Source organism: Papilio polytes, unplaced genomic scaffold, assembly GCF_000836215.1.
Source record: "Papilio polytes unplaced genomic scaffold, Ppol_1.0 DF821400.1, whole genome shotgun sequence".
Classification (NCBI taxonomy): Eukaryota; Metazoa; Arthropoda; class Insecta; order Lepidoptera; family Papilionidae; genus Papilio; species Papilio polytes.
The window spans coordinates 3,514,063-3,586,151 of record NW_013527804.1 but is presented as its reverse complement, the minus strand read 5'-3'; the positions used below and the strand labels follow the sequence as shown (position 1 = coordinate 3,586,151).

Genomic DNA, 72,089 nt, shown 5'->3' with positions numbered 1-72,089 from the left:
AGTAATTAAAGATATATGGAGTATAATAATAATAACAATAACTCATTTTTTCACCGGTAACTTCTTTGAAAGGTACTATGTTACACAGATATAAAAAAAAAAAATTAAATATACGCAAATACATTATCTGGAATTTTTCCATTGATATTACTGACACTCCAATTTTATTATATGTATATATTTGTGTTTAATGAGTAATTGGTGTGCAGTGCGCGCGCACTCGTGGGACATGTCTGCGCTGGGCGCGGCGGTGTGCGCGGGGCGCGCGCGCGCTCTCTGGCCGCTGGACCAGTGGCGGCAGGCGCACCACGACACCTTCCTGCCCACCACCACCGACGACGGTCGGTATACAAGAAAACACTACATTTAACAGTGGTAGTGCCCGCTTTAACATGTTAGCAGTGCAGGGCACGCCCGGTGTAGTACCACGACCACACAGAAGACAGGCGTGAAATGGAAGCAATTCCGTGTTTCGTCTGATGAGTGTGGTGCCGGAGGCCTAATTTAAGTGCCTTTCTCTTTACCACCCTTTTCTCATAAGGAGAGGATGGAAAGGGGAAGTGGATTTAACGGAGGAGGAAATACATAGGAAGGGGAGATATCCTTTTTATGTGCGTCTCCTCCTCTGGCGGATAAGTGTAGGCAACGCATCTGCAATTGCGGATGTCTATGGGCAGCGGTCGCTTCGCCATTTTGGCAGATTCAGGTGGCCGCTTGCTCGTCTGCCACCTTATGTTATAAAAAAAAACCACAAAAAACTCACTACAGCAAAATGACTCGATACCACTGATATACAGGATGATTCTTCCGACGGATCAACTGCTCCGTGGAGTTTGAGGACCTCAATATATCGTTTAAACGCAAAGTATGTTGCCCGATTTTCTGTAGTTTTATCTTTTTTTTAGCAAAAATGAAATTACTTTAAAACTATAGAAAATCGGGCAACGTACTTTGCGTTTAAATAGCTATTGAGGTCCTCTAACTCGATTGATCCGTCTGTTAAAAATCACCCTGTATGTAAATGGATAGATGTAATGGACGTTTCAATTTAAATGCGTCTGTTGATGTTGATTATGCTTAATTACTATATTTCATTCGCGACTCCAGACAGATACGAGAAGTCTATGTGTTCTTCCAGAATATTCTCTGCAAATGACAAACGTCAGAACCAATATGGCGAAAATAGTAAAACGGTCTATAGTCAAGGAAATATAGGGCCACTAGTAATAAAAATGATTCCAAAGATAATATTTATTACTATGGAATAACGTTTATTAAATACCTATCTAGTCGCATAAATAGGGAATATGCATGTATTTATTTTCTTTTTTTATTTTTTAGACCGAGATGCAAGATATACAAAATGGAAGATGGCGGTGCAGCGCTCCCTCGGCTGGGCTACAACAAAGAAATCCATCGTAATGACAGGTCAGACTAAAAGAAAACATAGTATAACAAATAACGAACTACCCTCACCCACACAATCCCGTAAACAATCCCTAATCGAAACCATAGACTATGATAATCCAACCATAGACGAAGGTATCGATGATTCTATAGACGAGTTAATTAAATATTCCGCAAGGAAGTTTTCTGTTTTCGTACCAGTTGAGAATGAGGAAAAGACAATTTTAGATGATATGGAATATTTTATGAATAAAAAGGAATGTGACTATGGTATGTGTCAGTGTTGCCAACCTAAGAGGAAGTTAACGAATTGGGAGACCATAGAGGAGATCATAGAGAATGATCCAGAGATTATATTTGATAGTGATGATAATCCGATTGTTGTTGAGAATGTTTTGCCGGTTGGTAGTTCGGTAGTTTTGGGTAATCCGGTGAATAAAGTCCCGGAAGTTTTTACGCATATTTGTAACAAATTATCGCATACGACGCTTATGTAAAAGCAAATTTGGACCACTTGTTGAGTCATTTTGACAGCACGGAGTTAAAAAAAAGTAGCCTATAGTCAGTCTATGTCAGCTACCCTCCAGTGAAAGTACGGTCGAAATCCCAGCCGTTTCGGAGAAACGCGGCTTGCGGACAGACAGACAGACAAACATTTTTTTAAATACGATTTTCGTTATCACCAACGCAAATACATCTTCCCGAAATCTGGTATTTTCTTTTGATATTACAGACACTTCAATTTTATTATATGTAAAACTTAATAATTTAGTCGGCATGTACTTGAAAGGTAAAAGATAAATAACGCTTTTAAGTCAGCTTAGAGATTTAAATAAAATAACGATATTTTTGACAGCTGTCAAACTGTGAACAAAGACAAACTTAAAATTTGGGTAATTCAAGTATTATTAGTAGATTTTTTTCTTTTTAGTATTGTTTTTTTCTTTTTACAAATCGAATGAATTAAATTATAGTGTGTCTAAATAAGATAGATTCGTTTGATGACGCATATGAAGTATCGAATTAAATTTGTATGAAGACAAATGCCGTACTTAATAGACAGGTATCGTAGTGACGAAACTCGCAGCGAACAATTGTGAACTATCGATATTTGGTTTAAATAATTATCGAACTTAACTAAAATTATTATTTTCTTATTAACTAATTTAGAGGACAATTCTAGTATTGATTATAGTGTAGTAGAGAATTTAGCGATGACAGAAATAATAGCGAAATCCAATTCGATTACGTACGGCTGTAGTAATAAACATTTATTTACTCTCATTATTTGTTATGGTCATTATTAATTTCAGAAAACAGTGTTTTTTATTACATAAATTATAGCTATAAATCTATCGATTCCAACTTCTATAAGAATAAAAATCGAAAATCGATAAGATTAATGACAGATTACACAACCCATCCCTACTAAATTTAAAATGAATTGTCAAACTAATCTAAATTATTTAGATAAACTATAGAAATATGTCGTTTAATATTATTCTGTAGTCTAACAAGAATATAAGGCATTCCATCTTAGACCTATAAAAACTATTGCTTCATAGGAAAATATTAAAAATTGACAATTTTTGCTTTATCTGTATTAAGAATCTTTTATTTTACAATTTGTATTGAACGTGTACTTATTAGTTTTTTTTAATATGTATTCATTTTTAAATCTGGTAACATTAGTATTAATAATATTGTCATATCATTAAATATTAAAAAAAAATTAAAAACATAATTTATGTGAACTTTGATAGTATTCCAACTCCAAGTTATTTGTTTGAAAACTTAGTTTGTTTTGTTTCTATGTTAAGACGTAATATAACTAAATAAAAGTATTTTTTTGAGCACAAAATGTCTTTAATTTGAAAATAGATTAGTTACATTTGCACGATTTTTTTCACCAAACATTGTTTAAAATTACCTTTTACTTATAGAAAACGAAATTATCAATTCCACATTTTTTAAATTTAAATAAAATAATTTTTACTATATTTTGATTCAATAGTAAATTATATTTACACTAGCTGTTCCCGTGCGACTTCGTCCGCATAAAATTATGAAAATATTATTTTATTGTTTACATGTGTCTAATTAACAATAGCAAATGTCAAAATGACATGACATGACAAACCTTGACAATCTTGCTTCCTTGATGTTGGCAGCAACTTATGGTCTTTCCCACATTAGACTTTTTATCCAAATTATTTACCCCCTAAGTTTAATGGCGTGAAAATATATAGCCTAAAGCGTGATGTAAGTGTAGGGCTTTTTATTAAAATAAGGATTATTCAAAAATATACTGTAATTGCTGACATACTAGGCAACAAAGAAGTGTGAGTTTACGCTTTATTATAATAGTATAGGTAAGTTACTGTTTGACAAATATACTGTCTATAGACTTTTGACAAGTTGTATGACCACACTTAGCCAGTATAGTTAGACAGTTGCGATAGCCAGTAAAAGATTGTAAGGATCACTGGCTCCAGATGACTCAACTGTGACCTATTTTTAGTTTCTTTTCCTTTCCACCCTTTAACAAAAAAAGATGGAAAGGAAAGTGGATTTTACGGTGGAGGAGACGCACAGGAAAGGAAATATCCCGTATAAGCGCGTCTCCTGTTTCGTCTATTAAGGGTAGGCAACGCATCTGAAATTGCGGATGTCTGGGCAGTGGTCGCTTCACCGTGTTGGCGGATTCAGGTGGCCGCTTGCTCGTTTGCCACCTTTTAATATAAGAAACTGCGCCAGTTGGTTGACAGTCCAGTGATTGAACGCTACTGACCAACTGTACTGGACAAGAGCAAACCACGCATTACTGTTAAAATTAATTATACAAATTTATCTGTTTAAAATTTCTTTAGATAAGTTTGTTATAATGTAATTTGTATTGAATTCGACTATAGTTTTTATTTTAATTCAAAGACGATGTCGCGGGCAAATACTAGTAGATACATATATAAAAACAATGAGAATTGTCTTTGCTTTATTAAAATAGTGTTTATACAAAAAACTGATTTTTGACGTTCTAAAATTGATACCAGTAAGTTAATTTTTATGCGTATATTATTTTAAGAATTTGACAGGATTTTTCAAATCTAGATTTTTTAAAGCTTTAAAAAATTTTCGTTTTTGTTTTACAGAGGAAAGATACAAACTGCTGGCTTCAATTCCTGCAACTTTGTATATAATGGGAAGTTTCGCGATGCTAGTCATGTCAAATATACTTAAAAATAGTTGATAAGTCAAAATGATACTTATGTCTTTGTGTTAAGGTCGATTTTTCCATTTGACATGGGTAATGGTATTTTTGTTTTTAAATTTATTCCTGTGTTTAAGATCTCATTTCAAGGGCTGTAGAAGGTATAGACGTTTTTTCAATTATATGGGTGTTTGGAAATTAATGTTCGTGTCTAAACTTTTTATAACTCTATACTAATAATACAACTTTCAGGGCTTTTCCCACCAAAATGTAAATTGTTTGATAACAATTCAATGTATAAAATATGTGAAATATCGTATTTTGTTACCTTATCTGAGTGACGTCATTTTTAAGCTATCTGAGCCTCTATCAGCCAGTAGTGGGACAAGCTCTTTAAGTTACATATTGTCAATGTTCGGAGGTTACATTTTTGTTCTTTAACCTATATTAGCAGAGTATGGGAAGAGGAGATATTGTCTCTCCTCTGATTGTTAGGCAACGTATTCACAATCTTGTTAGGATAAAAAACTAGATAGCATTTATATAAGTGATAATTAAAAAGACAATCTGATTTTAAGTAAAAATAAATTGTCAGATTTCTAATAGACCAAGTGTAGAATCTATCGGCAACATACACAGTCTAGGAAGTTAATTTCCTACCCATTTTGGTCAAATTAATACAATTATGTTCACAAGCTTATCTGACCCGGCGGACGTACTAAGAAATAATGACGGCTTCTTTTAGTACTGTAGTTGCCTTACGTATTTTTTAAGTCATAATTTTATCTCCATGAAGGTTTTTTAATGTTTCCTAACAGAATTATGATGTGAGACGGGGCCAGATAAACTTTTTATAAAAGTCGAAAACCTAAAGTAACATTTGTACACAATAAGCGTGTTGACTAAACTATCGCACGACTTCAAGAGCAGGGTGAATCGGCACTTATTGAGTACGCGCTCTCTATCCTTCGGTTGCGTCTTCACTTAAGTTAGGTGGAGTCATGTCAAGCGCTGGTTTATTTATGTTAAAAAAAAACAACTGACATGATTGTCGATTGTTTTGCATCTTCAACTGTTTAGCTGCAAAAATCGAGGTGTAACCTCCATACAAGCTCACTACCTGTTGCTCGCGATTTCACCCGCGTGAAATTAACAATTGTAGCCTATGTTACTAACAGATAAATTACCTTTTTAACGGTGAAATAATTTTTAAAATCGGTCCAATAGTTTTTGAGTTATTTCAATATATACAAAAATACAAGTACTACCTCTTTATAATATTATAGTATAGATAGAATCAAAGCGCGACTAAACAGTTGTGCGATGAAACAGTTGTGCGATGGTTTAGTTAAAGGCGTGCGCACATTAAATCTTATTGTGACAGAAGTTAGATTTTCGATCTTAAATGCGTAGTGAATTTTTTCGACTGTACATGTCTGGATTCGTGTTTTTGCACTAGTAGTTGGCATTTACAACTTTATGGATATAGTTATAAGGGTCATTATTTATAATTTGCCTTTTTGAACGTTTTTATTCATATTTGAACTTTATTTAATAAGGATTAAGGTTTTTACATTACAGTTTTGATATATTTTGTAACTTCTAGTCTTTTTAGTTATTGGGGTGTAGCAGGTGTACAGTCAGATGCATAAATGTGTATATGTTGACGGAAATGTATGAAATCCGTCATTGTTCACAATGCCTAGGCAATGTATAACTCCTAAAATCGCTTGGAACTATTGAAAACCCACAAATGTTACTTAACAATTTTATTCATAGAAAACATTGTTTTCATACCTTGCTTATTTGTGTGTGTAACCAGGATATGTGTGTATTTAATAATCTTTGAAACATCTTGCGTATTGAAAAAGCAGCTTCGAAATTCTATACTTTTCCTAGACAAAGTATACAATTCCTAGTTATCACGCATTTCCGGTAACATATACATTTACAAGACTAGAAAATTGTATGTCTTTGGTTGTTGCAAATCGTAAATATTCATTGATAAATTATTTCAAACTCAAAAGTATAAAAGGCATACATGTATTTGTAATATGCAAGTTTTGTAGCTTGGTAGCATTTATGTAGCTGACTGTACATATGTTTATTACGGTTTTTTTCTATAAGAAGTTTTTAATTGTTGAAAATCATTAATATGACTTATTTAAGTACTAAGCTTAACTATAATTTATATTTCTCAATTTTATATACTCTCTTACAATTTCACAACTATTAAGTAGCTTTTTTTTAATATTAAATATTATATGAAATGGAATCATTTTTTTCCTATGTAATACTATCTGTTCCCGTGCGACTTCATCCGTATAAAATTATAAAAAATTATTTTATTGTTTACATGTCACATTATCAATTACAAATGGTAAAATACCAATTACCTTACTATGGCAATCTTGCTCCTTGTTGTCTCTTTTCCACATTAGGGTTTTTATTAAAATGTTTACCCCCTAAGTTTAATGGCGTGAAATATACAGCCTAAAGCCAGACGTAAGTGTAGGGCTTTTTATTAAAAAAAAGATTTATTGAAAAATATGCTGTAATTGCTGACATCTTAGGCAACAAAGAAGTGTGTTTACGCTTTATTATAATTGTATAGAAAGGTAGTCTAAATATTTATCTACATTAAAAATAATTCCTCCATGCATTTATTATTAATTTTGAATTATATTTTAACTAAAACATTGTACAATTTTAGAAAAATTTTCGAAACAACGAAAAAAAAATTTCTATACAAATTAGAATGGATTTAGTTCCTATTTCTTTACCCTAATATTTATAATTAATAAACGTATGTACAATTGTTGGGCTTTATTTAGTTAATCTTACATTCTTGTGATAGATTTAAAAGAAAAAATGATTATCCCAGTAAATGAACAATTTATATTTATTTATGGCAACACTGTTATGGACATCATATTATAAGGTTTAATTATAGATTTAAGCTAATTTAAAAAAATATAGATATTGTAAAGAAATCTTTTTAGTAAGGGAATTTATCACAAAGTCTTCATTTTTGTGCTTCAGATTGTCTATGTTTATGGACAAAACGACAAGAAATTTCTAAGTAAATTAAATGTATTTATTCCAAGAACTTTGAACATATAAGAAAACTGTTAAATCACTGGAGTCTTTTAAAAGTAGTGTTTCTTTACTGGCGTCCAAAACTCGTGCCCAAACATATACCTCTTAATATGGCCCCGTTATTTTTTCATAAACTAATTAAAAAACATGCTGTTTAAATAACTTTGTTTTTGTTTTTTATGTATGACATGTTTATTAATATATTGTAATGATAATTATTAATTTTAAATCATTCCCCTTTGATATTATTTTGTACTTAATGAAATGATGTCTGTTACCGCTAATTAAATAATTGAATTTCAATGTTTGTTATTATATTTAAATACAGTTGTGAATTAAAATGCATTTGTTGGCTTGATTGTTTTATTTAATATCCCTAACATCAACAACAACATCACTCAAAAGAAAGGCTAACAAAATTAAAACAAAATTGCCTCAAAGTATACAATTTGACATATTTTTAATTTCTACTTTATTTTAAACAGAGTTTAATAAGATGAGATTGTATAGGTTGATTTAGTTTGTCGGTGATCAGCGACAAACAATGGCGGCATGTTGGTAAGCTGTGATCTTTGTTTGATATGGAATGAACTTGGTTGATGGACTTGCAACAACAAATCATAGTGATAGTAAAACTAATTATCAAAAATGTATAACAATTAAAAATTATAATTTACTGATAAAACTACGTTTTATCGCTAATAGCATTGTATATGGTGGTTATTTAGAATGTCAAATTGGCTTAAAAGTTCAGTAACCAAGCCGTTACATCTGCAAAAAAATATTGTCAAATAAATTTGTCTGTGGTCAAGTCACAAGACCTTTTATTTGTTTACATTATTTTATGAAATTGTAAATGCTATAAGGTAAAATAATTTGAATTTATACTCATAGTTTTTATAATATACTCGTTATTTAAAAATTGTCCTATATTACAGATGCTTACATAAGTTACGTAAATTAACCAGAATATTAAATGGAGCACAAAATCGAAATAAACGATTTACCATTAGAAATATTTATTGAAATTTTATTAAATATCGACGGTATATCTGTTGGGAAGTGCAGAAGAGTTTGTAAAAGATGGAGAGATTCAATCGATGGAAGCGATCAGGTTTGGCGCGAAATGTGTCGTAATGAATTTAGATATTCATCTCAGATAGCTAAACGGAAAGCTGGGAACGATTGCCGATGGTACCATGTGTATAAAAATTTAAAATTATGGCTGAATATTACAAGTTACGAGAAAAAGGTGCGGGAATTTTACAAGTTTTCTCTTCACGATAAATCACACATTCTAGAAATTGATTATGGTGTTTTACCTTTGAAGGACGCAAGGGGTGTAGTTTTCTACGATATTAGCACTTTAAAATACATACCGGTCGCATTCTCCGATGTTACATGCAGTAAAATAGCTAACAATGATGATGTTACAATTGTTTTTACAAAATCGGGATTGTATATACAAAAATGCGTCGACTCTAGCAATGTGACTGAAGAGTTTTTTAAGGCAGATAATTTCGTACTCGCCGGAGATGAATTATACTATTATAAGAATAGAGATGTATATAAATGTGATTTAACATCGACAAATATATCATCGAATTTAATATTACATAGCAAATATAATATAAAAGAGATTCAATATTGTGATAAGATTCTACATTTGTTCACAACATGTGGTAAAATATTAAACATCACCAAAGATAATGTAACGGAAAAATTAATAAACTGTCCGATAGAATGGGTGAAACATTTAAGAAATATATATGCAATAAATGATCGTAATTTTGTCTGTTACTCTCGACATATATTTAAACTAGACACAGATCTATATCATCATTTGTATTTAGAATTCCCACCGATAACAGCTTTATTTTTCTACGCTGATGTAGTACTTATCGCTACAAGGGCTGGAGAATTACTATTATATCGTCTATCTAGTCAAAAAACTGGCAGAATGTCTAGACCTATATTTGAGACATTGGCAATTTTCCCTGAAGGCAAATTCGCAGTACAATTAGATGTTTGTGAAAGGAAAAATGGACCTCTAATAATCGCTTCAACATTTTTTGAAGTCATTCTTGTTGAATACAACTTCTTTCCTCATGTAAGTATGTTTAATCGTTTTTTTTGTATCGGAGAGAAATCTTCAAAAAGATGCCCTTACTTCTGGGGGAAGACAGGGTTATGTGAGGTTTGTACCCACTAAAACCACCTTGGTGGCCAGCCTCTAGTGCAATAGATACAGGTTTTGGGATCTCCATGGAGCTTACCAGAATCTTCGGCACTTTACGACACAATACAGGATGTTCCTTGATGTTCTGCAGGGTCATGGCTTCATAGGACCACACTATAACACCATCCTCCCGGACCATTTTGTTGAACGATCAGGGCCCCCACCCTAGTCAAATATATTTAAGCTTAGATAATAAAATAACATTTACTCTATAGTAATATAATAAAGTGGAAACACACACTACTTTGTGGCGTATGATGTCAGTAATCACAGTATATTTTTTAATAATTATTTCTCTAATAAAAACACCTACACTACATGTTCTATGCTATATTTCACGCTATTAAGCTTAGGGGGTAAATAAATTGGAATAAACCTTCATGTGGGAAAGGGACCATAAACTACAAGCTGCCAACATTAAGGAAGCAAGGATATTATGGTAATTTTGACATTTGCAATTGAGAATTTGACAAATGTAAACAATAAAATAAAGTTTTTATAATTTCATGTGCATGAAGTTAGCTAGTTAATTAACCATTTGTTTCAGGAAGAAGAAGCTAAATGCAGTTTTCCAGTGACCAAAATCGGAATGTATAAAAGATTACTAAAACTTAAAGATAGACTGTAAATATATAGACAAGCAAGTTTATTTGGAATGGTAATAGGTAGTTAATTTGTAAACATCAACTTGCCCTTATCACTTACGGAGGCTTGGCAGTGTATGTGCTGCTTTCATACGTTGCTATTCACTCCTTTCTTAAGCATAACCTTTTTCACACAATCCATTCATACTTTCTTCGGTCTTCCTCTACCTTTGCAGCCATCCACATTCATTCATTAGGTAGTCAATTTGTAAATAATTTGCCAATATGTGTACAACAAATGATTGATTTTGTTTGGTTATAGGTGTAAAATATTTTAAAAACATTGTAATTATGCTGTTTATGTTTGTTGGTTATAGATAATATTATGTAACTTAAAAAGTTTAGTGAATTGTGTGTTGTTTGTTTAAATTGTTTTATTAATTACACTAAAAACATAAATATTAATATCATCATCATCAGGATTTTTTTGCCCGCTGCTGGGCATAGGCCTTCCCCAATGCCTTCCACAGAATGCGGTCCTCCGCCTTCCGCATCCAACGACTTCCCGCCGTGCGCACTAAGTCGTCGGTCCATCTGGAGAGAGGACGTCCCACGTTCCTCCCTGTCCGTGGCATCGATTCTAGGACTTTCTTTCCCCACCTGGCGTCCTTGGATATTTAATATATATTGTTAACTATTTAACTGCTTAAGTTATTACTATTTTTATATATTTAATTCTTTGAAAAAACTGATTTAAATTAAAAAATCCATAGATATTTATAACTATTTAGTATCCAAATAATGTATTGTGAAAAATAAGTTTTATTTCATTCTATTAATTGGTAAGGAAATGTTTTCTTATTACTTTAAATTTCAGTATTGATATAATTTATAAAAACGTTTGTAATAAAATTACATCTAAGGCTAACTTATGTACATAGTATGTTTGAGTGAAATCTTTGTACTAGAAAATTGTGATAAATAAAATTTTTAATGTTTGGTGTTTTTTTATTTGACTAGCTTTAGTCAAGGACTCCGTGCGCGTGGAATTAAAAAAAATAGTATCCTATATGTTCTTCCAGACTTTGTCTACATTGCCCAAGGGCGGATCCAGCTTTGGCGCCTTGGGAGGGGGGTCATATACTCGTGGTCAAGTCAAGAGCTGATAAACTGTGTAAATAATTTTTGTCAAGTTCTGACCAACCAGCTCAGGGGGGGTTGACCCCCAAGACCCTTCTGGATCCGCCGTTGACATTGCCACAGTTCAGGCTACATACTCTAACAAATATCAATCTAAACTTTCGTATTTATAATATTAGTAAGAAGTAAGATTTCTTTAACAATGTTTTCCAATAGCTGTCTTATTTTAACTGCTGATTGGTACAAAAATATTACCGTCTTGTTTATTCTCTATGAATAAAACAGAGATAGCAATATGTATGGATTGTGAAGTCGCTCAACTTGATGACGTCACAAGCATAGACCTATAGGGTGCTCGCTTGGCTCGGGAAAGTAACAATCATGCTTCGTGCAGCCGTTACGTCAATATATAACCTCAATTTTACATATGACAATACGATAACATCGGAGTCGAAACCCTAAGTAAGGTATGACTAGGCCATGGTCAATGCTGGTCCAATGCAGGTAGACTTAACTTATGTCTTTGAATTCGCCGATATGTGCAGACATCACGCTTATCTTCACCGTCAGAACATTGGGTATTATGTACATATGAAAATTGGAAATCACATTGGTAGGGCGGGTTCCGAACCAAGGATCTGTGGATTATAAGAACTCAAACCCTCGATCTCACCGACGCTCATGTTATCCGTCGTATGAATCAATTTATAAAATAAACTAATAAAAATTAAGTTACAACTTGAATGAAGTAATCAAACATACTACGTAAAAAAGGGGTTGACAGTATAATTCAAGAGATATTATCCGTGGAAATGTTTCTGGGCCGTGTATTGTTAATTTGTCGTCGCAATTTGATGTTAATAAGGTTCCGACGCAGACAGGGGGATGGAATTAAAAGGATCACAAAAGGGCCACCCCTTTTAGTCACGGGTCGCTTGTATTCTCGGCTTTAAATGTCAAACAGGCCGATATAGGGTTGTTTTTGTGAGACTATTGTGCGAATATCTGAATCAACTTCGTATATGACCAGTAAAATGTCAATTTTATCTACAATGAAGCTGAATAAAATGAAAGTAAAAATTTATATCCAGAGAGAGGCAGATAGACAGACAGACGGATAGATATATTTCCTCAATGGAATCCACATTATGCTATCAAAATTCTACATTTAACGACTTCTCACCGCACTCTATGTCTCTATACCTTCACTAGGAGGCTAGAAGTGTAAGACTAAACACTACCCTTAATAATGTTGCAAAAAGGGAGCCGTAAATATGTTGTTAAACCGGCACAGATATTGCTAATTCTTATTTAAACAAACTACGTGGGAAACCTTTTTACTCAGGAAATAATTCATGTTTTCCATTTTAAAAACTAATAGAGAAATACTGCGCGCTTGTCGTTGGTTATAAATATTTAATGAACATAAGTTATATCAGCGGACAAGGGAATTGTGTAAGAAATGGATTACCCGACCAACTCGATCCCTCGAGAGTCGTAAAAGACAACTTAGTAAAATGTATCCCTAACTGTGGGGAAGTAACTTCATACTTTGATACTTAAATACGTCACATCCAGGTTTACCACTAACTATAATAGTTGTAAAACTAAGATCACAGTCTTAACTTACGTCCTAAAGACCTATAAGAAAATTAACCAGTACACTATCGTCATTATATGTCTATACTATTATAATGAAGCGTAAACACACATTTCTTTGTTGCCTAAGATGTCAGCTATTACAGCATGTTTTTGAATAATTCTTTTTTTAATAAAAAGCCCTACATTTACGTCACGCTTTAGGCTATATATTTTCACGACATTAAACTTAGGGAGTAAATATTTCATATAAAAACCCTAATGTGGGAAAGAGACCATAAGTTGTTGCCAACATCAAGAAAGCAAGATTGCCATGGTTTGACATCTGACATCCGATAACTTGACAAATGTAAACAATAATTTTTTTTTAAATTTTATGCGGATGAAGCCGCACGGGAACAGCTAATTAAATTATAAATCAATACACATTTCAAAGCAGATCAGTGATTTGCAGCTCAGCTCAATTTTTTTTTTTAGAGTTATGATTTGCCTTCCTTGTTGCAAACTGCGATTCATCAGGAAGCTCGTATAAATATCACGAAGCGCCTTGAGCTGTTGATTGTTGATCTGTAGCTCAACTATTAAATCTATGTGACCTGAATTTTTAATCAGTTCAAAATTGATTTACACAAATATATAGAGTATGTCTCGTCTGATTCAATACAACATTAAAAACACACGTCAAGTGGAAGGATTTCTTTGTTTGAGACCTTTATTTTATAAGGGAAGGGGGTAAAAGCCTTTGATACCCTTGCTTCTTGAAGGACAAGTCATGGTTTGAAAATACCTCCGAGGAAAGACAATTCCACGATGCGGTGCGGGTCAGAAAGTTTTACGAAAACCTCATCGTATCCACCCTACCCATGTTTCTTTATTAAAAAAGGGTTGACAAGGGAAGGGATGAATAGGAAAAGGAATCTTTTCTCGGACTTTGTTGCAGAGACGCATTATACGGTTTTTTATTTTAATTCTAACTAAATTTGTACCAAGTTTATTTATTCACAAAATGTCTGCTTTTCTTTCGCAGTGACGAACAAGACCATTCCACGAAGTTTTTGTATCTGTTCCGCTTACCATAAACATTGTAACGATGTTTTATTACCTCTTGATCGTTTTGTTTATGGTCTTCGATTTAATTCTGGCAATTACCTACACGTGTTTTACATTTATCTGAATTTTATTAACGGTTTACATATATTGCAAACTAGCGGTCGCCCGCGACTTCTGTGTGGAATTAAAAAATATCTTTTGTATTATTCCCACGTAGATCCCTTGCGCGGTACCCGTCAAAGTGTATCCCTGAAAGAGCCCATGCAAACAGATAGACAATCAACATATTTTGTAATTTGATTCTCGTTATCAGCTAAAGTTTTTTTCAATAATATAAACTGAAACTCCAATTTTATTTAATGTGGGTATAGATAAACGCTTGTAGGTATTGATAGAGAGTAACAAAACAAACAGAGTAACAACAATAACATTTGAACTTCAAAACACTTCCTAGTTCTATTTAAATAAATTTTAATCAACTAATGCTGGGTTTCTGAAGTTTCGACATAATTTATCATTAGTTAGCGATTCAGTAGTGTTAGATTAACCTTTATTTTAATGCAGTTAACCAGTTAAACGGTGGTAGTGCCCGCTTTAATATATTCGCACGTATGGGTCAGCTTGCTCACACCAATACCAGGACGACACAGAAGACAGGCGTAAAGTGGGAGCAATTCCGCGTACAGTCTGATGAGTGTGCCGGAGGTAGAACTTTAGTCCTTTAGTCCTTAGGAAATATGAAATAGATATGACGGTGCAGGAGACGCATAGGAAGGGGAAATATCCTCTTTATGTGCGTCTTCTCTTCCGTCGATCAAGGGTAGGCAACGCATCCGCTATTGCGAATGTCTATGGGCAGCGATCGCTTTGCCATTTTGGCGGGCCCAGGTGGCGGCCTGCTCGTTTGCCACCTTAAGTTACTTAGTTCGACAACGCATTTCATGAATTTATCGAACCAAAAACACTAAGAGATGGATAAACGTAACTGGGAAACCGGTCATTAAACAAGCAACTTAAAACTATAACAATACTAGCTTAAATTATGACATTAAACAAGACATCTGTCAGTACATTGACTTACAAGCTACAAACAATAAACTTGTGTTAAATAAATAGATGTTCTATCTCTTTGTTCAAATGTTTACGTTCGTCTTTAAAGACCTAATCCAAGTGAACTGACGCGAAATGTGTAAACAGGACGGTGTCGCCTTGTGAAGGTTCCGTTTGTCTATGTAGTTTGTTTAAGACGTTGTTCTTAGAACATCTGCGTTGAACAATTGTTTTAAACGTTGCTCATCGAGATATGGATTAGGCATTCGTTGTACCTTTTGCGGTACTTAGGTGACTTAGGTCGTTAGTCGGGGATACTGGTGGTGTTCATAAAAGATACAATCGTATGTACATTTTGGAATGACTAACAATAGCTCATGTTTAACTTGTTACCGACAGCGCGGCAACCAAAAACAAAAGAAAACTTTTCTTCCAACTATAAAATCTTTATTTAAAACTTATTTACAATTAAATAACAAAACTATATCGCGAATACATCTTGATTTCTTGTATGCGTCTTTCTCTTCTCTTGTTTTTTTTTTTTTATAAAAAATAATGCAAACGTCTTGATGGCCTGTATTAAACCTCTTTGGCTGTATTCGTACTGCTTGTCAGCCAAAGAGGTTGTATTTTGCACTCAACAAATGTGTTTACGACAAAATAGTGACATACGGTTAGTTTCTTTTTATTATTATCGTTACATTTGTTAACTTCGATCTATAATTAGTTATTTGTAGGAAGTGCCGCCGTTTGTCTCATTGTAACATGGCAATTTTTCTAAAAGTAGAACTCCGCGGTTATACCCCACTGTACATCTTTATGAATTATGAATGCATTCTGAATCAAAACTACATGATACAAGCACAGTTGGCAACATATTGTTCGTTTTCATTGTCAGAGGGAATTGTTTACATGTCCTGTCTCTTACATGTCAAAGGTTTTAGATTAAAAGCGTCTTCAATTTAAACCGCGTTAAATCTTTGAAATGTGCAACGGGCTTTAGATGAAAAGTAAACAACCACAGATTAAACCATGATGCAGTTTTGATGGCAGACTATAGACAATGATAACTTTGAGGTTATTGCTCTATGTGCTATATTCAGAAGTGTCTGAGAGTCTTTGGTCCCTTTTCCTTCCCACCCTTTTTCACAGATTAGGTTGGGAAGGGAAAGTGGTTGACGGTGGAGATGCATAGGAAACATCCTCTTTATGTACTCCTCCTCTTCTGTCGATTAAGGGTAGACAACGCATCCGCTATTGCGAATGTATATGGGCAGCGGTCGCTTCGCCACTTTCGCGCATTCAGGTGGTTGCTTGCTCGTTCGCCACCTTATGATATAAAAAAATGTCTTATAGTTATTGATTCCCTTACTGTAGACTAGCTTTCACCCGCGACTCCGTCTGCGTGAATTTAAAATACAAAAGTAAATAGTCTACGTGTTCTTTCAGATTGCTCTTCACCAAATTTCATCGAGATCCGTTTAGCAGTTTAGGCTACACTCTAACTAACATCCGACCATCTAAACTTTAGCAACATTAGAAGGATTATACTACGAGTATAATATAATAAAACTATCTCTGTTCTTAGTACATTATGAAACAATATTTCTTGATGTAGTATAAACATAAATGTTGATGCAAAATGTAGTTGTAAATAGGTAGGAGCGCATTAGTCCCCCTGTCTGCAGCCTCTGAATAGTTCGTGTACACAACTTTCAGGTTATGTGAAAACGGACGCGGTCCAAGTTACAAGCGAAGGAGATATCCGACGACATGCAAATTTAAAATAAAGAAATTTTCAACGAAAAATAGTTGTTTTTGTTACCCGATACAGACGCTTAGTTTTAATTGAAGGGTCGAACTATTTAGTTAAATTTATTTTATACCTACATACGCACGGTTATAAAAATGCGTAACAAAGTTCCAGAAGTAATAATAAAAATGAGAATTTATATAAGGAATTAAAAGTAATAATTAAAATTTAAAGTAAGGTTTATTATAGGAAAACTAGTCAACAGTTACCAGCTAAAAAAATTGCAACATTCAAAAACTTTATTGCGAAGAACTTTTCAAAGATATAAGATTTGTTAAAAATAAACCTTCCGGTTCAATCCCATGTATTTTGACAATAATTAATTTATCCAGATATTCTTGTAAAGAAATTCAAAGATATGTGTGAAGTCAACCCACATTAAATTTATGGGCAAAATTCGAACTCTTCGATGGGGACATTCACGCATTTGGTCATCAGCTTCTATCTTGTACCACATTTTTTTCAGTATGAAAGGCGTCGTTGGTTCGCTTACGTAGTGCTTGCGGCCGCTCTCACGCCGTAAAGAAATGCGCGATATGCGCTACTACGCCAAGGTACAGACACTCCGACGTGTTCCGAGTGTTTATAAGTGTTTGCTGCTCTGTACATACTAGTGCTGTTGTCCAATTGTCTGTCGACACGACACAAATTAGACATTAAACAGATGGACATAGGCATTCTAATTATTAAAACTGTACATGCTAAAATGCAATTAGCAAGATATGATTTTAATTTTCATTTATATACGTTTGTGTTTATACAATTCAACTAGCTGTTCCCGTGCGACTTTATGCGCGTGGAATGACGAAAATTTTATTTTATTGTTTACATGTGTCAGATTATCAATTACAAATGTCAAAATGACATGATGACGGCGTTGCTTCCTTGATGTTGGCAGCAACTTATGGTCTCTTTCCCACATTAGGGTTTTATCCAAAATATTTACCTTAAGTTTAATGCCGTTAAAATATATAGCCTAAAGCATGACGGAAGTGTAGGGCTTTTTATTAAAAATAAAACCATTCAAAATGCTGTAATTGCTGTGTAGATTAAAAAAGATCTAATAATTTTTTTAAAGGAAAAGAAAGCCGACAAATCCCGTGTTGTGAACAGTGGACAAACTCTCTACTCGTAGTTAGGGCCACCGACAATAACCTTTACGTTTCACGTCGTCATTACGTGCACTCCACTCGTACTTTGTGTGCGTTTTCTTATTGCAAGTAACACGTAAGATTCTTTGTTCCCTGTTTTGTTATATCATGATCTTGAACCCTTTGTTGTTACGTTTACTTACACAAATTGTTTTAAAATTAAACTTCGAGTTACAATATACTTAAAAACTTAACGGTTAAGGGGGAATAATTCTAGATGGATGTTAGTTACTAATCTTCATGGCTTAACTTATCTCGATGAAAGGACTTATGTATATTTTGTATGGGAGGTGGTTTTGTAAACTAACAACAGCAGCACTAGTAATAATGTACAGCTAGAATTAAAATCATCTTTTGCGAATTTCTTTTATATATGCATAAATAAATGACTAGCGACTGAACTGGACTAGATCCAAAGTTAAAAACGGTATTACTTTGTTATAATAAAACGTCCACTGTCATTAGTTAAGTAAATTCGCAGAATTTAAGAACATTTATGAAATCAATTTAAAAAAGGCGGTTCAGAAAGAAAATGTTTCATTTTTCTCTTTTGGTTCTTCATATTTTGTATATAAAAGTTTTCCTTGTAATTGTTGCGAAAAAAGGTCCAATTTTGTACAACTCCTTTGACACATATGTAGAAAATAGTATGGAATGTTTTTTTTGAATCCGTTGAAATTAACACAAAGCCACGGGCACCTATTAATTTTTAAGTAACGATGTGCAAATAAATAGTTAATAAATTGCATAGCTAAAGCGTCTTAAATAGAAAATTAAGACCTTTATTGTAAGAGGGAGGGGGTGAAAGGTAGGGGGATGGCGTTACTTTGTCAGTATAAGCCATTTTTATGCTACGAGATAAGAAATATGTGCGAAAAGTGTGAGATCATCATAAACGTTGATGTTAAACAACTGGAAGGAGCAATTTATATTGAACTTTGAGTTAAATATTGAAATAAGAAGGAAAAACAAAGAAAAAAGGCTGTAGGTATATATTTTTGAGACAGTATGTTAATTTGGATACGATATGTTGATTTAAGTAAAAAGACAGCGAAAGAATGAAAGCGAAGGGACAATATTTAAAATAACTGTTACAATTTTAGTTGAAATTTTTTTCGATTCTTTTTTTTATATAAATAAACTTTGTACACAAAAGATAACAATTTTTAAGTACAAATTGTAAGGTTATGTTTACCGTTATAATATTTAATGTGGAATAAATGTTAAAATACTAAAGTATATGTAGACACATCTAGATAACCGAGTTCTTTGTAAGACCTTTAAGTCTCCTTCACGAAGTGCTCAAATGGAAATTTCCAGACAGACTTAGTTAAACGTCTAATATTTGCTATATAATACGATATATAGATTTGAAGGATTAAAATAAGAGGCGCTTTTTATAAGACTTGAGTTGGAATAAACTTTACAGTAGGCTTTCACTCCCGCAACTTTCATACACAAGCATATCATACTTCATACTAATCATACTAATATTATAAACGCAAATGTTTAGATGGATGGAGGGATGGATGTTTGTTAGAGTTTGTAGCCTAAATGGATGAACACATAGGCTACTTTTTATCCCGGAAATAATTATGGTTCTAATAATAAATAATTCTATTAATTTTGTATTTTAATGTTTACTCGATAATTCTGCTATGATTCAACATATCTTATTGAAATTTAGCACAGATATTAAACAAAGTCCGGAGTACACATGGGATAAGGTTCATCCCCGAAAAATGTCCGGTTCCCAAGGGATACGTTATTTACATAGTTCGTCTGTTTTTTAATACCACGCGGACGAAGTCGCAAGAGTTATACTGTATAATTTATTCTTATAGTGACAAATGAGCAAGCGGACACTGGAATTCGCCACAATAGCGAAGTGACCGCCCTTAGACAACTGCATTTGCAGATTTAAGCCAACCCCTAATCAACAGAAAAGAAGACAAAGAGAAAGAGGATATTTCCCCTTCCTTTGCGTCACCTCTACCGCCAACATTATCCACTTTCCTTCCTAATTATTCTTATAAGAATAATAAAATAAGGCTTAATGCCAAAAGTACTTGCAAAATAACCTAAAACAAACTGCATATAATTTTCCTATATTCTAAAACGATAAAGTACTCGAGATCACAGACAAAGCCACGTGCATGACCTAGAGCATTAAAGTTAACCTCGATTATTGTAAATCGAGTGTAGTCATTGTTCGACCGAAAGATGTCCAATTAAGTCGATTTGAATTTGAACTTCAGAGGCATTAATTGAGACATAGTCCCGGGTCTAAGTTGGCAAGCCTCCAATGTTCCAAGCATTAACAACTTCGACTTAATCCCGTAAACCGGAGCGAAGTTGTTTTGTTTTTTTAGTTCGCGGAAACCTTTTAACAGCTAAAGTAAAAACGGCAAAAATGGTTTATGGTTTTTTTATCAATTAGTGCGGATTTACAGATAATTTGATGGACTATTAAAGTGTTATGTTAAATAAATTAATTATTGTTTAAAAATATTTCCTATTGTAAATCTGGAACAGTGGTAGAAACCGCTTTAACATCTTCGCACTGCAGGGCCGGCTCACCTGGTGTAATACCACGACCACACAGAAAACAGACGTGAAGTGGAAGCAATTCCGTGTTTCGTCTTATGAGTGTGGTGCAGGAAGTCTAATTTTAGTCCCTTTTCCTTTCCATCCTTTTCTTAAGAGGGAAGGATGGGGAGGAAAAATGGATTTGATGGCGGAGGAAACGCGTAAGAAGAGAAATATCCTCTTTATGTGCGTCTCCTCCGATAATGAAGGGTAGGCAACGCATCTACAATTGTGGATGTTTATGGGCGGCGGTCGCTCTCCATTTCGGTGGATTCAGGTGGCCGCTTGCTTGTTTGCCACCTTATATTATAAAAAAATCTAAAGCTAGTTACACACTATCAGTTTTAAGTGTTCAACATTTTTAATGAAAAATTAAATTAACTTTTTGAGTAACTACACTTGAAAAAACATTTAAAAATGGATTACTTTACTATTTATCCCTTTTATAATACTTATTTAATATATCTATGCTTAGTATTAGGTAATTGAAATGAAAACAAGAACTTCAACTAAAGGCAAAAAAGTCCAAACACATTAGAATTCTGTGCACACACTTGGCTACATTTCACTAGTCCACAGCTAGAAGGGTTTTAGATATTCGTTGAGTTAGTGTTTTGGCGGGTTGCTTACGGAATATCTAAGAAGATTATCGATACTGAATTTATTTTGCTTTATAAATAAATATAAATAAGCCTCTACGCGTCTGAATTAATTTTATAATAAATATTTAGATATCTTCTTGTTAAGGTGCCTCTCCGACTAGCGAAGGTTGGCGGTCAGTTCTCCAAATTTGACTTTATCTCTTGCGAGGCGAAACAGTTGGGCGCCACTCGCAAATCTTTTCCAATTTTATTTACATAAAGAAAAAGAAATATTTGTAAATAACTTCGAAATGTTCAAAACATCTGCATTTGTAACAATTTATGTATCAAATAATGCTTTGGGATATTTCTGCTAAAATGTTTGTACACCGCTAGATGGCGTTACCTGTATCATGTTTAGACCTAGAATAGAATAATTTTTTGTTGAATATTCTTTCAACCATAATTGCCAAATAAGGTAATTCCAAAATTAGTAAGTATGTAATCTATTTTGTATTGTGAATGAATGAATCTATAAATTCAACCATAGTATACTAGAATATGCTCAGAGTAACATTTGGAGCTTTTTGACTATGGGATAGAAAGTTCAAATCGGTGTTTTTATTATTTGATTTAGACATTCAGTGTGGGATTAAATGTCCCATGTGTAGGCTTTTATTACGGTAAAGGTGATGTTGCGACATACTAGAGTATTAAGAAAAAATATCCAAAGCTTTGAGCTTTAACCGCACCCCCCTGATCAGTTTAACTCCGGCCGCCTACGGGAACGGTTGTTAGTGCGAGCTTTTGCTCGTATTACGAATTTGAATACGTTATTTTTTTGGCAGTGTGTGTTTTGTGTTTCAAGTTTGAGGTTTGGATTGTAAAATGTTTGACCCCTGAGGGGTTTGTGAAATGAACGATATTTAACAGGTATTTTGTACATATTTTTAATTAAAACGAGGTTTTATGTTTTTGTTTGTTGATATTTGATGTTTGATGTTGGTTAAATTGGAAATTTTCTAAATGTTTTGATTTAAAACAACAATAACGAATATATTTTCATTTTGTAATGAAATGTTTTTAGTATGTTAAATTTAAGTTTTAATTTATATTTCTTTAACATTTAATTATCTGGGATTAATTAAATACATTTTAAAATAATGATTTTTAATAAAGATTTTTCAATAAAACATAACTAAATCATCCCTTTTAGAATTTCAACATTGAATATATATAAAAGGAAATTTTTAAGTAGCGTTAGTGGTTGAGAAATTAAGCAAAGTGTTACGTTAAGTTGAGGGAAGATTTGCAAGTGATAAGAACTTTAAATTTGAATATGGAAGGGTACATTAGACCTAGGAAGAGATGGATGGATGGTGAAGTGTGATATGATTAAGACGGGAGTGACGACGTGATAGATTAACCTGGCGGTCGAAATGATGACGCTATTCACGTAGCAGTAGAGGAGATTGAATCGTGATGGAATCTTCATCATCAAATGGTTATCATCATTACCGAGATATAAGAATGAATTATGTTGAGATTCAAAGATATATTAACTAAAGCAAGAGTGGCTAAGCGGTCGATAATACGTGGAGTACATATATAACACTAATATTATAAATACAAAAGTTTACATTGATGTTTAGATGTGTGTTAGAGTTTGTAGTCTAAACTTCTGTTAGAATGTCGATGAAATTTGGCACAAATCTATATAACCTGGAGTGTTCACAGGTTACTTACTAAGTTTTTTAATTCCATGCGGACGGAGTCGAGGACGAAAGCTGGTAGTAAATAATTATTACTGAATCATGTTTTATTTTAGTTTTCAACAAGTATTTATTGGGTTAATTTACCAGTAAAAATTTGGTTAGATCTTGGGTCTAACCAAGTTACTCCTGATACAGGTTAACAATACTCCAATATTTTGTAATAATTTATTGTATTTTCTATTTCTCTTTGGAATTGTTTAAATGAACAATGACGTCTGGCATTGCTTCTCATTAAGATCGCTTGTTTAATATTCAATGAGTCCGCAACTGGCAGTACAAGTTGAAATACAATTTATCTTAAATTTCCAGTTGAAATTTATTTGTTATACAATGTCGGTTGTATTATCTTAATATCAAAGATCGTTTATTTTTGTTTTTTAATAGATATACAAAAGTATTTTATTTAATTTGAGATGGTCAAGTAACTTATAGTCGTAGATTTAAATAAATAAATAGGACTTTTCTTGCCACAAAAAAACTACAAATAAAATGTGGCAAAAACCTAAATATTTAAAGCCATCGATTTGTATGTTCATTTATAAACCACTAGCTTTTGCCAGCGACTTCGTCCGGGCGGAATAAAAGAAACAAAAGTGAGCAGCCTATGTGTTCTTCCAGACTGTCCTCTACATCTATACCAAATTTCATCGATATCCCTTCAGCCGTTTAAGCTACAAACTCTAACAAACATCCATCTATCCATCCATCCATCCATCTAAACTTTGGCATTTATGATATTAGTAAGATAGTCGGTTATAAACGGTAGAGGTAGACCTAGAAAGAGACGGATGGATTGAAAGGTGACATGATCAAGAAGGGAATTATGACTGAGATGACGGATGATAGAGCTATTTGGAGGACGGAAACCCAGTGCGACAACCCTACGGGAGGAGGATAAGGCAGGGGAGTTGATGATGACAATGAAACCATAGTCATATTTCTTAGTTTTCATCTAAGATATTAAAGAATTTTAAAATGACAATGTAATTTTACAAGCATATTTCATTCTTGGAATTAAAGACAGAGATACTAAGATTCATGATAAGTCATTTTACTCTATAATAAGAACGTGCCCTCAACGTTGTGCGATTGTCGATTGTTTCGCAGCCAATTCAACAACTCTCACAGGAATCAAAGCGAGACTAAACAGTTGTGCGATAGTTCAGTTGCACGCCGTTGGATTTCAAAAGAAAGTCATGTTACATTTCCCAGACCAATAATTTTTTACAACTTACATTTATTAACATTTTTACTAAGACAGCCATATAAGTATGTGGAAGTACAGAACAAGTTTCTTTCTGAGAAATTTATTCTACGATCATTAAATCATTACCAACAAATCAAACGATTCATTACATGTTCACGTAATCTATACTATTATAATAAAGCGTAAACACACACTTCTTTGTTGCCTAAGATGTCAGCAATTACACCACATTTTTGAATCATTCTTTTTTTAATAAAAAGCCCTACAGTTACGACACGCTTTAGGCTATATATTTTCACGCCATTAAACTTAGGGGGTAAGTATTTTGGATAAAAACCCTAATGTGGGAAAGAGACCATTAAGTTGCTGCCAACATCAAGGAAGCAAGATTGCCAAATTTTGTCATGTCATGTCATTTTGACATTTGCAAGTGACAATTTCACACATGTAAACAATAAAATAATTTTAAGCGGATGAAATCGCACGGGAACAGCTAGTTGAAAAAATAATAATCAATTTACAAAGCTTTCATAAATCTGCAGGGACAAAATCTTTTGAGGCTTCCCCCCTCCCATGACAAAAAAGGGGGGTCAAGAAGGCCCCCCTGTATTAAAGTCATCAATCTTATCTTTTTGTCATCTTGCTGGATTAAATGACAACATCTTGAAGAGCGTGACTGTAAGCTTGAAAGGAATTTATCGTTTAACTTCTGTCTCTATCTTTCCAAAGAATATGATAAGGAGGGCAATACTTTCGTACGAGTTTTACATCACGGTTGTGAAAGAAGCCTTTTTAGGATACTTGTATTATACCAATACGACTAAAAGGGCAAAGGCCTGAAAATAAGATTCGATTAAAATTGCATTAATTTCGTTAAATTTTCTACACAAATATTTTTAGTTTTTTACAGATCAAAACTTATGTTACGACTCTACCTAAATTTTAACAAAAATAATCTATAGTTTAAGAACTCACAAAAAACGCTATAATTAATTTGTTTAAAGTTTGTACTTAGTTACTTATATATATTCTACATCTGTGACAAATTTTATTTACAAACTCTTGTTCTGGAAATAATCACAAACATCCATCTATGTACGCCAATAGCCTAATGGTTTGGGGTACGGATTACCGATGAGGTCGAGGGTTTGAATCCCGCCAGTCGACTGTCGTGAACCTTATCCTAGCACAAGCCAAGAGCTTAGTTGGAATGGTTAAAGGAAATATTAGTAAATTAACAATGTTAGTGAATTAGTAAAAAAATCTACTAATGTTTTTATAAAAAAATCTAAACTTTCGCATTTATGTTTGTAAAGAGTAAAATAAATGTTAAAATCTTTGCTCTAAGCTTATTAAATCGTTTAAAATAAATTGAATTTTCCCACATCATTGTATGCCGTTTATTTATTGATAGCCTCTCATATAAATTGACTATCGTCTCGAATTTCATCTTCGCATATAAATTACGTTGTTTATTATGGTACTATTTATATAAGCGTTTATACATTTTTATGACACTGTTCACTTCGCAGCCAATTATGTTAAAATAAAGTAATTGGAAATCGTAACGTGTTGTTGGCCATAATTAGTTTATTTCATCACCTTTGACAATTTGGAATGATATATGTAGAAAGGCCGACATACACGTGCTTTTTTATACAATAAGGTGGCAAACGACTGCTGCCCATAAACATTCGCAACAGCGGGTGCATTGTCTACCCTTAACCGACAGAGGAAACGCACATAAAGAAGATATTTCCTCTTGCTATGCGTCTCCTCCAGCGTCAAATCCACGTTTCACAAGGGACTAAAGTTGGGCCTCCGGCACTACACTTATCAGACTGTTCGCGAAATTGCTTTCACTTCACGCCTACCTTCTGTGTGGTTGTGGTTTTGCACCAGGGGAACTGTCCCGTTCGTGCGAAGATGTTAAAGCGGGCTATACCACTGTTAAAACTGATTGCTTCAAGCAGTAAGCATAGTATTAAAGATGCGACGGTAAACTGCAATACATGTAAGGCGATCTTTGACTTTTAAGGAACAAGACCACACTTTAAAATTAAGTATGGGTTAACTAGCGCCCTGGGCGAGAATTTTATGTCCCCTTTTTTACCAGTTTTGTGTGTGTGGAGTTGAAATAGGGATAATTTCAGACTGTTTAATTCGTAGATCCCTTTCTGTCCATCGCCCTGGGTGACCTCAAATGGTAAATAGTGTTCGTCAGTATGAATTTGTTTTTATATTCGTATAATATTACCCTTATCAGTCGGGCAGATTATCAAATTTAATTTAGCGAAGTAGGGTAGAAAAAACGCAGATATAACATTGCCAAATGGAGTTATCATAGCCTACATCTCTGGGCTATATGAATTCATAGACTAAGTATATTAGTTCTTTAGTCCGTATGTGTTATATATATGAGTATTATAAAGAGAAAAGATTTGCGTTTTTGTATTTTTGTATGTATTGAAATAACTCAAAAACTGGGCCGATTTCAATAATTCCTACATCATTAAGAAGCTCTGTTATCACTGAGTAACATAGGCAAATTTAATTCCAAGTGACGAAGTTGCGAGCAACAGTTAGTTACAAATATTACTTATAGCTGTTCCCGTGCGGCTTCATCAGCATGAAATTATCAATAGCAAATGTCAAAATGACATGACATGACAAACCTTGGCAATCTAGCTTCCTTGATGTTGGCAGCAACTTATGGTCTCGTTCCAAAATTAGGGTTTTTATCCAAAATATTTACCCCTTAGTTTAATGACGTGAAAATATATAGCCTAAAGCGTGACGTAAGTGTAGGGCTTTTTATTAAAAAAAGAATTATTCAAAAATATGCTGTAATTACTGACATCTTAGGCAACAAAGAAGTCTGTGTTTACGCTTTATTATGATAGTATATACACACAAATAATTAAACTGGACTCTTACAGAGACACTTTATCTGATATAGCAAGAATAAATTCTACTTTAGGAAATGTCTGCTATAAACCTTTTCAAATTTTTGCCTGTCCAAAATGTGCGTTTGTTCCGGGTAATCTCCAACCGCTGGACCAATTTTGACGGGACTTGTTAATGTAAAAGGAATTATTATAGGCTACTTTTTTTGAAGTCTCACAGTGACGAATCTTCTTGTATACTAGTTGCCAGTGACAATTTTTTTTAATAAATACAACAGCACCTTTTGTTTTATAATCTGTACAAAACAATATATCTATTTTTAAAAACAAATGAGAGACAGAATATGCATTTGTTTTTGTGTCGACTTCGAAGAAACATTACATACCGAAGGCTCAACCATCCATTTAAACTTATTTTTTTATTATCGCTTTATCTTAAGCGAATTAAAAGTTTGTACACGGGCGTAGCTTACGGCCGCTACCTTGTTATGAGCTTTCGGAAGCTTTGAGACTCCGCCCCGGGCAACCACGCCTATATCGCGCTGAGCTTTCGTTAAAGGTAGCACAAAAAGTCCTTTATTACACTTAACTCGGCCGTAAATAGCTCACGCGTTTAATACAAAAAAGAAGACATACGTACAAGCGTATATTTATATGCTGTAAATCGTATGTTTTTTACTGTTTTACTTTTTATAAGCAAGATGAATTATATATATGTGTTTCTTAACATGAAATAATAATTATCCCATCCCGGCTTCGCGCGGATTTGTTATTTATTTTTTATAATATAAGTTGGCAAACGTGCAAGCGGCCACCTGAATCTACCGTAATGGAAAGCGACCGCTGCCCATAAACATCCGCAATTGCAGATGCGTTGCCTACTCTTAATTGACGGTGGAGGAGACGCACATAAAGAGGACATTTCTCCTCCACCGTCAAATCCACTTTTTCTTCCTATCCTTTCCTCTTAAGAAAAGGGTGGAAAGGGAAAGGGACTAAAATTAGGCTATCTTAGAGTAGGGGAACAATTTTAAGAGCGCGCGCACGGTTTTGACTAAACTATCGCACAACTGTTTAGTCGCTTTGATTCCTATGAGCTTATATGGAGATGCGAACGCGATTTTTCATTGTGCAACTAAACAGTTGAAGGTTGTAAAACAATCGACAATCGCACAACAGTCTGCGATAGTTTAGTTAAAGGTGTACGCCTTTCTTAGTTACTGTACTCTTTAAAATAATTATCAAATCAATTTGATTGGTTGGTACTCAATGGATAAATATAATTTATTTGTAAATGATTTCCAGTTTAATATCCTGACTACTCGGTCGGGTTCGGCGAGGCGAGGCGGTACAGTCTTTGAATATTAAGAGACAGGATCTGTCAGCATTCATCTCTAACAAATAAAAATGAACAACGATGATAATAAGCTTAGATATATCGTTATGTCTATGCATGTACAGTACAACCTCGATAACTCACGCCTCGGTAACATAAAAACCTCTATAACTTCAAAAAATAATATGTTCCCTTCCCATCAGAGCCCAAAACCTCTATCGTATCGAGGTTCTACTGTAATTACTTTCCTCTGTATAATATTAATAGATTTTTCCGTTACTCGCGCAGTTATCGTTAATACGGAATTAAAAATAAACAAGTACTTTATGTGTTAATCCAGACTATGGTCTACAGCTGTGCTTTTCATCGCGATCCGTTGAGACATTCTGGACATACCATACATCATTTCTTCCATATAAACTTTCGTATCTATACTAATATAATAAAGCGTAAACACACACTTCTTTGTAGCCTAAGATGTCAGCAATCACAGCATATTTTTGAATAAATGCTTTTTTAATAAAAAGCCCTACACTTACGTCACGCTTTAGGCTATATACTTTCACGCGATTAAACTTAGGGGGAAATATTTTAGATAAAACCTTAATGTGGGAAAGAGACCATAAGTTGCTGCCAACATCAAGGAAGTAAGATTGCTATAGGTTGTCATCATGTCATGTCATTTTGACATTTTATAATAGTACAAGAAGTAAAATATCGACAACAGCGACTGTTTACCTAGTCCATTTCTTTATAGTCAAAGGTTACTCACAGTTGACCGGGCGCCATCTGTCGTCCCAGTTTGTTGATTAGTTTCCTTCGACTACAACTAACGATTACTTTTATTGTTATTGTGTTTTTATTGTCAGATCTTGAGAACATCGTTAAGTTACTAGTTCAGTTCAGTTTTCAATCAATCAAATTGTTTATTATACTTACTTTTTTCTATATTACTAGATTCTTTCACTGTAATACATGTCTGTATCAATATAAGATGTTGCCCGAGACTCCACCTGGTTTTTTTTAAAAAAAAACAAAAGCAAGTAGCCTATGTACGAATTGAGTATATTTGTGGAAGTTTGAGAGTAGCCCCCGTAGTAGAAAGAGTAGAAAGTAAGGAGTAAAAGGTTAGCATGGTATGGGCATGTTATGAGGAGGGATGAATCGCATGTTACAAGGAGAACGTTAGTTATGAGTGTGGAAGGGTACATTGGTAGAGGTAGACCTAGAAAGAGATGGATGGATTGTGTAAAAGGTGACATGATCAAAAAGGGAGTGATGACTGAGATGACGTATGATAGAGTTATGTGGAGTACAAAAACCTGTTGCGCCGACCCTACGGGAGTAGGATAAGGGGATGATGATCATGATGATGATGAAGTAGCCTATGTGTTCTTCCAGACTATCCTCTATCTATGCATCGTTATCGAAGATGGTACAAATATATGTGTAAAAAAACTTCTTCCGTAATAATTTGCTGCGGATTTCAAAACCTTCGTTATTTAGAATTGTCCTTTCTGTATCGTATGTTGATTTTACACTTGTTTATATAAGAACTACTGATATTATTTGAATAATTATTGTATATTCGGGGAACCTTGTGGTGCTTTCTTTAAAGACTAGAATCGTTTGGAAATTTTTAAATGAGACGCGATGGGGACGTATAGTGAGCTGGTGATGAAAATGTTTACTTCGTTTGAGTATTACCAAAAAGTTGGCACTAACTGGAGATTAGTGTTACACGCGTACTACTCTTTGATACTTTATATTGACAAAGTTGGAGCAAGTTTTCACTATTTAGTCCGACCCATTTTGTTTTCTTAACGGCTTTGACGTATAAAAGTTTGTTTATTGCCACTAAACTAGGGCGTAATATGGCACATAAAATGAATGACAAAGTTGAGTAAAACCTTTTTTTACTGACAATATTTCCGTCTGTTAATGTATGCGCGGTGGGACTGAGGTCGTTGTAAATAAGAAGAGTAAACTTGAGGTATTCCAGCCGTGAAACTGTGGGTATTTTTTACGGCCGCATAGAGATTAATATATGATTGTAAGATGTTTCAAATTAAACGCTTCTACAGCTATTATAGTGTGTCTAAATAATTTAGATTAGTTTGAAAATTCATTTCAAATTTAGTAGGGATGGGTTGTGTAATCAGTCATGAATCTTATCGATTTTCGATTTTTATTCTTATAGAAGTTAGAATCGATAGATTTATAGTAATAACTTATGAAAAAAAACACTGTTTTCTCAAATTAATAATGACCATAACAAATAATGAGAGTAAATAAATGTTTCTTACTACTACAGATGTACGTAATCGAATTGGATTTCGCTATTATTTCTGTCATCGCCAAATTCCCTACACTATAATCAATGCTAGAATTATCCTCTAAATTAGTTAATAAGAAAATAATTATTTTAGTTGAGTTCGATAATTATAAACCGAATATCGATAGTTCAAAATTGTCCGCTTCGTGTTTGTTTCGTCACTACGATACCTGTCTATTAAGTATGGCATTTACCTTCACACAAAGAATTCGATACTTCATATGCGTCATTTATCAAACTAATCTATCTTATTTAGACACACTATAATTGAGTCTCTCTTTGATTACATGGAGGTGCACACTACTCGATTGTTATTTGTGCAACTAAACAGTTGAATGGGCTGCGAAACAATCGACAATCAGACAACAGTTGTGCGATAGTTTATTCAAAGATGAGAGCCCGCTCCTTGTTTAATTTATAAAATTCATTTGTTTTTCTGGCACAAGCTAACTAAATATATTTTACGCAAAATAATGTAACACGTGTAAAAAATCACTCCAATAACCTCAGTATATGCGCGCTATATTCGAACCCGTAAACCATGTGAGTTTATAGCCCTACACACAGAGTAAAGGTTATCACTCATTTGCCAACGAAGCACAATTATTCCATTCAAGTGAACTTGAGATATACATTTCTAAGAAAAAAAAACCATTAATAATAATTAACAACATCAATAACGATTATGTCCGTCTAGCTTCGTCGTCAGTCGAGTTAAAGAACCGGCGCACGATTGGGAGTAGTTTTTATGCCGCCGCGTCGTAGACTCTTTCTGCCGTATTGTTAGATGAGCTACAACCTTTAGAGGGCATGTAGGGCGGAGTGCTGACTGCCGACTAAACGTGATTGACACTCATTACTTTCAGCTTACACGGAAAAAGCGTTACTTCGGGATATTTATACCATCCTAGGCTTGGATAATTGTTGGCTACCGAATACATTTTTGTACAATCACAACAGACAATTCTTTTTTAATAATACGCAGATGCTGTTACGTAATGTTTAAAATGTTAGACTACAATATTTTTAAACGTATAACTCACTTATAATAGCGGTAACTTTTTATTTTAACATAATAAAAGTAAATTCAATCAAAGGGAGACATCTAACTTTTGTAGTTTCATTACCCTAAGAGCGGGCGCACGCCTTTGACTAAACAGTTGTGCGATTGTCGATTGTTTCGCAGTCAATTCAACTGTTTAGTCGCACAACTAAAAATCGAGTTCGCACCTCTATGTAAGCTCATAGGAATGATAGCGAGACTAAGTTGTGGTACAATCTAGTTTCAGCTATGCGTATACTCTAAAGCTAATATATATTTGAAATTCTTCGTGTTAGAATCTATATTAAGAAGTGTTAAAGCGAGTCAAAACAAACGTTTATCTCCGGACATAGGCTAGGGTAGACGCCACGTCCTTTTCTTTAGGAAGGGATGAGGAAAAATTCCCACATACCCAGTGTGTCTTTCCCCAAGACAACTGGGATACGTAACGCATTCCCCATCTTAAAAAGGCTTGTAACCGTTACATTTTTTAATATTAAAAAACTAGTTCCATAGTTTACCTTTCCGACACAATACAATCTCAATCTTACACATTCTGGTGCATGGTTAAGTTGGAAACATTAATCTTCAAACCAATAATAGACGTAATTTATAGATCCCAATCCTAACAGAGCTTTTGTGGTTCGAGTCGTGAGATATCCCCCCTCCCGTATCTCCCTACGGTTGTCCCCTCCCCCGGTTGAGTCGGGCGTTCATCGCGGGTGGCAAAGTCGGGCAATGTTTCACAGTCTATCTCAAGATTGTTACCTTGTTAGCCTTTTCAAAGGCGACGGATATTTGTATAGTGTTTAAGCTTCGCGTTTTAAATATAATATTATTTTGGTGCGTTAAATTGCGTTTATGTTTTGTTTTCTTTGGTTTAAAATCTGTTAAGCTTGTTTCTTCAGAATTAGTAATAACCTATTTGGAAATTTGATTATGTTTTATTTTGTTTTTTAGTTGTACTAATTGGAAGTAATCTATAAGCTAGGTAATATTTTAAAACTGTTTCTAATTTCAATTTCGTTTGCGCAGTTTTATTAATTACCAACCCGCAGTGCAGCGTGGTTGACTATGGCGTAATCACCTCTTACTTACGGTAGACTCCGGGGACTTATAGTGAGCTGGTGATGATGATGATGATGAATTTCATTAAAAAAGTATACAAATTTTGCGCTACATTACAATAAAAAATACCCACACTAATTATAATATATTACCAAACTAATGTTATAGTTGCTTATAATATCCATTAGGATTTTAAAAATAAACACTACTTGTCACTTAAGTGTATACTATTATAATAAAGCGTAAACTCACACTTCTTTGTTGCCTAAGATGTCGGTAATTACAGCATATTTTTGAATAATTCTTTCTTCAATAAAAGGCCCAACACTTACGTCACGCTTTAGGTTACATGTTTTCACACCATTAAACTTAGTGGGTAAATAGTTTGGATATAAACCCTAATGGGGGAAAGAGACCATAAGTTGCTGACAAAATCAAGGAAGCAAGACTGACAAGGTTAGTCATGTTATGTCCTTTTGACACATGTAAACAATAAAATAAAATTTTCATAATTCTATGCGGATGAAGTCGCGTGGGAATAGCTAGTCGTGTAATATTTAGTTATCTGTAACACTGAAATAATCATTAGTATAATTGTATTTGATAACAATGTTGAACACGACTCTAGGGGCCTTTAATTAGAACAATTTTGTATTATGCGTCTCCCCTTGATAATAGAATCAAACAATTGTTAAATAGGTTTTCTAAGTTTATTAAAATGTTCACATTTTAGGCTAATTACAATAGATTAATATTCAGAGTTGCTTAATCTAATCATATATTAGAAAAATGAGAAAATTGCATTTTTGTATCTATACTATTATAATAAAGCGTAAACACACTTCTTTGTTGCCTAAGATGTCAGCAATTACAGAATATTTTTGAATAACTATTTTTTTAATAAAAAGCCCTACACTTACGTCACGCTTTAGGCTATATATTTCACACCATTAAACTTAGGGGGTAAATATTTTGGATGAAAACCCTAATGTGGGAAAGAGACCATAAGTTGTTGCCAACATCAAGGAAGCAAGATTGTCAAGTTTTACATCATGTCAGGTCATTTTGACATTTGCAATTGACAATTTGACAAATGTGAACAAGAAAATGCTTTTTTTATAATTGTATGCGGATGAAGTCGCAAGGGAACAGCTAGTTAACTAATAAACTCAAGTACTACTGGAATATCTAAAATTCTTTCACCATTAGAAATCTACATCAGTAATTTAGCTATTAAATAATGCCTATCCAAGATATCCGTTAGCGGTGAAACGAGCTTTTCTAGCAAAGATTAATTACAAGACAAATACATGAAAAATGTGCTTAAGCGAAGCTTTACTAACACCAAATTTCCGTCTGTCACTCTAAGGATCGCTAGGTAGACTCTGAGAGTAAATTAATTACGATTAAATTACACTAAGGAACTATTTACACTACTATTTAATTACACTAAAATATGTATTCAAAGCCCGTATTCGTCTTTCTGTTTTTTCGAAATTATGTCATAACATAAATCTACATAGCAGAGTTCAGAAAACAAATTATTCTAAGATACAAAAAGCTTTATTACATAGCCAAAAATAAATCCAGTGTCGGGGGAGTTTCTCAATTTCATAAAGTTGTACTTTCGTAACTGTTCCATTAAAATTGATCGTTAACTGAAAACTTTTTTCAAACATAAACCAACGGATGATTTTAACGAATTTTCGGTCTCGATAACCTTTTTATGAGTTTTATTAATACTTGATTGTTTTAAAGCCGTGGAAGTGGACGTTAAGAATAACACCATTAAAATTCACTGCTTTTAAATTATCTATAAATTTTAAAAAAGCTTTTACGGCACTTTTCATAATTAAAAAACGGTACAAAATTATAAATTAACCTATATCAGTAAAGCTATTTTGTTATTGTTAATAAAATTTTCAGCCAATAGCATTTCGTTGTCATTCAAGACACTCGGAAGATAATAAGAAACTAGCTGTTCCCGTGCGGCTTCATCCGCATGAAATTATGAAAATTTTATTTTATCGTTTGCATTTGTCAAATTATCAATAGCAAATGTCAAAAGGACATGACATGACAAACCTTGTCAATTTTGCTTCCTTGATGTTGGCAGTAACTTATGGTCTGTTTCCCACATTAGGGTTTTTATCCAAAATATTTACCCCCTAAGTTTAATGGCGTGAAAATATATAACCTAAAGCATGACGTAAGAGTAGGGCTTTTTATTAAATAAAGAATTATTCAAAAACATGCTGTAATTGCTGACATCTTAGGCAACAAAGAAGTGTGTGTTTACGCTTTATTATAATAGTATAGATGTAAATAAAAACATTAAGTTTTTATATTGTCGTGCGGTTGCCGTACGGGAACATCTAGTGTATCAAGAAAAAAATAAACGACACATCAGTGTAATACTACGGTTATATTTAATTGCCTTTTAAGTGGTTTCTATGGTTCACATTAAAACTTAATACTTACGAATTCTCAGGATATCCAAAATTACAATAAACATCATAAACGACTTCCAATTATAATAAACCCAATGATAGTTTCACACGAGGGAACTGTGAGGCAGAGCAGTACTTGAATACAGTATATCTAATGTTGTACGCCCAATTAGCCTAACTACCTTGACATATGTTGAATATGCTGCCGTCTCTTTCTTTCTTTTGATAAATAGAGGCTCTATCTCTTTCTAGCTTCTTTCCTATACGGTGGTGAGTTTTTTTGTTCCTTTCTTTTTAATTTGATATAAAACTTGTCAGTCGCTCATGTCTTTTGGCACCAAATCCTTTCAATTTATTTGATGTTCATATAGGATTTTTAATACTTTTTTTAATTACTAGCCTAGTATTAAAAAAAACACAAGGATTAGATGATGGCAAGGGAGACGATGATAAAATGTTTTAGAAAATAATTAAATAAAAGAATTTAACATGGATAAAATTGAGTTTTTTATACGAGTCACGAAGTTATCTATAGTTTCTGTCAAAACTTGTAAAGTCTCTGAGAGATTAAAACAATAGCAGTACTGCTCTGCGTCATTGTTCTGTCCTCGTGTAAAACCATAATCAAATATTCCGAGCTAATTATATTCGATTGAGATGTACAGGTTAGCCAGGTTATCGATTTATATTTTTTCCAACTCTAGTCTTAATTGCTTTAAGCCGGAAATCTCCTCTGTTAACTAGTTTAATAACCAGTTTCCTGTTCGTTGGCTTAACTTGACTTTTTGGTATCACCCCAATTTATTCTTATCTGCGCCAGTCGCTTCTATCAATTCCTATTTTATCTTGATTCAATATACGTTTGTCATTGTAAAATGTACTTTAATGTGAACGTAATAAGGTGCATAAATAATTGGAATAGTTTAAATTGCTCACATATTTCAATTGTAAAAGTCCAATGAAGTTGTATTTCGATTTGATTTAAGTTCTTTATTAGGTTACTCTTCTTTTGTTTTTTTTTAAGAGTTCTTTTGTTTTTTGATAATTTTGTCTCAATTTAATGGGTTTTTCAATCAATTTAATGTAATTAAAAAGAAAAGTCAATGACTTTATTCTATACTATTATAATAAAGCGTAAACACACACTTCTTTGTTGCCAAGATGTCGGCAATTACAGCATATTTTTAAATAATTCTTTTTTTAATGAAAAGCCCTACGCTAACGTCACGCTTTAGGCTATATATTTTCACGCTATTAAACTTAGGGGGTAAATATTTTCGATAAAAACCCTAATGTGAGAAAGAGACCATTAGTTGCTGCCAACATCAAGGAAGCAAAATTGCCATGGTTTGTTATCATGTCTGTCATTTTGACATTTGCATTTGAATTTGACAAATGTCATCAATAAAACTATTTTCATAAGTTTATGCGGATGAAGTCGCACGGGAACAGCTAGTGTAAAATAAATTAAAATGTCAGAATGTATCGTTAGATAGAAATGATTTAAGTCCACTTTTCACACCGTATTTGGAATAAAGTGACAGGTGTTAAGCCGTTTGACATATCTATGATCATGCGCATGATGGACTAGTTTAAGCCTACGTCTTCGTTTGTCTCACATTTATTTTCAACTAGCTGTTCCCGTGCGGCTTCATTCACATGAAATTATGTAAACTTTATTTTAATAGTTACATTAGTTAAATTCTTAATTGTAAATGTCGAAATTACCGTTACCATAATAACATAGTTCCTTAATGTTGACAGCTTGTAGTTTATTGTCTTTTCTCACATGAAGGTTTTTTCTAATTTATTTACACCCTAAGTTTTATAGCGTGAATATAAATAGTCTAAAGCGTGTCGTAAGTAACGCTTTTTTTTAAGAAAGAATTATTCAATAAGATGCTGTGATTGCTGACCTACGCCGCAAAGTAGTGTGTGTTTACGCTTTATTATATCGGTATAAAATAAATAAATCACATAAGAAACCTTCAAAATTAGTATTTCTCTACCAAAACTGCATCAAAAACCATTGCGTAGTTACAGATCTAAGCATAGAGACAGACAGACAGCGGGAAGATTTTGCTGTTTACAATGTATGTTAAAATTTGCATATAATATTTCCTTACACTATAAAATAGCTGTTCGCTTAATAACATAATTGTAATGATTTGCATAAACACCGCGAGGCATTTGCGAATAGACTCCGACTATATACTTATTTGCATGGACCACCCGTTTTAAGTTATCAAACTATATTTAGCTCGCGGCCTTGTGTGCATCCGTTTTATTTTTCTAATTAAAAATCTCTAGAACCTTCAAACACATTTTTATTTCAGATCACCGGGTGAAATAGATTTGTCGCACTATACATTTGTTGCGTGTCACTTTATGATATACTCACTGTTGCTCGCGACTTCGCCCGTTAAAAATAAAAAAACATAGTCTATGTTACTCACAGATAACGTAGCTTTTTAATGGTAAAAGAATTTTAGCAATCGACTTAATAGTTTTTAAGTTACTTAGATACATACAAAAATCTAAAAATTCAAATATTACCTCTCTTTATACGACATTTTCTTTGTGCATGCAGATTTTAGAAACAACCGATAGTAGCTACTGACCGGGCTAGTCATCCGTGTTTGACTATACAAGGATTGTGACACTCTTTTGATATTAGCAGAGCTATCCGGTGGTATAAAAATTTAGTTTAATTTATACCCGGGTCAAATAGCTTCGTCCGTCTGCACGTGTTGTGTGTACATCTTTATTACGAATTGAATCACGAAGACCCATCGTTATTTTGATACGGGTGCAATTGGCTCATTCTGATTGGCCTGGAAAGAGGCGATTTATTAAAGGTGTAAAGATTTAGTAGCTACGTTTACCGTGAAAGGATGATTGAATGATCTATTCAACGCGGTTTATTGCCGTGATGTGATATTTGTCACGGACAGATTGAGTACTTCAGTAGGTAACGAGTGATGTTGTAAAGGAATAGAATTAGGGTTTGTTATGAAGGTTTTTTTTAGATATTCTTTCTAATAAGAAATGCGAACGTTAAAAATTTTCAGCCGTGTACTATTTTCGAACACATTTAAAAATGTCCTATTGGTTTTAAAGTCGAGCACTGACAGATTCCTTTATTGTACTTTGTACTAACATTATAAACGCGAAAGTTTAAAAGTTTAGACTAATGGATGGGTGTTTGTTAGAGTTTGTAGCCTAAACGGCTGAACGGTATTCTATGAAATTTGTTACAGATGTAGAGGATATTCTGAAAGAACACATAGGGTAGTTGCTTTTGTTTTTTTTTTGATTTTGATTCGCGGGTGAAAGCTTGTACATATTTACTAGTTCCCTATCTAATATTGTTCTTATTTATGTTAAGAGTATAATAAACAACTTAAAAGGCTTGTCTAAAACCACATATACCAAAGCGATAACTAGCGAAGCCACAAAATAAACGTTCGGTTACAACTACCGCTTTCTCGGCAGGATCTTAGTGATGTATTGCTAAGGCTTTCAAGGATCCGGGAAGGATGTATGTGTGCGGTTTGTCACGAACTTGCAAGATCCCACGATATCTTAAGGGGTTGAAAGTTTGAATTTTTTAAATTAACGTAACGGTTTTTTTAATGGTGAAATACAAGAGTAAGAAGTTATCTATATTTATTTGTATAGCGTAAATATTTAGAAATAAAATTATTTTGAACTAGCTTTCGCCCGGAACTCCGTCCGCGTGGAATTAAAAAAAAACAAAAGTAAGTAGCCTATGTGTTCTTCCAGACTATTCTCTACATCTATACCAAATTTCATTGAAATCCGTTTAGCCGTTTAGGCTACAAACTCTAACAAACATCCATTCATCCATCCATTCATCTAAACTTTCACATTTATAATATTATAAGTAAGATGGAGACATGTGTATTGGCAAAATATAGAAAAAGACATAGATGACATCGACAATGTGTTCTAATTTCAAATAATTTAAATTCTTCCTTTTTTCTAATGGCTTGAGTCTTAAAACATGTAAAAACTCCTTGAACATTATTTGTGAATTATGTTTGTGGTATATGGTGGCAATTAAATTACTTTCAATTATTTTTTTTATTTTTTACTAGTTGTTCGCGTATTCGTCCACGTGGAATTAAGATATAGTAAAAACGTAGCCTATGTTACTTACCGATAATGTAGCTTTTTAATGGTGAAATAATTTTTGAAGTCGATCGAGTAGTTTTTGAGGTATTTCAATACATACAAAAATACAAATCTTTCCTCTTTATTATATAGATTAAAGAAACAATGTATTCTCATGCTAAAAATGCTAAACTAAAAAAATAAAAAGCTTCGAAAAAGCACTCTTTTATTCCTAGTCCAGTGTGCGATTACCTTTATAAAGCCACGTTTATCCTCTTTCCGGATAATTAGACATTACTTACACAACATGTCTGCTATCAAAGTACTGCACGAGTAACTTCAAGTTTGCCAAGCTCATAGCTTAGTGATGCTTGTAACGTTAAGCGATTTATCGAGTTTTTTTATTATTTTCTTAACTTTTTCACCCTATTTAGTGATACACTAACAATCTTAATGTTAAAAACTGACTGTTGCTCGCGACTTCGTTTGTCGTGAAATCAAAAAATAGTAAAAACCGTAGTCCATGTTACTGACTGATATCGTAGCTTCTTAATGGTGAACCTTTTTTAAATCGTTCCAGTAGTTTTTGAGTCATTCAATACATATAAAAATCTAAACCTTTCCCCTTTATAATATTAGTATAGAGTATAGATGTGAAAGCTTGTATGGATAGATGTTTGTTGGAGTTTGTAGCATAAACGGATTGGAACGGACGGAACAGCCTAACGGATCTTATTGAAATTTAGCATAGGATAATTTGGACGAACACATAGGCTACTAATCCCGAAATAGGTACGATTGCTGTGGCATACAAAATATTTTTTTTTAATTTAATAACATTTCTTTTTTTTATTTCAGATGTGCATTCGGAATCGAGTTAAGGATGTGAATAATGAGTGATATCGATATTCTGCCGCGATAACCATAGTGATGTGCTGGTGTCGACAATGATTGTGTCTCGTACGCAACTAGTGTTGTTCTGTGCGCTGTTACATTATCGAGTCGAGAGTCAACAGGAGGTGCTTATTGAAGAATCATGTAAGTACAATATAATTATTTTTGTGGAGTCCTAATAGTTGGAATTGTAGAGCGGGCGCACACATGTAAGTCAACTATCGCACGACTGTTGTGTGACTGTCGATTGTCGATTGTTTCGTCCATTTTATTATTTTTATTATTATTTTTTTTTATTTTACTCAAAGCTGTGAACGCTATTAAATTACAACCGACCATATATTTAAATATGTAACGTTTAAACTACAAATATAATTACGTCTGATTAGCGAAGTGCTTAACATTCGTTTCAGAATTCGACCGTAAATCTTATTATGTGTAGTGTATCCATTGTAATAAAATATCTTGCCATTAGCTTGCGATCGAAAAAGATATATATTTCTATGTAAATACAGACATTACGTAAGTTACCATAGTGATCGATGACGTAACGGGAGATACCGGAGTGCCGTAACATCCATTACGCGATAAGCAACTTGTGTTCACACAAATATTGATTTAGTGCGCCGAGACGACAGATTGTGTGATAAAAAATTTACTTGTCCCCTCTGTTGTTTCTTACTCTATGGTAGTTTTATTCAATTCCGCTTGCTTTTTGCCACCGTATATTTTAGAATACTCTGCAAATTAATTGTTCAGATGGCTAGCTTTCGCCCGCGATTTCATCCGCGTGGAATTGGTGATTTAAAAAAAAAACAAAAATATGTGACTATGTGTTCTTTCAGGCTATCTTCCACATCTATGTCAAATTTCATTTAGATCATTTCAGCCGTTTAGGTTACAAATTACATATTTAAACAAACATCCATCCATCTATGTTATACCGCAATTCTAATATTACTAGCTTTCTCCCGCGACTGTTCGTGTGGAATTAAAAAAACAAAAGTAAGTAGCCTGTGTTTTTTTCCATTTTACAACTATGGCTAAATCCATCGAGATCCGTTCAGCTGTTTAGGCTACAAACTCTAACATCTATAATATTTATAATATAGTAAGAATACGGTGGATGTGTACATTCACTCGTAAACATTACCCTCCTAATAGTCGGGCAAAACGGCGTGAGAATTGCATAACATAAAGCATTAATGCACATAAACGCTCACCGTCTATATCGGATGCCGTTACATTTCACACGTAATGTTTGAGAACGCTGTTTGATGTGTTAGCGCTCTTAACACTCGCTTTGATTACGCTTTTCTTTGATATAGGTCAATACGTACTGTCAAGGAAATGATTTATAAAAAAATATTAAACGTTCCATTTGTAGCTCCAGCCGATTGCAGACTTTATCTGCCGATAGTTTAGACAGGGCATACTCAAGGCAATCTTATTAAATCAAATCGGTTAATAACCTCTATATATACTGATTAATCACCCAATTATTAACCTATTTAGTAGTTTACGATCATCCACTTGCTATTATCTCTTACGCAGGGTGGCCACAGTGCTGCTCTATCAGCGGTCATATCTGAATCCACTCTTTTCTTAAGCATAACCTTTTTCACATAATCCATCCATACTTTCTTTGGTCTTCCTCTACCTTTGTAGCCACACATTCAATCTTAACACTTTTAGGTTTATGTCCCCATCGTTAGAAGAATCGTCAACCGATCTAGAAGTCTATAGTTGACGCATTCAAGCTAAAATATATTTGAGACATTCTCCTATAGTAAATGTAACTTGCATGCATATCTATAAATATAAGATTACTTAGAAGCGGCCGTCTCCATTTAACTGGATTCGTACTATTTTATTTAACTTATCGAGAAAACTTGTACAAACAAGTTACTAGGAATAATCGCATATAAATATGGAAATAGAGATAAGTTTGTTTACAATGTTGTTACTATCTAATAGGGACGATCGTAAAAATGTTATCGAAACGTAGTTACATATAGTTTTTAACTCATATTATACTAATATTATAATTGTGAAAGTTTAGATGGATGTTTGTTAGAGTCTGTAGCCTAAACTGCTGAACGGATCTCAATGAAATTTGGTATAGATGTAGAGGTTAGTCTGGAAGAACATATAGGCTACTTTGTATTGTTTTTTAATTACCACACAAACGGAGTTGTGGACGAAAGCTAATTATTTTAATAAAATAGAGTCAACTAAAGCAGAGTTATTTTCATAGGTCATATTTACTTCATCGTTTAACAATGTAACATTAAAACGTCGGAAATATAAAGTTTTTTTTTTCAAAACTATTCTAACAATATCGATTGAGTTTTGTTATACTTTTAAGTTAGTGAACTCTTTTTGTATTTAAATACAGATTGTTACAAATTATTACGAAACATATAGATTTTTCATACCGATGAATTCGATTAACACATGTTTGAAGGTCATATCGAATCATTTTATCGATGTTTTGAAGCAGTTCACATCACTATTAAGTTAAAATTGATGCAAGTTTGCCTTATATGCTCACCTGTTCCTTTTTTAATATTTTAAATGCAATATAAAACGTGTTTGTTTTTAAAAAGGTATTCAAGACATCCTCGATATGGTAATTGAAATTTAACGCGCCATGCTCCTTAGCTAAATGTTAGTGGAAACACACCTTTAGAATGTGTCGTAAAAAATTAGTACTGTGATATCGACTCGCCTGATGTAAAGACCTGAAGAAAATTTTCATATATCTCGTAGAAACTGCGTTACAAAATATATACCTTATAAGAAGGGGTGGAACGGGAAAGGGACTAAAATTGGGCCTCCGGCACCACACTCATCAGGCGAAACGCGGAATTGCTTCCACTTCACGCCTGTCTTCTGTATGGTCGTAGTATTACACCGGACGAGCCGACCGATATAAATACAAATACATATACTTCATACGATTGTAACTTTTAAATTGCATCACCGCCAGATTTCCTAACTGTACATAGCGTTAAACTCTCTAAGCGAGTAAATATTCGATAAGTACATACGTTATCTGAACTATGCTAGCGATCTAGGTTAGATAACTAGAACTTGAGGCAAAGCTTTTGAACTTTGAAAGCTCAGCTAACGCGGTAACGACTTAAAGTACAGTCTAAGTAACTTTAGGTGTCAGTATCCGGAATATTTGTAATGTTATGAAACTTACAATAAAACAATCTTATAAATGCGAAAGTTTAGATGGATGGATGTTTGTTAGTTTGTAGCCTAAACGGCTGAACGGATCTTGATGAAATATGGCAGAAACGTAGCGAAAAATCTGGAAAAGAGATAGGCTACTTACTTTTGTTTTTTTTTTTTTAATTTCACGCGAACGGAATCGCAGGCGAAAGCTAGTTATTCGATAATTTTAGTATTTACAATTAAACAACAATATGTAGCCTGATTAGAGGCACTGCTATTGGTTAGTTCTGTCCATAGACATTAAAAAAATAAAGACTAGACATAGGGACATATTTTTCACCGGTAACTTCTTTGTTGGGTAATACCTCAATGTTAAAGACACGCCGAGACGATTCTCCGTGTTTGAATTATTTGTTTGTTTATTATTTTGACTATCGGACACCTGGTAGCTAGTGAGATGTGAAAAATGTTTTAAGTGAAGTCTCTTTGGTTCTGTTGATAAACATCTAAAATTAGCTAAAGTATAAAAACTTTTTTAACAACAGAGGGCGCTAATGAGCTATTAATTTTTTACTAATTAAAGCTGTAAATTGAACCTTAAAACCTAATAACATTAAAGTCTAAATTAAATAAATCGTGAAAAAAGATTTAGAGAATGGTATTATTTTATTGAAAACTAGCTGTTCTCGTGCGATTTCATCAGCATAAAATTGTTTTATTATTTACATGTGTCAAATTGTCAATTGCAAATGTCAAAATGACATGACATGACAAACCATAGCAACCTTGCTTCCTTGATGTTGGCAGCAACTTATGGTCTCCTTCCCACATTAGGGTTTTTATCCAAAATATTCACCCCCTAAGTTTAATGGCGTTAAAATATATAGTCAAGCGTGACGCAAGTGTAGGGATTTTTATTAAAAAAATAATTATTTAAAAATATGCTGTAATTGCTGACATCTTAGGCAACAAAGAAGTGTGTGTTTTCGCTTTATTATACAATATTAGTATAGTCGAAAGCAATTTAATGCACTTAACTTTAGCATCCTACTGTACCACAAATTTAATTAACTTAGTGTGGTTACTAAATGGCAAATATCAAAATTTTACGGTGACATGGTACTTAGCTATACTGACGGTAACATTCCAATTTCACAAAATCTTTTGAAAAGTTATAAGATTGCCTTTAATATTTTATGTTGAAATGAAACGAAATACAAAAGAAGTTTTTACTGCGACATAAGTTTTGTGCTATTGTGTTCACATATTATCAACGGAGCGGATCGATTTGGGGTTATAGGACGTTGTTCCTTTGACTATAGAGACACGGACTAAGCATTATTCTACTAAATTCTGCCATTCGTTGGTGCACACAACAATTTACGTATGAAAACCTGTCTGACACCTGTCTGACTGTCCTGTGATTTCTTCTCTGTGATCTTAAAATTAATAAAAAATACAGCCTATGTTACTCACAGATAAATTACCTTTCTAGTGGTAAAATAATTTTTAAAATAGGCCCAGTAGTTTTTACGTAAATCGAATACATACAAAAATACAAATATTTCCTTTTTAAAATATTAGTATAGATATAGATATATCAATTGTTACTTATTTGCGATCGTTTGACAGATCCTGTCTCTTAAATGTCAAAGTCTGCGAATGTCTTTGTATTTGCCGAACACATTAAAATTGCTTGCTCACAAAGGATTAGGTGACTTTTGTGTGTGAGTTCGTTGTTACCAAAGGGAGCATTACAAATCAATCTATTATTTTTCTTTTATATTAAAAATTTATTTTGAATACATCGTTTTTATTTTCCATAGTGTATAATAAATCTGGCAATGTTTTTAAATTATGTCTTATAGTTTAGGCTACGTAAGCAAAGGAAGCAAAAAGACCCCAAATTACGTCACGCGATTTTGAACTTAATTATTTGACTACGGCGTAGTCTTTGACTCCAAAAATAGCACAAAAAAATGGGACGCACCTGTAAGCACTACCTTTCGGATAAAAAAGAATTATCAAAATCGGTCCACCAGCGGCGGAGTTATGCCGTAACACAGATAAAAATAAAATAAAAAAAATATAGACGAATTAAGTACCTCCTTCTTTTGGGAAGTCGGTCAAAAAAAAGGAAGGTATATATGTTTTTTTTTGCGAAATTTCTGTCTACCCTATTAAGGACTGTCGACTGTACTGAGTTCTTACCTTCTTTATATTAATAAAATTACATTGAAAAGGTACATGATATATGTTTTGAAGGATCAGTACTTGAGAGTTGGCAACTTTTGGTTAAGTGAGGTCTGACCTTTTCGAGTGCAATATGAAATCATTTGACATGAATCAGGAAATGTTTGAGTGACTTGAAAATGGCAATAAATTGACTGTCGTCGGATATTTTGTAAGTATACTATGTCTGCTATAAGAGAAGCAGTAAGTAGATTCTAGAAAGACATTAAGAAATACATATACTAGATATAGAAAACATTTTTTCATCGGTAACTTCTTTGAAAGGTACGCTAGTTGTCAAGTTTAGTGCCACGTGACGGTATTGACATGTTATAAAACATTTAAAAAAAAATTATAGTTATAAAATAAAGTAAGTGTCGCAAAATAAAACACAAAATATATATATTATTTAATGACACCTATTGCCAATTAATTTCAATACATTAATTATATTGACATGTGGTTTTGAGGCTATCAATAGATTGCATTAGTAAGATTATTTGAAAAATGTCTTAAATGAAGTGTAAATGCCTCCTCTAGATATTTGTATCTCTTTGCTAAAGAGATATATCTTCTAATGAACGATGAACACATTAAACTTTTTATAAATAAATGTGTCACCACTCTCAAAGTTCAGAGACTAGATATTAAGAGTGAGTTGACCTTACTTGAGGTTTATTGACTTCACACATCTTTATATGTGTTGAATATTCATGTCTTGTTTCAGTGGAAGTGGAGTCTGTCCAGGGGCCGACAGGAGGGCGCGTGGAGTTACCCTGTGACGTCAGCCCCGCGCTCGCCGCGGACCGTGTCGGGCTCGTCATCTGGTACAAGCAGGGACATGAAACACCTATTTATTCGTAAGTAATTGTAAAAAAATATTTTATTGTTTACACTTGTCAAATTCTCAATTGCAAAAGTCAAAATTAATAATAACCTTGCTTTCTTAATTTTGGCAGCTTGTTGTTTATAGTCCCTTACCTAAATGTAGATTTTTTTAATTTATTTACGCGTAGGGCTTTTTATTAAAGACAGAATTATTCAAAAATACGCTGTATTTGCTGACATCCTACGCCACTAAGTATTATGTATACGCTTTATTATATTAGTATAGAAGTATAGATAAAATAAAGATAGAAGTATAGAGGGGAGGCTGAAAACCAGCGCGACCTTCAGTGACAAGCTGGAGGCTGCATCAGCTGAGCCTTTTCCTTTTGGCCAAGAATTTTTATCTTTATTTTTATTTCAGTAATATAAATTGTAAGTTGTGTTCTTTTAATTTTTGTTTGGTCAATAAATAGTGTTTTATTATTTATTTATTTAAACCTTACAGATGTAGTTTTGAAAAATATTTGTTTTGATCTCTTTATGTTGCTGAATAATTAAGTTTATTGTGATTAAATGTTGTGGAACATTCTAAAGAGGTTATAAAAGTTCTAGCTGAAGGTCTTTAATTGTTATTTTATTGTAGAAACTATGTTTGAATAACAGTGAGAAAGTTATGATAACCGTCTAGTTAGAAGTCATCTCAGCCATATTAGTACCAGTTTTTCGAGGTTTACACTTGGTCAGTGGTCCAGTTGGTCAGTAGCATTTAATAACTGGAGTGTCTACTGTCTACTGGCACAGTGTCCACATTGTGTGGCACGCTCACAGCCCGTGAGTTCATAAAATGTATAACTGGTCGTCACAACTATCCAACTGAACTGCCCAGGGCGCTAGACATAAAGGGAAGTCACACCCCCCCCTTCATCGTATAAGTTTGTATTGTAGTTTAGGGCTGTAGTAGAAATCTTGCCCAAAGCGTTGGTAATGTTAAAACCGGTCCTGTGTATAAATATTTAAATGAGTAGGAAGACTGCTGATTGGTATGTGTACAGTAATATCCACTTACGACCTTTCAAACCCTCATTACAGTGTCCGGTCCCTTCGCCCCTTGTTTACGCATCTCTTATCCTCATCAAAACGATGAAAGACCTTTGTTATTCAGGTAGGGTACTGACATAGAGGATGTTCACACGACCCCAGATTTGACACACCGATAACATACGTCACTGTGAAACTGTAATATTAGTTGATTTTTCTATTAATCTATATCTATACATATACTAAAATTGGAGTGCTGTTTGTAACATAAAAAGAAATTTTTCAGATTTGAGTAAGATGATGTGTATGTATTGTTGATAACGAAAATCGCATTTAATTTTTTTTAACTATTTTTATTAACCTAAAAGAATGTTCTGCGATTTTCAATTTATCTAAACTTATTTTAGACATAACGCCATACATGTCGGAGAGAATCGCACAGAATGGAGAAACACCCTTCGAGAGAGTGTCAAGAAGAGTGATCGCGACCCTCAGGAATGAGGAAACGATCCGGAGAGAGAGAGAAACTTATTTTTATTTATTAAACAAAATCGTAAAAACCAGATTTTTCAACTGCAATTTGGTCATGTGTCTAAAACATTGAGTTTACAGTGTTTTTTTCTTGTGTTTTTAACAATATCTAATAATACTTTGTTGTATTCAGGTTGGACGCTAGAGAGGGTATATCGTCGCAGTGGTCGGACCCAGCGACGTTAGGAAACCGAGCTACGTTCAGAACTAATACCACGCCTGCTGTGCTCATGCTGACTAAACTAAGGTAACAATACAGTTCATAAAGAACCCACTGTACTATTGTCAAGAGCAGTCGCACACCTTTGACTAACCAATCGCACTGTTGTCCGATTGTCGATTGTTTCTCAGCCCATTCAACTATATATTTGCACAACTAAAAATCGAGTAGTGTATACCTCTAGTAAGCTTATAGGAATCAAAGTTTGATTAAATATTTTTAGAGTTGACAGTAGTAGAAGCTTTAACATCTTCGAACGAATGGGTCGGCTCGCCCGGTGTAATACCACGACCACACAGATAGGCGTGAAGTGGAAGCAATTACGCTTTGGTCTGATGAGTGTGGTACCTGAGACCCAAATTAGTCACTTTGCCTTCCCACCCTTTTTGTTATAAGAAAAGGATGGGAAGGAAACGTGGATTTGAAGGTGGAGGAGACGCATAGGGAGAAGAAACATCCTCTTTATGCGTTTCTTTCGTCAATTAAGGGTAGACATCCGCTATTGCGAATGTCTATTAGCAGCGGTTTGGGTGGATTCAGATGGCCGATTGCAGGTTTGCCATCTTACAATATAAAACAAAAAACAGTTGTGCGACAGTTTAGTCAAAGAGGCACGCTCTAAGAGATACGGAATTCCTGTATTCTAGGTATCTACGATTGAATGCAATTTTGATCAATCAAATCGTTAGAATTCAACAGGGAATCTGTTATAATGGAATCAGAGCTGTTGCTTATGACAGTTGATTAAATTACGTCTTAATGTGGAGATATGTCGTGTACTGATGTAGAATTAATGAAATGCATTAGAATAGACGCTCAGTGGAATTTCCCCTTTAGAGTATGTTAGTTTGATTTTTTTAAATCTTTGTTAGGGGAGATTTTTGTCTTTGGAAAAACATGTAAATCCCATAGTGCTATTCTTTGTGTTTTAGATTAGTTTAATTTGTCGTAATAATTTAAAATAGAGTTCTTTTAGAAACCTTAATGATTTTAATTTTGTGTATGTTACCGGAAATGTACGATAACTAGGTATTGTATACTTTGTCTAGGATAAGTATACAAGTTTCAAAGATTGTTAAATACGGACATATCCTGGTAATTACACAATTAATGTTATGCGACGAAATGATGGGGACATAAACCAGAAAGTGTTAAGACTGAATGCGATATGCTTAAGAAAGGAGTGGATTCAGATATAACTGATAGAGATGTATGGAAGCAGCACATACTGTACCGACCCTCCGTAAGGGATAAGGGCAAGTGGATGTTGATGATCCTGGTAATTAAACATTGGAATACCAAAATCGTAATAAGCAAGGTATGAAAATGTTTTCTATGAATAAAATTGTTAAATAGCATTCGTGGGTTCTCATTAATTCCAAGTGATTTTAAGAGTTATACATTACCTAGGAATTCTGTACAATGACGGATTTCATACATTTCTGTCAACATATAAACTCCTACAGTCTTACAAATTTTTGAATTGTTTTTTTTTTTCTACACAGGCCAGAAGACAGCGGTCAGTACAGATGTCGTGTGGACTTCATAAAGTCGCCGACAAAGAACACGAGATTGAACCTCACAGTACTTAGTAGGTACTCTTTATGGATTATTCAATTAATTAGTGAATAGTTTTTTTTTTATAATTTTATAAAAAATGACATTAATATGCAATAAAAGTATGCAGCTGATTGCCTCAAGTTTATGTAAAACTAGCTTACACCCGAATTCGTTCGCGTGGGATAAAAAAAACAAAAGTGAGTAGCCCATGTGTTCTTCCAGACCACCCTCTACAACTATACCAAATTTCATTGCAATCCGTTCACTCGTTTAGGCTACAAACTCTAACAAACATCCATCCATCTATACTTTCGCATTTATAATATTAGTAAGATATATGAAAGTATGATTATACGTGAAAAAAATGTATAAAATGAGAAACTGTTGAAATTCAAAAGCATTGTATTACCTTACTTCTTACTAATAACTTATATACGAAGGTTTCTCATAAAAGTCTCGATTTGGCATAGATGTGAGGATAGTCTGGAAGAACACATAGGTTACTTACTTTTGTTTTTTTTTTTAATTCCACGCGGACGGAGTCGCGGGCGATAGCTAGTTAGATGTAAGTTAAATGTAAACGAAAAAGAAAAAATACCTTGTTATTTTAATCACAAAGTCAATGTATTCTATCTATCGATGTTGATTTTAATCCGATCAAAAACATCGATATCATATTCGATGTTTATCAGTTACATCACTATACGGCGGTTTATAAAAGGCTCGTTAGGTTACAAAAAGAAAGCTTACGCCATTGAGATGTTATCTGACCCTACTTAATACCCTTTGAATATCGATATATTCAAGATGCTTGAGTTTTTATCATATTTCAATATTAGATCATCATCATCCACTTGCCCTTATTCCTTATGGAGGGTCGGCACAGTATGTGCTGCTCTTCCATACACCTCTATCAGCCGTCATATCTGAATCCACTCTTTTCTTAAGCATATCTTCTTTCACACAATCTATTCATAGTTTCTTCGGTCTTCCCCTTCCTTTGTAGCCATCCACATTCAATCTCAACACTTTCTGGTTTATGTCCCCATCATTTCGTCGCATAACATGTCCATACCACGCTAACCTTTTGCTTCTCAATTTCTCCACCACTGGCGCTACTTTCAAACTTCCTCTAATGTACACATTCTTAACTTTATCCAATCTTGTCACACCACACATCCATCTTAATATACGCATCTCAGCCACACGCAATCTCCTTTCATCCGCAACTTTGGTGGCCCAACATTCATATCCATACAATACGACAGGTCTTATGATGGACTCGTAGATCTGTCCCTTGTCCCTTTCAATATTAGATATAAGCAAATATTACACGTAATATTACACGAATTTTTAAATCTGTTATTTTTTTAAAATTTATATTAAAAACACATAAAACATAAACTCATAAACTGTACCCTGTTTGTATTTAATTAGATTTAAATTTAATTGTTCACTAAGTGTCCATTAGTATGAAATCTACTAAGGGTACTTTAATTGCGGCACACTGATTCTAAACGTGGTAATTTCGTAGTAGAAGGATTTATAAAACTACTATCTTTCCGCGAATCCTTCCGCGTGGAATTTAAAAAAAAGTATGTATCCTAAGTATTTTTCCAGACTATCCTCTACATCTATGCCAAATTTCATCGAGATCTGTTCAACCATTTAGGCTACAAACTCTGACATGAATCCATTCATTCATCCATCTAAACTTTCGCATTTATAATGTTAGTAAGAAGTAAGATTTAATTGTTTTTCTCCTTGACAGTACCACCTGATCGACTAATTGTGTTGAACGAGAGCAATGATGAAGTCCACGGGAACATACTGGGGCCTTACGATGAAGGGGCTGATGTGAATTTGACATGTATAGCTGTTGGAGGTATTTTAAATAACTTTTTATTTTAAATGTCTTTGTTTATAATCTTTTATCATCCACTTGCCCTTAACCCTTACGGAGAGTCGACACAGTATGTTCTGCTGTCATATATCTCTATCAGCCGTCATATCTGAATCCACTCCCTTCTTAAGCATATCCTAATTCACACAATCCATCAATACTTTCTTCGGTCTTCCTCTACCTTTGTAGCCACATTTACATTGCTTGCCACAGCTACATTCATTCTTAACACTTTCTGGTTTATGTCCCCATCGTCTCGTCGTATAACATGTCCATTCCACGCTTACCTTTTGCTTCTCAACTTCTCCACGTAAGAATGTAAATGAACATTTGAAATTCGAAACTCGCAAAATACATATCACGGATCCAAACTGGATCTTTAGATTATGGTCCAGTAAATTAGGTCAAGGATCTTTATATTGTTATTAATATAAAAAGAAAACTAAATTGTTCATCAGTATAACTTAAGTTACAAGACAACCAAGTTCGGTTCCAACTTCTAAAACTAATACAAGTTGTGACACGCCCTCTCTTATTCAATCGATATCGCCACTTGTACCATTTCCCACGACATGTTCTCACATACGTAAGCAGTTTACGTTAATGTCACCGAACGATTGTGAAATTTGCCATTTTATAATCGACATAAATGTACTTTCAAGATACAAACAAAACAATTGCTAGTGAGTTATGAGATTTACTTCGCTTTAATATTTTATTTCACTTCACAAGTTCCTTTTCGTTGCTTAAATGTCGTGAAATTTTTTGTAAAATTTTCTTGGTATGTGAAGGTTGTATTTCTGAAATAACCGCAACAGAAACGCCTTTCCCATGGTCTGTGGTATTCTTGTTTGACTGTACAAATAAATGTTTGGTGATAATTTAAAATCTTATATTTAAGATTTCATAATGTCGGAGTTTACAATCGTTCAGCTACATAAGAAATCTTACGTGCATTTCATGTTTCAAGTATTTTATAAGACTACGTACACGCAACTTGATAAATATGAAGTTTTTATGCATTTCTTGGTTTCCTTTTTGTAGAGTTTGCTTTTATTTTATACCAGTTTAAAATAGCGTTTATTTATTAACGGTAACAGAAATATTATTTAAGCTGCATGTTACCCTCAAATCTATACTAATATTATAAAAAAGAAAGATCTGTATTTTTGTATGTATTGAAATAACTCAAAAACTACTAGGTAAATTTCAAAAATTCTCTCGCCATAAAAGAGCTACGTTATTATTAACATAGGCTATATTTTTTATTATTTTTAATTTCACGCGGACGAAGTCGCGAGGAATAGCTAGTATTTATTCTACTAATATTCAATTATCTATAAGACTCTTAAGTCTCGCCTATAAGACTTGTCAATTCATTACAACTTAAAAAAGAAAATCGTTTTTTTAATCTTTATTCAAAATGTAATTCATCGAAAGTCCGTGGCATAATGAACCTCTTGTCATTGCCATATGAGAAAATAAAAAAAAAACATTGCTTTGAAATACAAAAGTGTAAAAAAGTAAATTAATTGGAATGTCGAATAAAATAAACTTTTTCGATTTTAAGCTTTTCATGTTGATTGAAGTTGCAGAGTAATATAACATTTCAATATGAAAAAGTGTTTCTGACGAGTTATTTTTGGTCATTTTTATTCACTCTTTGTTGTATTCTCGAAACTACGAATTATGAAAACTAATTTCATAGATTCATAAGAAAGTCTAATTTAATATTTACTAAATATTTTTATTAATTTAGTATTACACTATTAAACTACTAAAATTAATTAAGAATTGTTTAATAAAAAGCATCACTCACAGTACAGAAAACTCATTTATAGTCATGGGTAAAACAACATTCATGATCTGCAGATCAGTGATCCGGTTCGCATCTCATTTGTACATGAATAGAGCTATGATTTTCGCTCGCTCGCATAGTTACATCGTAGTGATCCGCGAGCTGCAAATTTAGCTGATCCACTCAACGCTTAAAGACTGATTAACATCATCTCTTTCATTTTCCATAAATAAAATGAAATAACAATATTTAATCTATATGCCAGATGGAAACTTAAGCCAACGTTTTAAACAACCTTGTGTCCACAGGTCGTCCAATCGCGAGGGTATCATGGTGGAAATCACACGCATTATTAGCTAATTCAGAATCAAGAGCGTCAGTCTCCTTTAGCTTGCATAGACCTGACTTCGGCACCGAGATTACATGTCAGGTAAATTTATTTAAGTCGTAATCGAATCATTTTTATAACGAATGATCCCAACTCAATGTGATGTGATCGAATCGTACAAGTGTACATGCCTATTCCCTCAACTCTTAAGAGCGTAATACACTTAAACTACCTCACAACTGTTTAGTCTTGCTTTGATTCCTATGTGTTTATTAGGAGATGTGTACACTACTCTATTTTTAGTATTGCAACTAAACAATTGAATTGCGAAACAATCGACAATCGCATAACAATGCGATGGTTTAATCAAAAGTGAGCGCCCGCTATAAAGGTTTAGCTTTCATCAATCAGTTAACTAATAAATACCTACATTAATTCCTTTTGACGTTTAGATTGTTTTACAGCAGATATTAAAGTATATGCGCTTTATATTTGACTTAATGAATACATGTAGGGTTTATCAAATAGTGTATGAAATAAAATTATGATTTTTTTACAGGCAGTGACAGATCCATCGATACCGCCTTTATCGCACAGATTATCTATAGACATGAACTGTAAGTATCTAGAATATCAGAGAGGAATTTCAAAATATACCTTCATGGGAAAAGATAGGGTTAAATTATACTTGACTCATTTAAAACCGCTCAGTAGCATTCTCGAATGCGACTGCACTGAGCTGCACAACCCAGGTGAGACAGAACATCCCTAGTGTCTTACGGACTACAGCAACTTAGGACCGCACATCGTTCTTATCTTCACTAGGTTACTTATTGTTAAAGTCTATATATAGCAGTGAATTGATATATTGATATGTCATAGAAATAAAGGAGTTTCCAGAGTTGTATAAGCAATTGCGAATATTTAATTTCCGCTTCCAATTACGAGTCTTATTTCCACTCGATTCACGTAAGACCCATTCTCTTTACCACCCTTTTCCTTTAAGGAGAGCATGGGAAGGGAAAGTGGATTTGATGGAGAAGGAGATACACAGGAAGGGGAATATCCTCTTTATGTGCGTCTCCTTCTCTGTCGGATAGGGATAGGCAACGCATCTGCAAATGCGGATGTCTATGGGCAGTGGTCGCTTCGCCATTTTGCGGATTCAGGTGGCCGCTTGCTCGTTTGCACCCTTATGTTATAAAAAAAAAGATACCAACTTTAGTGGAAATATACATTAAAGAAGTTCTTTTGTCAACAGTACCTCCACTCTCTGTACGCATACAAGGGGGTAAACGACCCTTGGTTGCTGGTCAAACTTCGGAATTGTCCTGTCAAGTGGTGGGGGCTAGACCCAAACCGGTTATAACTTGGTGGAAGGGGGGTACCAAGTTAAATACAGTTAGGGATACCGTGAGTATTAAAATTGCATTTAAATAAAAAGAGATAGCATGACTTTATATTAAAATTAATTAGTAATCTGTCATTAAAAAGTAGTTTTTACTAAAACTAAGATAAGTTCATGTGTGTTATTGTTGAAACAATGTAAAATGTTGCGATAAATTGTGAATTTTTCGCACCCACTTTAGAAAAGGTTCTCATTGTTATATATTTTAAGTGTTTTCTTCATTGTAAGGAATATATTTTACGGTTTTTCGTGTGTATATTTAATGAATGTAAATGGCTATATAAATATTTTTTATTTATTGTAACTAGAGTTGGCGTTGAGCCAAAGTATGTATTCGAACGACACGTAAATTACAAGTGATTTTCGTCGACTCATTTCGAGTGGGTTAAAGTGATTTCTAATAATGAACTATATATAACTTTTATATTGAAATATTTTTAATTTCCAACTTAATTTTATAATTTTAAAATAATTTCTGGGTAAAAATAAAAGCAAATGTCATCTCATCGGACTTATTGACAAATTGGACTTATTGAAAGATATTTGAAATTTAATTATCATTCCTTTTTTATTTTTTTTAATTTCAAGCTGACGAATATATAAAAAAGTGCTCATTTTGGCTCTATTTGTTTAAGTTAAAAGTTACTTCTTAAGATAACTTAAATATTATTTCACATTTTCATGTCTTACTAACCATTCTATTTTTTAGACATCAATGGACGGCAACATAACAGTTAGTGTACTGACTTTTATCCCGGCGATCGAAGACGCGGGCAGAGTATTGTCTTGCAGAGCTACCCAGCCCGCGGTGTCTCATACTACGAGAGAAGACGGCTGGAAGTTGGAGATACAACGTAAGTTATACGATACTAGCTGTTGCTCGCGAATTCGTTTACGTGACATTTAAAACATGGTATTTCTTACTCAGCGACGACGCAGCTTTTTAATGGTGAAAGAATTTTTGAAATGTGCCTATTTTTGAGTTATTTTAATGCATACAAAAATACAGATTAAGGCCCTTTTCCACTAATGTCATGGAACAAAGAGGTATTGTAGAACAGTGTAGTGATGGTTGATTGGCAGTTATTTGTAGAGCCAATTAGGAGTCCCAGACTATGCTAATATTATAAAGATTTGTATTTTTGTATGTATTGGAATAACTCAAAAACTACTATGCCGATTTCAAAGATTCTTGCACCATTAGAGAGCAAAGTTATCAGTGAGTAAGGCTGTATTTTCTTTTTTTTAATTTCGCGCGGACGAAGCCGCGTGCAACATCTAATGATATATAAAAACGTCAACAAGTAAATGAAATTCGATAAATTATATTAGCGGTGTATAGAAAACCGTGTAATTTTTATAGCTGTATGAGTTTTTTTTGCCAACATAAATACAAAAAAAATATTCTGTTTTTAGAAGCATTTACAACAGTAAGCTTTCGAAGACTATCTTAGAATTAAAAATATTAAGTAGCCTTTGTTTCCAGACTATGCTTTACATCTATGACTTTCATCCAGATCTCTTCAGCAGTTTGGGGTCCAAACTCTAACAAGCATCCATCTAAATTTCGCATTTGTTAGTAAGATAAAGAAATCAGATATTTTCTTTAATATTTAGTTAACTGTGTTAAATTGCACATTCTTTAACGAAATTTCTATAAACTAGTGGTATTAACGGTAGTGGTATATAATTAAACAGTGGTAGTGCCCGGTGTAATACCACGACCACACAGAAGACAGGCGTGAAATGGAAGCAATTCCGTGTTTCGTCTGATGAGTGTGGTGCCGGAGGCCTAAATTAAATCCATTTCTCTTTACCATCCTTTTCTTATTAGAAGAGGATGGGAAGGGGAAGTGGATTTGACAGTGAAGATGCATAGGAAGGGGAAATATCTTCTTATGTGCGTCTCCTCCTCGTCTATGGGTATTGGTCGCTTTGCCATTTTGGCGGATTCATCTGGCCGCTTACTCGTTTGCCACCTTGTGTTATAAAAAAAAAATCGCACAGATTTCTGTTCCAAATATTTGAATATTAATTTATGTAAGAGGTTTAATTTCACAAAGCTGAGCATAATGGTCGTTATTAGATCAACTGTTCTCACTCGAGATAAGCTGAATTGCCAATTTTACAGATATTAAGGTTAGTTGGTCCGCTGGGATCTTACTTTGAATTAGTTATTAGGCATAGATTCTTATTCAAATATGAAAATAAATCGAATTAGGATTTAACAGTACATCGAAAAGAAAATCTTCTATTAATGACAATCTTATTAATAATATAATAAACTAGCTATTCCCATGCGACTTCATCAGCATAAAATTATAAAAAAAATCATTTTATTGTTCAAATTTGTCAAATTGTCAATTGCAAATGTCAAACCATGGCGACCTTGCTTCCTTGATGTTGGCAACAACTTATGGTCTCTTTCCCACATTAGGGTTTTTATCCAAAATATTTACCCCTAAGTTTATTGGCGTGAAAATATATAGCCTAAAGCGGGACGTAAGTGTGGAGCTTCTTATTAAAAAAAGAGTTATTCAAAAATGTGCTGTAATTGCTGACATCTTAGGCAACAAAGAAGTGTGTGTTTACCCTTTTTATAATAGTATAGATGTGGAAATTTAGATAGATGGATGTTTGTTAGAGTTTGTAGCCTAAACTGCTGAACGGATTTTGATGAAATTTGGCAGAGGATAGTCTGGAATAACACATAGACTACTTACTTGTCTATTTTAATTCCACGCGGACGGACTCGCGGGCGAAAGCTAGTATAATAAATAAAAATCTAACTGTTTATTAAAGACAACGCATCTGAAATTCACATATCTATTCCTCGTGTGCAGTGTTAATTCTCTACTAGAAATAAAGACATTAAAAAATATATAGACGAGGCAGTTAATAAAACTTTTTCACTGGTACTTTCTCTGAAAGGTACTATACCAGTTGTCAAGTTTAGTGCCACCTCGTGTTGTATTGACATGGTATACATTTGACAAAATTATAATAAGCTCCATCTTTTGTTGTAAAATAAACTAAATTGTATTTCAAAATGAAATATAAGCATTAAAATATCAATTAGTGACATCTATTGGCCAATTTGAACAAAATTAATTATATTGACATATGGTTTTGAGGTTATCAAAAGATAACGTTAGTTATGTGAAAAATGCCTCAAGTGAAGTGTTAACTATGCCTCTTTGACTAGAAAGTAGATATATAAACATTCAGATATGACAATATGCTTTTATTTGCAGATTTGCCAGTTGTTACTTTGAAGTTTGGAGCAAATATAGACGCGAATAGAGTCATAGAAGGTTCAGATATTTATTTGGATTGCAGAGTACGAGCAAACCCGTGGTACAGTAATGTACATTTTACTCACAACGTAAGTATTTCTCAGAGTATAAGCAGCATGTTAAACCTTTAATTAAAAATCGTTTAAAACGTCCATACGTAACAGTTTAAAGTCTGTTAGCCACGCTCAGTTTTATCAGACAGTTGATAAATCTAACAAAACTGGAAATTGTTCTGTTCTCAGTTTTGCCTTCAATAGGTTAATCTGAACATTCCGACTGTTACTAATAGTGAGTTTAAAATTATTTGTTGCTTATGGTTTTCACGATTTTTATGTCAGACGAGCTGTTTCCCGCGACTTAGTCCGCGTGGTATTAGAAAACATACGAACTATATAAATAACAAAAAGCTACGTATCCCACGGGAACCGGACATTTCTTGGGGATGAACCTTTTCCTATGTGTACTCTAGACTTTGTTTTACATCTGTGCCAAATTTAAATAAGATATGTTGAACCGTTGCAGTACGATCGAGTAAACATTAAAAAACTAAATTAATGAATCCCACGGGAACCGTAACTTATCCCGGGATAAAAAGTAGCCTATGTGTTCTTCCAGACTATGCTATAAACCTGTGCCAAATTTCATGGAGATACGTTCAGCCGGTTAGGCTACAAACGCTAACAAACATCCATCCATCCATCCATCCATCCATCTAAACTTTCGCATTTATAATATTAGTGAGATTAGTAAGATTGTAATCTAAAGCGTAAAGTCTATGTTGTATAATCAGGTGACAATCGACTTTTATTTATCTCCACAGTATAAAACATCAGAGTATTTTTTTAAATCAGTAACTGGTAACTAAACCTTTGACAAGAATCTCCTTTGTCCTTGACGTTCTTGAGGACCTGTCCTATTGACCATTTTAAAAGGGTTTAAACACACCTCCGTGATTCCGTCCATGTGGCATTAAAAAAACAAAAGTGAGTAGCCTGTGTTCCTCCAGATTATGCTCTACATCAATGCCAAATTTAATCGAGATCCGTTCAGCAGTTTACAGCAAACTCTAACAAACATTTATCTGAATTTTCGCATTTATAATATTACTAAGATTGTTTAAATAATTGTTTGTGTTCAGGGTTTAACAGTGAAGGCTGGACCAGGTGTATTGTTAGCTAACCAGAGCCTGGTGCTGCAACGTGTCTCGCGGCAGGCGGCCGGAGCTTACGTGTGCTCAGCGACTAATGCCCTCGGGGATGGGATGAGTACACCCTTATTGTTGGATGTTAAATGTAAGAGAATTTTGAATTTTAAAACTATAAACATAAAGTTACATGAACATAAAAGTATCTGAATTGATTGTTGATTACGAAGGAAGGCCGAAGTATGTATGGATTGTGTGAAAGAGGATATGCTTAAGAGAGTGAATTCAAATATAAACATATACTGTGCCTACCCTCAATAGGGACAAGAGCAAGTTGATGATGATGACATTTAAACATGTGTTTTAAATAGACCGCTGTTCATTCATATTAAGGCTTTCAACGTTATCTTCCACCGTAAATACATTGCTTTCTGTATATGTACTTTATTATTTATTAGTTAAGGTCGCATTTCGCTTACATTAAAACGTTAAAAATCCACGCCGTTAGTCACGGTAAAAGGGTTTAGGTTTAAGCTAAAATTTAGTTTATGACTTATTTTGTTATTGTAACGATGAAAAATGTTATCTTGTTATAATTTTATCAATCAATCTTTCTTGTTTCTTTGTGTTTTAATGACAGTTTGTTATTGATAGAAATATTTTCACCAGACGCGCCGAGCTGCAAATCGGAACAGACGATCAATATGAGAGCGGCGCGGGGAGAGGTGCTCGAGATTCAATGCGATGTCGACTCTAATCCTAAAGTAAGAGAGTACATTATTATTCAATCATAAGTTGTTTTTTTAATTTGGTAATTTAATGTAAATATTGTTAACCATTTTTTCATGACCAAGGTTTTTGAGTGGGTAATAGAAGAGATTAAGTTAGTGATAAAGTATGGGAATAATGTAATAATTCTGATCGAGTGCGGAATAAGGAAGATGGAGTAAGGATAGAGTAGAGACGAATAGATCTATCCTCGCGTAGTGATAGATTAGCAATGGGAAACCATTTGTATATATTTTAGAATACAGACTGTTGTTGTTTTTATAATAATAATATTTTTACTAAGAGATTCTGACAATCAAATTTACATTTAAAATTCAAACTAATTGAAATGTAAAACCAACATTATATGAAAACAAAATTGTTAAAATCTATTTCGAGATAGCCAAAATAAATCTTAAAAAGAATCGACATATACCTAAGAGGGGACAGGCAGAAAGACAGACATTTATCCTAGCTATGCATACTTCCCATCCTTCCGTTGTACGATGGAAAGGGAAGAGGACTATAGATCTATGGTACGCACACCACACTCCTTACCCGCAACTTGTGTTTCGTCGTTTGACTTCACTTTCGTGTATTCTGTTTGGTCGTAATATTGCACCGGGTGAAGATGTTACGGGCTACCACTGTTATAATATGTACCAATGTTTAGGATGTTTGTAGCCATATAACCTCAAAACCCTCGAACGGATTTGTATGAAATTAGGCAGAGAGATAGATTACATTCTGGTATTGGACATAGAACCAATTCCCTTTTGTCTAACCTCCAAACACGGGTATCAGTAAAAATGCTCACTGCGTAACAGGCCTATGTAACTTACACGGTACTTAAGCTGGTACGGACGAAGAAAACTATGCCCATTATATAAAATGTACATTATGTTTACACAAAGTTGTAGCAATTTAATCTATCCTAGTACTGGTGGGTCTAAAAAGGCCTGCCACGCACTGGCGGATATCATTGGGGGCGCATTTCGGCCCGCCGCCGCACCAGATGAAGAATTATGATTTTACTTGCCGCAGTGAATGTGTTAATATTTTATTTTTAATAACAGATAGCAGTGTCATACCAATGGTGGTTCAACAGCACTACACACAGCCGACGAGAATTGAAAACATCACACGTACAGAAAGTAGGTGAGTAAATGATTGAATGGAAATCATACAAAAACACATAACTTATCGTTTTTTAAGTAAAGTATACCATTCTATTGGCTACTTATTTCAGCGAAATGACATTTGGCATTAAAAATTATTGAACTCGAGAACAAGATTGAACTGTAATTTTAACTGCACAGTTGGCAGTGTTGTCATTACACCTTTAGTTTTAATTGTACAGTTCGAATGTGCACTTAAAACTGAATGTGTGTACGGGGCTTAATAAAGATAGATTGAACAATAAAACAATGGGTAATTAAACTTAGAGATGCGATAAAAAAATTCTACATACTAGAAAAATAAGTATACCAATATTATAAAGAGGAAAGATTTGTATTTTTGCATTTTTTTATGAATTGGAATATCTTAAAAACTATTGGGCTGATTTCAAAGATTTTTTCACCGTTTAAAAGCTTTATCTGTGAGTAACGTTTTTATAAATCTCTAATTTCACACAGGCGAAGCCGCGAGCAACAGCTAGTGATTCAATATGATTAAGTTAATAAGTAAATAAACTTATAACAATCTTGTTATGCGCTTGCGAACAGCTTAGGAAATTTTCTTATGAAGTAATGAAAATTTTCATTTCAAAGAAGCAGCTTTTCAAGGAAGCACTTTCAGGCGTGCAACGTGAAAGTTGTAACTGAAATTAATATTAAGTTTAAATTACCAAACAATGTACTAGGGAATAATAACTAATTTGTAAAACTTACCTCAGCGAATATTAAATTCAGTCGAGGACGTTAATTTCCTATGCACTTCGCTAAAATTTTCACAATGAAACAGTCACAGTAAGATACATATCAGCTAAAGAATAATTATGGTATCAGTATGCTGTAATAGATACTAAGGGCCTGTCACACCACTGGTTGATAGAGACTCAGATAACTTAAAAATGACGTCACTGTCAGATCGACAAAATCCGTTGTTTCCATCACATATTGGATTGTTATCTGACAATTTACAATTTGGTGGGACAGGCCCTAAATCATCTTCAACCTGCTCTTGTCTTACGGAGTATGCACAGTATACTCTTCCATACATCTCTATCAGCCGCCGTATCTGAATTCACTCCATTAATCATATCCACTTACACAAACTATGCTTTCTTCGGACTCCCTCTACATTTGTTGTTTTTATACTTTCTTGTCTATGTGAACATCATCTCCTTTTGCTTCTCAATTCCTCTATCACTGTCGTTACTTTCAAACTTCCTCAAATATTAAATTTTTAACTATTTATTAAGTGGTAAGTGTATTTAATTCTTTGACTGTACATTTCGGCAGTGAAATCGTCTATAATGTAATGTTTTGTTACATTTTTTAATGAACAGTCGCATGCTTTCTTTCCTTTGCATTTCTTCGTGGAAATTTATTACATTTAGTACCGTGTTTAACTGTTATGTAACTTACTGCAGTGACCCCGATACATGTATCACGTAAAAAGAAATCGCAGAAATTGATACTATTTTCTTTGTAAAGATAATATTTTAGTTATCGATACTATAATAAAGCGTAAAGACACACTTCTTTGTTGCCTAAGATGTCAGCAATTACAGCATATTTCTAATTATACTCTTTTTTATTAAAAAGTCCTAAACTTACGTCACGCTATAGGCTACATATTTTCACATTAAACTTAGGGGGTAAATATTTTGGATAAAGACCCTAATGTGGGAAAGAGACCATAAGTTGCTGCCAACATCAAGAAAGCAAGATTGCTAACGTTTGTCATGTCATGTCATTTTGACATTTGCAATTGACAATATGACAAATGTAAACAATAAAATAAAATTTTCATAATTTCATGCGAATAAAGCCGCACGGGAACAGCTATTTATATTAGGTATAAGGAAATTCTTTTGTATGTGTCTTAAAAAATTATATACTTCAAATACTTTCACTATAAAATCTAACATAGAGTAAACTTTTGGATATCATAATCTGACTAGCTTTCGCCCGCGACTCCGTCCGCGTGGTATTAAACAAAACTAAGTAGCCTATGTGTTCTTCAATACTATCACTACATCTATACCAAATTTCATCTAAATCCGTTTAGTCGTTTAGGCTATAAACTTTAACAAACATCCATCCATCTAAACTTTCGCATTTATAATATTAGTATGAAGTACATGTTACAAGTATTATTATTATAATCATGTCGAATTATTTATTAATTAAGGTGCTATTTTACATATACTTGTTTTTGAAGATATTTGATTTAAATTTCTTTACTAGCTGTTGCACGCGACTTCGTTGAGGTGAAATTAAAAACGAAGCATATGTTGCTCACTGATAGTGTAGTTTTTTAGTGTAGGAGTTTTTACAATCGGTCCAGTAGTATTTAAGTTATTTTAATATATAGAAATATACAAATCTTTTCTCTATATAGTTATTAGTATAGATTAAACGTTACTTATATTTTTAATAGTTCTTTTCATCAACAGGTTCGTATTCGTATACAATAAATTCTATGTCGGACTACGGTTGGTTGCAGTGCCTTGCGTCAAATACTGTTGGATCACAGACAACACCGTGCGTTTATCATATACTACCTGCAGGTATATACTAGTTTTCATTAAACAAAAACCACTCAAAGGAAGTAATCGAATCGAATATCACTAGGATAGGAGGCCTAATCTAAGTCCCTTTCCCTTTCCACCCTTTTCTCCAGTTGAAAGGATGGGAAGGAAAAGTGGATTTGACGGTGGAGGGGGCATACGAAGGGGAAATAGTATCTGTTTCTCCTTCGTCAATTAAGGGTAAGGAAGTAAACTTTAGCTCATTGCCCTCCTATCTTATATTTACTTTAAAATAGTTCCTGTATCAATTTTGGAATCGTTCGTTCACTCGAGATGTCTACAAATGTTTGATAGAATGCAATATGTGTTACGAAAAGGAATATTTGACCTACATGTGAACGTCTATATCGATCGATAACTTCCTTTCGGATGCTTATATTCCTGAGGGTTTATTACGAATACTTGTGAGAATGTTTACGTAGTTTTATCGACATTTTTAGTCACGAGTAAGGCATTTTTGTAGGTCATATTTGACACTTTATCGAAAGTCAAAGGTACTATGTTACACAAATCGAAAAAAAACTATTTTTTTAAACAATTGAAATTAATACATGTGTGTTTTAAATCCCTATCGAATATTTTACAATAATCAATATTTTTAGCAGGTCACTTCACCATAAATCTAAAATTGATGACTCAAATATGACCTATTAAAATGGCCCCACTATTATTTGTGCAACACCTACTTGTAAATTACATCGACAAATCTCATAACAATGCGTTACGAATATTATCGCAACTGTCTCGCAATCATTCGTGGTAGACCCTCAGATTTTGACATGACAAATGTTTTCCGTTCTAAATTATAACAAATATTTTTAGAGAGGCCGAGTACAGTGAGACATTGTGATATTAAAAATGTTACTTACGACTCACTAATAATAAACTGCGCACCCGGACATGACGGGGGATTGCGACAGACGTTTGTTCTGGAGGTAAGTTACCAGTCGTTTGTGAACTTTCATATTTAGCAAACAGACTAGAAAAAGCTGCAAATTGTCATTCAAATTGTAAAGAATAAATTTTACACACAATTCAATTAAATTTAAAAATAATTACGCCAATTGTAGCACTAATAAATCCTTAAATGATCATTATTGGAGTCAGTGTAGATTATTATGAATAAGCTATACTGCGGGTCTGTTTATGTAACTCATACAAAAATTATTGTGTACTTCGCTACCTTCAGTTTAAACCAAACAGTTGAACTTTACAAGTTAAAAACCGAGGTGTGTTACAGTCATTATTATTAATAATAATAATAATAATAATGTTAATTATATAATAATAATGTATTATTGTATGTATGTAATGTATTATTAATGTTAATTATGTATTAATAATAATAATAATAATTGTGAATTAATGTTCTTCGAACAAGTGATATGAGTCACGAGATGTTCCGACCGATCATGTATTACGAGCTTTATTTTAGGTGTTCGATAAAGCAACAGGTATCCTTCTACGTAACATAAGCAACGAGGAATCGAATTTCGAAGTGCCAGGTTTAAGTTCCACTGAATTATCACTCGCAATACGTTCATACAATGCTAAAGGTTCAAGTGAAGCGTTCACATTAACGTGTAGTTTACTACAATATCCGGAACGAAGAACAGGTTGGTATGCTTTATGTTATTACTGGCTTTTGCCCGCGACTCCATCCGTGTGGAATTAAAAAACAAAAGTGAGTAGCCTATGTGTTCTTCCAGTATTGTCCACATCTATGTCAAATTTCATCGAAATCCGTTCAGCCGTTTAGGCTACCAACTCTAACAAACATCTAAACTTTCGCATATATATTATTAGTTTGTTTTATTAGTAAGTCAAAAGTATCTGGGGGTCTAGCACGAAAATTTGAGGGACAGTATTCGTAACTTCATCGGCAATTATCAAGAGCGCGAGTACCCTTTTGACTAAACTATGGTATAGTCACACTTTGATTTCTATGAGCTTATGTGGAGGTACACTACTCGATTATTACTTGAGCAACTAAACAGTTGAAGGCTGCGAAACAATCGACAATCACAGCAGTTGTGCGATAGTTTAGTCAAAGATGTGCGCCCGCTCTTAATCAGTTTTGGATTAATATAAAGCCTTGCAATAATATAAAGCCTTCGTAGTGGGTTAATTAAATTCCAATTCCTCCTATGCAGAAAAATAATAAACTTTTATAGACATCGATGTATGAAATTGAATTAATCCCATAGGCGTCTACCGATAATCTAGACTAGGTCCAGACTAATCTACTAAATTGAATAAATAGCGCCCATAAAATGTTTTAATATCGTGATGATTGTACAGGTCAAGTACCAGTGAAGGTTGAATTGACTATGCTTCTAATAACAGTGCTGTGCGCGGTGGCAATTATTACTATAATGGCGACTGTTTTCGTTACTGTCTGCTATTGTAAATACTGTAATCATAGAGAAGGTAAGAATTGTTTATCAACTAGTTGTAGACCGCGAGTATCCGCGTGGTTTAAAAAAAGTAGCCTATGTGTTCTTCCAGACTGTGTTCTGTGATAAATTTCATCGAGATCCCTTCAGCAGTTTAGGCTACAAACTCTAACATCCATTTAAACTTTCCGATTAATAATATTACTAAATTTTTTTTGATGCTTTATGTTAAAATAAGTGTCAGTAACAATCAATAATTGCTTATAGAATTAATTTGTTATTGTGTTTGTTTATGCCAAGGCTTTTAGGCAAATTTTTGTCTTATAAGATTTTAGTTCGACCCCATTTGAAAAGATTGCACCCGAATATTAAATTATGACTAAGGTAGTGATGATTCAGAAATAGGTGTCTACATTACTATACTTATAGACTGCTCGAAACCGTAGATTCTGAATATGGTTTTAAACAGTTTTTATTTGAAAATAAAAATTAGACAAGACTATGAAATGTTCATTTGTTTTTTTCTCGTGTTTAATACGCTCTGACTGTAATAAAGTATAGAATAAATTTTGTTACAGATGCAGGTAAGAAAAACAAAAGACCTCGAGAAGAAAGTTCAGATGTTTTACTAACGAGTGAAAAGAAAACTGAAAGTGCTGATAGCTTAGGTGAGTATACAAAACTATACTGGCATGTGTAAAAGGCGTACCAGCAGCTAGTTTTCATGTAGCTAGCACAATATTGGTTTTGTGCAACTTAAAAACTCGACTGCCCATCTTGTATGATCTCGTGAACTGGCATGCAAACTACTATACTACTTTACTGGCGTGTTTATTCCTGTCCTAAGAGATTGAATGATTTTGAAGTATTTTTAGATTCAATATCTTTTCTAAAAGACATAGGATGTGATAGAAGACTTTAATTTAATTTTGGTACAATTATTTATAAATGACATTTGTTAACTTTTATTCTTTATTGTTTTTTTTACAGATAAAAATCCAGATATAATACCATTAAATACAAAACTAAGTGACAGCTGTTCAAATAAATCATCGGCCACAGATTACAGTTCCGTCAGACCGTTGATATCGACAACCAACTTAGAGGAATTCGAAGTACCAACTCGTTTCAGTGGCCCACATATGACTCCTTGCCAATTCGAACATATAAAGTACAGAGTCCCCAACTTCCCACCGAACTTGGCTCCAATGCCAAACATTGGCACAAATGTTTACAGACATCATCATAACGTGTATGAAGATTGGTTGAGATATAAAAACGCGTTACCTTTAGATAGCAGTCATTTGGTAAGTTATTTATATTTTAAATAGTTAGTACAATTGCCCTACGATACACACTTCATTTTTTCTTCCCAATTAGACAGCAGGGGTTTGCGCTAGCGATGAAATAATAATAAAAATAATTTAGTTGCATTTCGTGTCAGTGCGTAAAATATGTTATAACGACTGTAGCTTTATGGGTCACCGTCACCTTCCCCGATTTTGTTAATAATAATAGTTTATGGTCTCTTTTGTATACTGTTCATGGAAGCTTTGACTTCTGTAGTAGGTTGCCCTGTATCACAGGAGTCAATTCCTTCCCCAATACTTCATTATAATTCATTTAATGTCTAAACAAGAAAACAAAGAAGTTATTGTACATTAACTTGCTATACCTAAACTTAAACACAACAAAGTAAACTACAAGTTATAAGTTTTCACTAATTAGACTTTAGAACTACCCAATGTTCCAATATTAGTTTTGAGGTTACTTTGCTTAAAACTTAAAGCGAAAGTAAACATCGTGATGCAATTTGCGCATACAAAGATATTCAGACATGTGAAGTCAACCCGCATATGATTATGGCTTAGTCACCTCTATCTTAGATTAATTCTATTGGCTCGTGTATCCTAATTCAAGCGTCGGTGATTTTACTGGCTCAGGGATTTTACTGGGCTTGTAATCTACAGGTTCTGGGTTCGAATCCTGCTATACCAATGTGATCGATTTTTAGAATTTCATATGCACATAATTTTCCTGTCATTCTTACGGTTTACCTTTAGGAAAAGATCGTGATGTCTGCACATATCTGTAAAGTAATTCAAAGATATGTGTGAAGTCAACCCGCAGTAGGCCAGTGTTGACTGGCCTAGTCATCCCTAACTTAGTGTAGACTCCGAGCCCCACAGTGGGGACCTATAATGTCTGTACATTTTTCAGTTACCATTAGAACAACTAAGACCACCAGAAGAATATTTACCTCCTCCTCTACTCAGCGATCTGTATAGGAACCCAATACCGCATCCACAGGGAACCTTCCAAGAACACGGATATCACACTGAGAACAGACAAATGTCAAACCAAACGATAAACTCCGAAACACCCTCAGTTAGAGTACATTCAGAAAATAATAGTGTGTACTTTAACAAGTTTGGAAGAACAAGTACATTACCAAGATTGAAAGGTATGTATTCTATATTCTGTAAAATCTATTTAATTCTGGGACAATGCAATTTTGATCACAATATATACAGGCGAATTGATGACCTCCTTCTTTTGGGAAGTCGGTTAAAATGGTGAAGCTATGATTTTTATTATCAATCTGGTCTTCCATACATCTTATTCAGCCGTCATATCTGAATTCACTCCCTTCTTAAGCATCGTCTTTCACACAACCCATACATTCTTCTGTCTTCTACATGCTATCTTATTACTTTTTTAACTGAAGCTATAGGTAAAAGCATTTGTAATAAAGTGCTAGTGTTATATATATTTATGAACTAGCTTTCGCCCGCGTGTCCGACCGCGCGGAATTAAAAAAAAAAGTGAGTAGCCTATGTGGTCTTCCAGACTATCCTCTACATCTACATATGTGTACGAAATTTGATCGAAATTTGTTCAGCCGTTTAGGCTACAAACTCTAATAAACATCCATCTAAACTTTCGCATTTACAATATTAGTATGATTATGAAGTCCCTAAAAAATCTTGGAATCGACCTAAGCCTATATTACTTACACGATTCCTCAGATGGTTATAATGCACGTGGTTTGACTGGTCCTTTAAAAATAAGTTCGGATTTGTCATCTCCAATCACACTAAGATAACAAGGTCCTCGGACGAATTACGTTGAACACCATAGGTTTTTCGATGGACTGATACTGGTGATATAGGTTCGATGGCCTACGTCTGATGATTATAGTCAGAGGAATAAATCACGTTACCTATACACGTAAATGTTTCTGTGTTTCATTATTTAACCTTTGAATGACATTTTCAGTGCCATCCAATTTGCCAAGAGAAATAGACGCAAAATCATCAGAGACTGATGTTGAAAGTCGACAGAATTAAGAATTTATTATAATATATGTGTCAACATAGAAGATTTTATTTCCACTAATCGCGGATAGTTCCACTGGCGCTGGACACGCGCGTTTTATCTCCAAGTGGAAATTACGCTAAACGTCGGAAAATTGTAAATAATATTAGTATATTATGTTGGTTAAATTTAATGTCTGTTGTGTATATTAAATATTAATTAAAATATTGAATTTTTATAATAATTTTGTTGTTTTATTTAACTTTACAAGCTAATACCATTCATATATTTAAGAAAACCAATATTTCTTATAGAGAAATAAAGACTTCAAAATGTCTAAGACATCTAAAACTTCTGTTACAGTATGTTTATGCCTCTTATTGTATGGACATAATGTAACGCCGGTACTTAGCTTCATGGTTGTCTAATTACTATATTACATTTTGGTTGTAATAAGAATGAATAGATTAGCGCGAGATACGATGCATGACCGCGCAGATTGACAGACGAAGTGCAAGAGAGTGAATGAATGTACAATAGGGATGTCCGTGCGATGCTGTTGCTAGTGATGTACGTAGTCGAACATTAGGGATCCATATAAAGGTGACATAGGCGCCAACACACTAAATTCCAAGTTCCACCAAGACCGAGAACGGCTGTTTATGTCCAAGCCAGTGAAAATAATCAAAACAATGGTCACAGCAACCACAGTCAAACGCTCAGTCGCACTAAATTTTAAGTTAATTATATTGAATTGAACTTATTACATTACTAGCTGTTGCCGCGACTCGGCGTGGAATTAAAAAAAACAAAAGTAAGTTGCCTATGTGTCCTTCCAGACTATCCTGTTTATCTGTACCAAATTTGATCGAAATCTGTTCAGCCGTTTAGGCTACAAACTCTAACAAACATCCATCTAAACTTTATAATATTAGTAGGATAGCCTCTTCGTACACTAGACAATGCTTCGATCTTTATTAGTTTCTTAGAGGCATTACAATCTAATAGAGGTTCGTTCACAGATACGCTTCGCAGACATGACAGTAAGAACCTAGAGACTAAAATTACAGATTTGCGATGTCCTGTATACGAAGGGGCTTATACATATAGTACTTAATAATAATATTATAAATACGAAAGTTAGGATGGATGGATGTTTGTTAGCGTTTGTAGCCTGAACGCTAACAAACATCCATCCATCCTGTAGGCTGAATCTGCATGAAATTTGGCACAGGTTTAGAGCATAGTCTGGAAGAACACATAGGCTACTTTTTATCCCAGGAATAGTTACACTTCCCGTGGGATTCATTAATTTAGTTTTTTAATGTTTACGCGATCATTCTGCAGCGGTTCAACATATCTTTTAGAAATTTGGCACAGATACAAAACAAAGTCTGGAGTACACATGGGATAAGGTCCATCTCCGAGAAATGTCCGGTTCCTAGCTTTTTGTTATTTATATAGTTCGTATGTTTTCTTATACCACGCAAACGAAGTCGCGGGCAACAGCTAGTAATATCATAAATGTGAAAGTTTAGATGGATGGATGTCTGTTAAGGTTTGTAGCCTAAACGATCAAAAGGATCTCCATGATATTGTCATAGATGTATTGATGGTCTGGAAGAACACATAGGCTTACTTTTGTTTTTTAATACCACGCGGACAGAGTCGTGAGCGAAAGTTAGTCCTGTATCATTGTATAAATTGAAATTTTG

General features: G+C 33.8%; 3 protein-coding genes across 3 annotated transcripts in view; all 3 read left to right on the top strand.

The window, feature by feature from the left end:
- LOC106108713 (putative glycerol kinase 3) overlaps positions 1-5,376 on the top strand; it is an 18,933-nt gene extending 13,557 nt beyond the window's left edge. The window contains exons 11-13 of the mRNA XM_013289973.1: positions 189-341; positions 1,342-1,428; positions 4,557-5,376. Of these exons, the coding sequence (XP_013145427.1) occupies positions 189-341; positions 1,342-1,428; positions 4,557-4,654 (338 nt within the window). The 3' untranslated portion in view covers positions 4,655-5,376. The remainder of the gene's footprint in view (positions 1-188; positions 342-1,341; positions 1,429-4,556) is intronic.
- A 3,139-nt stretch (positions 5,377-8,515) lies between these two features.
- Positions 8,516-11,408, top strand: LOC106108766. The gene is made up of 3 exons (XM_013290028.1): positions 8,516-8,580; positions 8,653-9,824; positions 10,501-11,408. The coding sequence occupies exons 2-3, from the start codon at positions 8,691-8,693 to the stop codon at positions 10,579-10,581; spliced, it is 1,215 nt and encodes a 404-aa protein (XP_013145482.1). The 5' UTR covers positions 8,516-8,580; positions 8,653-8,690; the 3' UTR covers positions 10,582-11,408.
- Positions 11,409-22,288: 10,880 nt separating this feature from the next.
- On the top strand, positions 22,289-70,573 carry LOC106108955 (hemicentin-2-like). Its single transcript, XM_013290326.1, has 22 exons — positions 22,289-22,443; positions 40,625-40,804; positions 46,806-46,938; positions 48,609-48,722; positions 50,201-50,286; positions 52,027-52,140; positions 54,265-54,386; positions 54,844-54,901; positions 55,546-55,697; positions 56,402-56,546; positions 58,947-59,077; positions 60,127-60,280; positions 60,802-60,896; positions 61,977-62,058; positions 64,526-64,639; positions 65,483-65,595; positions 66,096-66,276; positions 66,962-67,090; positions 67,635-67,724; positions 68,047-68,363; positions 69,277-69,520; positions 70,336-70,573. Exons 2-22 carry the CDS (start codon positions 40,714-40,716, stop codon positions 70,404-70,406), a joined length of 2,736 nt encoding a protein of 911 aa, XP_013145780.1. The 5' UTR covers positions 22,289-22,443; positions 40,625-40,713; the 3' UTR covers positions 70,407-70,573.
- Positions 70,574-72,089: the final 1,516 nt, after the last annotated feature.

Coding starts and splice junctions, on each gene's coding strand:
- LOC106108766 (XM_013290028.1), top strand. CDS start 8,691: ATGGAGCACAAAATCGAAATAAACGATTTACCATTAGAAATATTTATT. Junction 9,825..10,500: donor AATACAACTTCTTTCCTCAT/GTAAGTATGTTT, acceptor CATTTGTTTCAG/GAAGAAGAAGCTAAATGCAG.
- LOC106108955 (XM_013290326.1), top strand. CDS start 40,714: ATGATTGTGTCTCGTACGCAACTAGTGTTGTTCTGTGCGCTGTTACAT. Junction 67,725..68,046: donor TGAAAGTGCTGATAGCTTAG/GTGAGTATACAA, acceptor TTTTTTTTACAG/ATAAAAATCCAGATATAATA. Junction 69,521..70,335: donor TACATTACCAAGATTGAAAG/GTATGTATTCTA, acceptor TGACATTTTCAG/TGCCATCCAATTTGCCAAGA.